Source organism: Chlorocebus sabaeus, chromosome X (assembly GCF_047675955.1).
Source record: "Chlorocebus sabaeus isolate Y175 chromosome X, mChlSab1.0.hap1, whole genome shotgun sequence".
Classification (NCBI taxonomy): domain Eukaryota; kingdom Metazoa; phylum Chordata; class Mammalia; order Primates; family Cercopithecidae; genus Chlorocebus; species Chlorocebus sabaeus.
This window is the reverse complement of record NC_132933.1, coordinates 91,695,639-91,767,727: the sequence shown is the minus strand read 5'-3', so window position 1 is coordinate 91,767,727 and position 72,089 is coordinate 91,695,639.

Here is a 72,089-nt window from a genome sequence, read left to right as displayed (position 1 = left end):
CCCTCTATGGGCTTCCAAATATCCCTTTGCCAATTCCACAAGAACAGCCTAATCGAAGGTCTTCTATAAGGGAAAGATGTAACTCTGTGAGATGAATTAACAGAACACAGAGCAGTTTCTCAGAAAGCTTCTTTCCGGTTTTGAACGGAAGATATTTCCTTTTTCACCATAGCCCTCTATGGGCTTCCAAATATCACTTTGCCAATTCCACAAGAACAGCCTTAGCGAAATGCTTCTTGAAGGGAAACATGTAACTCTGTGAGATGAATTAACAAAACACAGAGCAGTTTCTCAGAAAGCTTCTTTCCAGTATTGAACGCAAGATATTTCCTTTTTCACCGTAGCCCTCCATGGGCTTCCAAATATCACTTTGCCAATTCTACAAGAACATCCTTAGCGAAAGGCTTCTTGAAGGGAAAGATGTAACTCGGTGAGATGAATTAACAGAACACAGAGCAGTTTCTCAGAAAGATTCTTTCCAGTTTTGAACGGAAAATATTTCCTTTTTCACAATAGCCCTCTAGGGGCTTCCAAATATCACTTTGCCAATTCCACAAGAACAGCCTTAGCGAAAGGCTTCTTGAAGGGAAAGATGTAACTCTGTGAGATGAATTAACAGAACACAGAGCAGTTTCTCAGAAAGCTTCTTTCCAGTTATGAAAGAAGATATTTCCTTTTTCACCATAACCCTCTAGGGGCTTCCAAATATCACTTTGCCAATTCCACAAGAACAGCCTTAGCGAAAGGCTTCTTGAAGGGAAAGATGTAACTCTGTGAGATGAATTAACAGAACACAGAGCAGTTTCTCAGAAAGCTTCTTTCCAGTTTTGAACGGAAGTTATTTCGTTTTTCACCATAGCCCTTAATGGGCTTCCAAGTATCCCTTTGCCAGTTCCACAAGAACACCCTTAGCGAAAGGCTTCTTGAATGGAAAGATGTAATTCTGTGAGATGAATAAACAGAACACAGAGCAGTTTCTCAGAAAGCTTCTTTCCAGTTTTGAACGGAAGATATTTCCTTTCCCACCATAGCCCTCAATGGGCTTCCAAATATCCCTTTGCCAATTCCACAAGAACAGCCTTAGCGAAAGGCTTCTTGAAGGGAAAGATGTAACTCTGTGAGATGAATTAACAGAACACAGAGCAGTTTCTCAGAAAGCTTCTTTCCAGTTTTGAACCGAAGATACTTCCTTTTTCACCATTGCCCTCTATGGGCTTCCAAATATCCCTCTGCGAATTCCACTAGAACAGCTTTAGCGAAAGGCTTCTTGAAGGGAAAGATGTAACTCTGTGAGATGAATTAACAGAACACAGAGCAGTTTCTCAGAAGGATTCTTTCCAGTTTTGAACGGAAGATACTTCCTTTTTCACCATAGCCCTCTATGGGCTTCCAAATATCCCTTTGCCAATTCCACAAGAACAGCCTTAGTGAAAGGCTTCTTGAAGGGAAAGATGTAACTCTGTGAGATGAATTAACAGAACACAGAGCAGTTTCTCAGAAAGCTTCTTTCCAGTTTTGAATGGAAGATATTTCCTTTTTCACCATAGCCCTCTATGGGCTTCCGAAGATCACTTTTCCAATTCCACAAGAAGAGCCTAAGCGAAAGGCTTCTCTAAGGGAAAGATATAACTCTGTGAGATGAATTAACAGAACACAGAGCAGTTTCTCAGAAAGCTTCTTTCCAGTATTGAACGCAAGACATTTCCTTTTTCACAGTAGCCCTCCATGGACTTCCAAATATACCTTTGCCAATTCCACAAGAACAGCCTTAGCCAAAGGCTTCTTGAAGGGAAAGGTATAACTCTGTAGATGAATTAACAGAACACAGAGCAGTTTCTGGGGAAGCTTCTTTCCAGTTTTGAACGGAAGATATTTCATGTTTCACCATAGCCCTCTATGGGCTTCCAAATATCACTTTGCGAATTCCACAAGAACAGCCTTAGCGAAAGGCTTCCTGAAGGGAAAGATGTAACTCTGTGAGATGAATTAACAGAACACAGAGCAGTTTCTCAGAAAGCTTCTTTACAGTTTTCAATGGAAGATATTTCCTTTTTCACCATAGCCCTCGATGGGCTTCCAAGTATCCCTTTGCCAATTCCACAAGAACAGCCTTAGCGAAAGGCTTCTTGAAGGGAAAGATGTAACTCTGTGAAATGAATTAACAGAACACAGAGCAGTTTCTCAGAAAGCTTCTTTCCAGTATTGAACGCAAGATATTTCCTTTTTCACAGTATCCCTCCATGGACTTCCAAATATCCCTTTGCCAATTCCACAAGAACAGCCTTAGCCAAAGGATTCTTGAAGGGAAAGATGTAACTCTGTGAGATGAATTAACAGAACACAGAGCAGTTTCTCAGAAAGCTTCTTTCCAGTTTTGAACGGAAGATATTTCGTGTTTCACCATAGCCCTCTATGGGCTTCCAAATATCCCTTTGCCAACTCCACAAGAACAGCCTTAGCGAAAGGCTTCTTGAAGGGAAAGATGTAACTCTGTGAGATGAATTAACAGAACACAGAGCAGTTTCTCAGAAAGCTTCTTTCCAGTTTTGAACGGAAGATATTTCCTTTCCCACCATAGCGCTCAATGGGCTTCCAAATATCCCTTTGCCAATTCCACAAGAACAGCCTTAGCGAAAGGCTTCTTGAAGGGAAAGATGTAACTCTGTGAGATGAATTAACAGAACACAGAGTATTTTCTCAGAAAGCTTCTTTCCAGTTTTGAACGGAAGATATTTCTTTTTTCACCATAGCCATCTATGGGCTTCCAAATATCACTTTGCCAATTCCACAAGAACAGCCTTAGCGAAAGGCTTCATGAAGGGAAAGATGTAACTCTGGGAGATGAACTAACAGAACACAGAGCAGTTTCTCGAAAAGCTTCTTTCCAGTTTTGAACGGAACATATTTCCTTTTTCACCATAGCCCTCTATGGGCTTCCAAATATCCCTTTGCCAATTCCACAAGAACAGCCTTAGCGAAAGGCTTCTTGAAGGGAAAGATGTAACTCTGTGAGATGAATTAACAGAACACAGAGCAGTTTCTCAGAAAGCTTCTTTCCAGTATTGAACGCAAGATATTTCCTTCTTCACCGTAGCCCTCCATGGGTTTCCAAATACCACTTTGCCAATTCCACAAGAACAGCCTTAGCGAAAGGCTTCTTGAAGGGAAAGATGTAATTCTGTGAGATGAATTAACAGAACACAGAGCAGTTTCTCAGAAAGCTTCGTTCCAGTTTTGAACGGAAGATATTTCCTTTTTCACCATAGCCCTCTAAGGGCTTCCAGATATCACTTTGCCAATTCCACAAGAACAGCCTTAGCGAAAGGCTTCTTGAAGGGAAAGATGTAACTCTGCGAGATGAATTAACAGAACACACAGCAGATTCTCAGAAAGCTTCTTTCCAGTTTTGAACGGAAGATATTTCCTATTTCACCGTAGCCCTCTATGGGCTTCCAAATATCACTTTCCGAATTCCACAAGAACATCCTTAGCGAATGGCTTCTTGAATGGAAAGATGCAACTCTGTGAGATGAATTAACAGAACACAGAGCAGTTTCTCAGAAAGGTTCTTTCCAGTTTTGAACGGAAGATATTTCCTTTTTCACCATAGCCCTCTATGGGCTTCCAAGTATCCCTTTGCCAATTCCACAAGAACACCCTTAGCGAAAGGCTTCTTGAAGGGAAAGATGTAACTCTGTGAGATGAATTAACAGAACACAGAGCAGTTTCTCAGAAAGATTCTTTCCAGTATTGAACCGGAGATATTTCCTTTTTCACCGTAGCCCTCTATGGGCTTCCAAATATCACTCTGCCAATTCCACAAGAAGAACCTTAGCGAAAGTCTTCTTGAAGGGAAAGATATAACTCTGTGATATGAATTAACAGAACACAGAGCAGTTTCTCAGAAAGCTTCTTTCCAGTTTTGAACGGAAGATATTTCGTGTTTCACCATAGCCCTCTATGGGCTTCCAAATATCACTTTGCGAATTCCACAAGAACAGCCTTAGCGAAAGGCTTCTTGAAGGGAAAGATGTAACCCTGTGAGATGAATTAACGGAACACAGAGCAGTTTCTCAGAAAGCTTCTTTCCATTTTTGAATGGAAGATATTTCCTTTTTCACCATAGCCCTCTTTGGGCTTCCAAATACCACTTTGCCAATTCCACAAGAACAACCTTAGCGAAAGGCTTCTTGAAGGGAAAGATGTAACTCTGTGAGATGAATTAACAGAACACAGAGCAGTTTCTCAGAAAGCTTCTTTCCAGTTTTGAACGGAAGATATTTCCTTTTTCACCATAGCCCTCTATGGACTTCCAAATATCCCTTTGCCAATTCCACAAGAACAGCCTTAGCGAAAGGCTTCCTGAAGGGAAAGATGTAACTCTGTGAGATGAATTAACAGAACACAGAGCAGTTTCTCAGAAAGCTTCTTTACAGTTTTGAACGGAAGATACTTCCTTTTTCACCATAGCCCTCTATGGGCTTCCAAATATCCCTTTGCCAATTCCACAAGAACAGCCTTAGCGAAAGGCTTCTTGAAGGGAAAGATGTAACTCTGTGAGATGAATTAACAGAACACAGAGCAGTTTCTCAGAAAGCTTCTTTCCAGTTTTGAACGGATGATATTACCTTTTTCACCATAGCCCTCTATGGGCTTCCAAAGATCACTTTGCCAATTCCACAAGAACAGCTTTAGCGAAAGGCTTCTTGAAGGGAAAGATGTATCTCTGTGAAATGAATTAACAGAACACAGAGCAGTTTCTCAGAAAGCTTCTTTCCAGTATTGAACGCAAGATATTTCCTTTTTCACAGTATCCCTCCATGGACTTCCAAATATCCCTTTGCCAATTCCACAAGAACAGCCTTAGCCAAAGGATTCTTGAAGGGAAAGATGTAACTCTGTGAGATGAATTAACAGAACACAGAGCAGTTTCTCAGAAAGCTTCTTTCCAGTTTTGAACGGAAGATATTTCGTGTTTCACCATAGCCCTCTATGGGCTTCCAAATATCCCTTTGCCAACTCCACAAGAACAGCCTTAGCGAAAGGCTTCTTGAAGGGAAAGATGTAACTCTGTGAGATGAATTAACAGAACACAGAGCAGTTTCTCAGAAAGCTTCTTTCCAGTTTTGAACGGAAGATATTTCCTTTCCCACCATAGCGCTCAATGGGCTTCCAAATATCCCTTTGCCAATTCCACAAGAACAGCCTTAGCGAAAGGCTTCTTGAAGGGAAAGATGTAACTCTGTGAGATGAATTAACGGAGCACAGAGCAGTTTCTCAGAAAGCTTCTTTCCAGTTTTGAACGGAAGATATTTCCTTTTTCACCTTAGCCCTCTATGGGCTTCCAAATATCACTTTGCCAATTCCACAAGAACAGCCTAATCGAAAGGCTTCTTGAAGCGAAAGATGTAACTCTGTGAGATGAATTAACAGAACACAGAGCAGTTTCTCAGAAAGCTTTTTTCCAGTTTTGAACCGAAGATACTTCCTTTTTCACCATTGCCCTCTATGGGCTTCCAAATATCCCTTTGCGAATTCCACTAGAACAGCTTTAGCGAAAGGCTTCTTGAAGGGAAAGATGTAACTCTGTGAGATGAATTAACAGAACACAGAGCAGTTTCTCAGAAAGATTCTTTCCAGTTTTGAACGGAAGATACTTCCTTTTTCACCATAGCCCTCTATGGGCTTCCAAATATCCCTTTGCCAATTCCACAAGAACAGCCTTAGTGAAAGGCTTCTTGAAGGGAAAGATGTAACTCTGTGAGATGAATTAACAGAACACAGAGCAGTTTCTCAGAAAGTTTCTTTCCAGTTTTGAATGGAAGATATTTCCTTTTTCACCATAGCCCTCTATGGGCTTCCGAAGATCACTTTGCCAATTCCACAAGAACAGCCTAAGCGAAAGGCTTCTCTAAGGGAAAGATATAACTCTGTGAGATGAATTAACAGAACACAGAGCAGTTTCTCAGAAAGCTTCTTTCCAGTATTGAACGCAAGATATTTCCTTTTTCACAGTAGCCCTCCATGGACTTCCAAATATCCCTTTGCCAATTCCACAAGAACAGCCTTAGCCAAAGGCTTCTTGAAGGGAAAGATGTAACTCTGTGAGATGAATTAACAGAACACAGAGCAGTTTCTGGGAAAGCTTCTTTCCAGTTTTGAACGGAAGATATTTCGTGTTTCACCATAGCCCTCTATGGGCTTCCAAATATCACTTTGAGAATTCCACAAGAATAGCCTTAGCGAAAGGCTTCTTGAAGGGAAAGATGTAACTCTGTGAGATGAATTAACAGAACACAGAGCAGTTTCTCAGAAAGCTTCTTTCCAGTTTTCAATGGAAGATATTTCCTTTTTCACCATAGCCCTCGATGGGCTTCCAAGTATCCCTTTGCCAATTCCACAAGAACAGCCTTAGCGAAAGGCTTCTTGAAGGGAAAGATGTAACTCTGTGAGATGAATTAACAGAACACAGAGCAGTTTCTCAGAAAGCTTCTTTCCAGTTTTGAACGGAAGATATTTCCTTTTTCACCATAGCCCTCAATGAACTTCCAAATATCACTTTGCCAATTCCACAAGAACAGCCTTAGCGAAAGGCTTCTTGAAGGGAAAGATGTAACTCTGTGAGATGAATTAACAGAACACAGAGCAGTTTCTGAGAAAGCTTCTTTCCAGTTTTGAACGGAAGATATTTCCTTTTTCACGATAGCCCTCTATGGGCTTCCAAATATCACTTTGCCAATTCCACAAGAACAGCCTTAGCGAAAGGATTCTTGAAGGGAAAGATGTAACTCTTGGAGATGAATTAACAGAACACAGAGCAGTTTCTCAGATAGCTTCTTTCCAGTATTGAACGGAAGATATTTCCTTTTTCACCGTAGCCCTCCATGGGTTCCAAATATCACTTTGCCAATTCCACAAGAACAGCCTTAGCGAAAGGCTTCTTGAAGGGAAAGATGTAACTCGGTGAGATGAATTAACAGAACACAGAGCAGTTTCTCAGAAAGCTTCTTTACAGTTTTGAACGGAAGATATTTCCTTTTTCACAATAGCCCTCTAGGGGCTTCCAAATATCACTTTGCCAATTCCACAAGAACAGCCTTAGCGAAAGGCTTCTTGAAGGGAAAGATGTAACCCTGCGAGATGAATTAACAGAACACAGAGCAGTTTCTCAGAAAGCTTGTTTCCAGTTTTGAACGGAAGATATTTCCTTTTTCACCATAGCCCTCTATGGGCTTCCAAATATCACTTTGCCAATTCCACAAGAACAGCCTTAGCGAAAGGCTTCATGAAGGGAAAGATGTAACTCTGTGAGAGGAATTAACAGAACACAGAGCAGTTTCTCAGAAAGCTTCTTTCCAGTTTTGAATGGAAGATATTTCCTTTTTCACCTTAGCCCTCTATGGGCTTCCAAATATCACTTTGCCAATTCCACAAGAAACGCCTTAATGAAAGATTTCTTGAAGGGAAAGATGTAACTCTGTTAGATGAGTTAACGGAACACAGAGCAGTTTCTCAGAAATCTTCTTTCCAGTTTTGAACGGAAGATATTTCCTTTTTCACCATAGCCCTCTATGGGCTTCCAAATATCACTTTGCCAATTCCACAAGAACAGACTTAGCGAAAGGCTTCTTGAAGGGAAAGATGTAACTCTGTGAGATGAATTAACAGAACACAGAGCAGTTTCGCAGAAAGCTTCTTTCCAGTATTGAACGCAAGATATTTCCTTTTTCACTGTAGCCCACCATGGGCTTCCAAATATCACTTTGCCAATTCCACAAGAAGAGCCTTTGCGAAAGGCTTCTTGAAGGGAAAGATGTAACTCTGTGAGATGAATTAACGGAACACAGAGCAGTTTCTCAGAATGCTTCTTTCCAGTTTTGAACGGAAGATATTTCCTTTTTCACCATAGCCCTCTTTGGGCTTCCGAATACCACTTTGCCAACACCACAAGAACAGCCTTAGAGAAATGCTTCTTGAAGTGAAAGATGTAACTCTGTGAGATGAATTAACAGAACACAGAGCAGTTTCTCAGAAAGCTTCTCTCCAGTTTTGAAAGGAAGATACTTCCTTTTTCACCATAGCCCTCTTTGGGCTTCCGAATACCACTTTGCCAATTCCACAAGAACAGGCTTAGCCAAATGCTTCTTGAAGTGAAAGATGTAACTCTGTGAGATGAATTAACAGAACACAGAGCAGTTTCTCAGAAAGCTTCTTTCCAGTTTTGAAAGGAAGATACTTCCTTTTTCACCATAGACCTCTATGGGCTTCCAAATATCCCTTTTCCAATTCCACAAGAACAGCCTTAGCGAAAGGCTTCTTGAAGGGAAAGATGTATCTCTGTGAAATGAATTAACAGAACACAGAGCAGTTTCTCAGAAAGCTTCTTTCCAGTTTTGAATGGAAGATATTTCCTTTTTCACCATAGCCCTCTATGGGCTTCCAAATATCACTTTGCCAATTCCACAAGAACAGCCTTAATGAAAGGCTTCTTGAAGGGAAAGATGTAACTCTATGAGATGAGTTAACAGAACACAGAGCAGTTTCTCAGAAAGCTTCTTTCCAGTTTTGAAAGGAAGATATTTCCTTTTTCACCATAGCCCTCTATGGGCTTCCAAATATCACTTTGCCAATTCCACAAGAACAACCTTAGCGAAAGGCGTCTTGAAGGGAAAGATGTATCTCTGTGAGGTGAATTAACAGAACACAGAGCAGTTTCTCAGAAAGCTTCTTTCCAGTTTTGTACGGAAGATATTTCCTCTTTCACCATAGCCCTCGATGGGCTTCCAAATATCACTTTGCCAATTCCACAAGAACAGCCTTAGCGAAAGGCTTCTTGAAGGGAAAGATGTAACTCTGTGAGATGAATTAACAGAACACAGAACAGTTTCTCAGAAAGCTTCTTTCCAGTTTTCAATGGAAGATATTTCCTTTTTCACCATAGCCCTCTATGGGCTTCCAACTATCCCTTTGCCAATTCCACAAGGACAGCCTTAGCGAAAGGCTTCTTGAAGGGAAAGATGTAACTCTGTGAGATGAATTAACAGAACACAGAGCAGTTTCTGGGAAAGCTTCTTTCCAGTTTTGAACGGAAGATATTTCGTGTTTCACCATAGCCCTCTATGGGCTTCCAAATATCACTTTGCCAATTCCACAAGAACAGCCTTAGCGAAAGGCTTCTTGAAGGGAAAGATGTAAATCGGTGAGATGAATTAACAGAACACAGAGCAGTTTCTCAGAAAGCTTCTTTCCAGTTTTGAACGGAAGATATTTCCTTTTTCACCATACCCCTCGATGGGCTTCCAAGTATCCCTTTGCCAATTCCACAAGAACAGCCTTAGCGAAAGGCTTCTTGAAGGGAAAGATGTAACTGGGTGAGATGAATTAACAGAACACAGAGCAGTTTCTCAGAAAGCTTCTTTCCAGTTTTGAACGGAAGATATTTCCTTTTTCACCATAGCCCTCTATGGGTTTCCAAATATCACTTTGCCAATTCCACAAGAACAGCCTTAGCGAAAGGCTTCATGAAGGGAAAGATGTAACTCTGTGAGAGGAATTAACAGAACACAGAGCAGTTTCTCAGAAAGCTTCTTTCCAGTTTTGAATGGAAGATATTTCCTTTTTCACCTTAGCCCTCTATGGGCTTCCAAATATCACTTTGCCAATTCCACAAGAAACGCCTTAATGAAAGATTTCTTGAAGGTAAAGATGTAACTCTGTTAGATGAGTTAACAGAACACAGAGCAGTTTCGCAGAAAGCTTCTTTCCAGTATTGAACGCAAGATATTTCCTTTTTCACTGTAGCCCACCATGGGCTTCCAAATATCACTTTGCCAATTCCACAAGAACAGCCTTTGCGAAAGGCTTCTTGAAGGGAAAGATGTAACTCTGTGAGATGAATTAACGGAACACAGAGCAGTTTCTCAGAAAGCTTCTTTCCAGTTTTGAACGGAAGATATTTCCTTTTTCACCATAGCCCTCTTTGGGCTTCCGAATACCACTTTGCCAACACCACAAGAACAGCCTAAGCGAAATGCTTCTTGAAGTGAAAGATGTAACTCTGTGAGATGAATTAGCAGAACACAGAGCAGTTTCTCAGAAAGCTTCTTTCCAGTTTTGAAAGGAAGATACTTCCTTTTTCACCATAGCCCTCTATGGGCTTCCAAATATCCCTTTTCCAATTCCACAAGAACAGCTTTAGCGAAAGGCTTCTTGAAGGGAAAGATGTAACTCTGTGAAATGAATTAACAGAACACAGAGCAGTTTCTCAGAATGCTTCTTTCCAGTTTTGAACGTAAGATATTTCCTTTTTTACAATAGCGCTCTAGGGGCTTCCAAATATCACTTTGCCAATTCCACAAGAACAGCCTTAGCGAAAGGCTTCTTGAAGGGAAAGATGTAACTCTGTGAGATGAATTAACAGAACACAGAGCAGTTTCTCAGAAAGCTTCTTTCCAGTTTTGAACGGAAGATATTTCCTTTTTCACCATAACCCTCTAGGGGCTTCCAAATATCACTTTGCCAATTCCACAAGAACAGCCTTAGCGAAAGGCTTCATGAAGGGAAAGATGTAACTCTGTGAGATGAATTAACAGGACACAGAGCAGTTTCTCAGAAAGCTTCTTTCCAATTTTGAACGGAAGATATTTCCTTTTTCACCATAGCCCTCTATGGGCTTCCAAATATCACTTTGCCAATTCCACAAGAACAGCCTTAATGAAAGGCTTCTTGAAGGGAAAGATGTAACTCTGTTAGATGAGTTAACAGAACACAGAGCAGTTTCTCAGAAGTCTTCATTCCAGTTTTGAACGGAAGATATTTCCTTTTTCACCTTAGCCCTCTATGGGCTTCCAAATATCACTTTGCCAATTGCACAAGAACAGACTTACCGAAAGGCTTCTTGAAGGGAAAGATGTAACTCTGTGAGATGAATTAACAGAACACAGAGCAGTTTCTCAGAAAGCTTCTTTCCAGTATTGAACGCAAGATATTTCCTTTTTCACTGTAGCAATCCATGGGCTTCCAAATATCCCTTTGCCAATTCCACAAGAACAGCCTTTGCCAAAGGCTTCATGAAGGGAAAGATGTAACTCTGTGAGATGAATTAACGGAACACAGAGGAGTTTCTCAGAAAGCTTTTTTCCAGTTTTGAACGGAAGATATTTCCTTTTTCACCATAGCCCTCTATGGGCTTCCAGATATCACTTTGCCAATTCCACAAGAACAGCCTTAGTGAAAGGCTTCTTGAAGGGAAAGATGTAACTCTGTGAGATGAATTAACAGAACACACAGCAGATTCTCAGAAAGCTTCTTTCCAGTTTTGAACGGAAGATATTTCCTATTTCACCGTAGCCCTCTATGGGCTTCCAAATATCACTTTCCGTATTACACAAGAACATCCTTAGCGAATGGCTTCTTGAATGGAAAGATGCAACTCTGTGAGATGAATTAACAGAACACAGAGCAGTTTCTCAGAAAGGTTCTTTCCAGTTTTGAACGGAAGATATTTCCTTTTTCACCATAGCCCTCTATGGGCTTCCAAATATCCCTTTGCCAATTCCACAAGAACAGTCTTAGCGAAAGGCTTCTTGAAGGGAAAGATGTAACTCTGTGAGATGAATTAACAGAACACAGAGCAGTTTCTCAGAAAGCTTCTTTCCAGTTTTGAACGGAAGTTATTTCGTTTTTCACCATAGCCCTTAATGGGCTTCCAAGTATCCCTTTGCCAATTCCACAAGAACACCCTTAGCGAAAGGCTTCTTGAATGGAAAGATGTAACTCTGTGAGATGAATAAACAGAACACAGAGCAGTTTCTCAGAAAGCTTCTTTCCAGTATTGAACGCAAGATATTTCCTTTTTCACAGTATCCCTACATGGACTTCCAAATATCCCTTTGCCAATTCCACAAGAACAGCCTTAGCCAAAGGATTCTTGAAGGGAAAGATGTAACTCTGTGAGATGAATTAACAGAACACAGAGCAGTTTCTCAGAAAGCTTCTTTCCAGTTTTGAACGGAAGATATTTCCTTTTTCACCATAGCCCTCTATGGGCTTCCAAATATCACTTTGCCAACTCCACAAGAACAGCCTTAGCGAAAGGCTTCTTGAAGGGAAAGATGTAACTCTGTGAAATGAAATAACAGCACACAGAGCAGTTTCTCAGAAAGCTTCTTTCCAGTTTTGAACGGAAGATACTTCCTTTTTCACCATAGTCCTCTATGGGCTTCCAAGTATCCCTTTGCCAATTCCACAAGAACAGCCTAATCGAAGGTCTTCTATAAGGGAAAGATGTAACTCTGTGAGATGAATTAACAGAACACAGAGCAGTTTCTCAGAAAGCTTCTTTCCAGTTATGAAAGAAGATATTTCCTTTTTCACCATAACCCTCTAGGGGCTTCCAAATATCACTTTGCCAATTCCACAAGAACAGCCTTAGCGAAAGGCTTCTTGAAGGGAAAGATGTAACTCTGTGAGATGAATTAACAGAACACAGAGCAGTTTCTCAGAAAGCTTCTTTCCAGTTTTGAACGGAAGTTATTTCGTTTTTCACCATAGCCCTTAATGGGCTTCCAAGTATCCCTTTGCCAGTTCCACAAGAACACCCTTAGCGAAAGGCTTCTTGAATGGAAAGATGTAATTCTGTGAGATGAATAAACAGAACACAGAGCAGTTTCTCAGAAAGCTTCTTTCCAGTATTGAACGCAAGATATTTCCTTTTTCACAGTATCCCTCCATGGACTTCCAAATATCCCTTCGCCAATTCCACAAGAACAGCCTTAGCCAAAGGATTCTTGAAGGGAAAGATGTAACTCTGTGAGATGAATTAACAGAACACAGAGCAGTTTCTCAGAAAGCTTCTTTCCAGTATTGAACGGAAGATATTTCGTGTTTCACCATAGCCCTCTATGGGCTTCCAAATATCACTTTGCCAACTCCACAAGAACAGCCTTAGTGAAAGGCTTCTTGAAGGAAAAGATGTAACTCTGTGAGATGAATTAACAGAACACAGAGCAGTTTCTCAGAAAGCTTCTTTCCAGTTTTGAACGGAAGATATTTCCTTTTTCACCATAGCCCTCTATGGGCTTCCAAATATCCCTTTGCCAATTCCACAAGAACAGCCTTAGCGAAAGGCTTCTTGAAGGGAAAGATGTAACTCTGTTAGATGAGTTAACAGAACACAGAGCAGTTTCTCAGAAGTCTTCATTCCAGTTTTGAACGGAAGATATTTCCTTTTTCACCTTAGCCCTCTATGGGCTTCCAAATATCACTTTGCCAATTGCACAAGAACAGACTTACCGAAAGGCTTCTTGAAGGGAAAGATGTAACTCTGTGAGATGAATTAACAGAACACAGAGCAGTTTCTCAGAAAGCTTCTTTCCAGTATTGAACGCAAGATATTTCCTTTTTCACTGTAGCAATCCATGGGCTTCCAAATATCCCTTTGCCAATTCCACAAGAACAGCCTTTGCCAAAGGCTTCATGAAGGGAAAGATGTAACTCTGTGAGATGAATTAACGGAACACAGAGGAGTTTCTCAGAAAGCTTTTTTCCAGTTTTGAACGGAAGATATTTCCTTTTTCACCATAGCCCTCTATGGGCTTCCAGATATCACTTTGCCAATTCCACAAGAACAGCCTTAGTGAAAGGCTTCTTGAAGGGAAAGATGTAACTCTGTGAGATGAATTAACAGAACACACAGCAGATTCTCAGAAAGCTTCTTTCCAGTTTTGAACGGAAGATATTTCCTATTTCACCGTAGCCCTCTATGGGCTTCCAAATATCACTTTCCGTATTACACAAGAACATCCTTAGCGAATGGCTTCTTGAATGGAAAGATGCAACTCTGTGAGATGAATTAACAGAACACAGAGCAGTTTCTCAGAAAGGTTCTTTCCAGTTTTGAACGGAAGATATTTCCTTTTTCACCATAGCCCTCTATGGGCTTCCAAATATCCCTTTGCCAATTCCACAAGAACAGTCTTAGCGAAAGGCTTCTTGAAGGGAAAGATGTAACTCTGTGAGATGAATTAACAGAACACAGAGCAGTTTCTCAGAAAGCTTCTTTCCAGTTTTGAACGGAAGTTATTTCGTTTTTCACCATAGCCCTTAATGGGCTTCCAAGTATCCCTTTGCCAATTCCACAAGAACACCCTTAGCGAAAGGCTTCTTGAATGGAAAGATGTAACTCTGTGAGATGAATAAACAGAACACAGAGCAGTTTCTCAGAAAGCTTCTTTCCAGTATTGAACGCAAGATATTTCCTTTTTCACAGTATCCCTACATGGACTTCCAAATATCCCTTTGCCAATTCCACAAGAACAGCCTTAGCCAAAGGATTCTTGAAGGGAAAGATGTAACTCTGTGAGATGAATTAACAGAACACAGAGCAGTTTCTCAGAAAGCTTCTTTCCAGTTTTGAACGGAAGATATTTCCTTTTTCACCATAGCCCTCTATGGGCTTCCAAATATCACTTTGCCAACTCCACAAGAACAGCCTTAGCGAAAGGCTTCTTGAAGGGAAAGATGTAACTCTGTGAAATGAAATAACAGCACACAGAGCAGTTTCTCAGAAAGCTTCTTTCCAGTTTTGAACGGAAGATACTTCCTTTTTCACCATAGCCCTCTATGGGCTTCCAAGTATCCCTTTGCCAATTCCACAAGAACAGCCTAATCGAAGGTCTTCTATAAGGGAAAGATGTAACTCTGTGAGATGAATTAACAGAACACAGAGCAGTTTCTCAGAAAGCTTCTTTCCAGTTATGAAAGAAGATATTTCCTTTTTCACCATAACCCTCTAGGGGCTTCCAAATATCACTTTGCCAATTCCACAAGAACAGCCTTAGCGAAAGGCTTCTTGAAGGGAAAGATGTAACTCTGTGAGATGAATTAACAGAACACAGAGCAGTTTCTCAGAAAGCTTCTTTCCAGTTTTGAACGGAAGTTATTTCGTTTTTCACCATAGCCCTTAATGGGCTTCCAAGTATCCCTTTGCCAGTTCCACAAGAACACCCTTAGCGAAAGGCTTCTTGAATGGAAAGATGTAATTCTGTGAGATGAATAAACAGAACACAGAGCAGTTTCTCAGAAAGCTTCTTTCCAGTATTGAACGCAAGATATTTCCTTTTTCACAGTATCCCTCCATGGACTTCCAAATATCCCTTCGCCAATTCCACAAGAACAGCCTTAGCCAAAGGATTCTTGAAGGGAAAGATGTAACTCTGTGAGATGAATTAACAGAACACAGAGCAGTTTCTCAGAAAGCTTCTTTCCAGTATTGAACGGAAGATATTTCGTGTTTCACCATAGCCCTCTATGGGCTTCCAAATATCACTTTGCCAACTCCACAAGAACAGCCTTAGTGAAAGGCTTCTTGAAGGAAAAGATGTAACTCTGTGAGATGAATTAACAGAACACAGAGCAGTTTCTCAGAAAGCTTCTTTCCAGTTTTGAACGGAAGATATTTCCTTTTTCACCATAGCCCTCTATGGGCTTCCAAATATCCCTTTGCCAATTCCACAAAACAGCCTTAGCGAAAGGCTTCTTGAAGGGAAAGCTGTAACTCTGTGAGATGAATTAACAGAACACAGAGCAGTTTCTCAGAAAGCTTCTTTCCAGTTTTGAACGGAAGATATTTCCTTTCCCACCATAGCCCTCAATGGGCTTCCAAATATCCCTTTGCCAATTCCACAAGAACAGCCTTAGCGAAAGGCTTCTTGAAGGGAAAGATGTAACTCTGTGAGATGAATTAACAGAACACAGAGCAGTTTCTCAGAAAGCTTCTTTCCAGTTTTGAACCGAAGATACTTCCTTTTTCACCATTGCCCTCTATGGGCTTCCAAATATCCCTCTGCGAATTCCACTAGAACAGCTTTAGCGAAAGGCTTCTTGAAGGGAAAGATGTAACTCTGTGAGATGAATTAACAGAACACAGAGCAGTTTCTCAGAAGGATTCTTTCCAGTTTTGAACGGAAGATACTTCCTTTTTCACCATAGCCCTCTATGGGCTTCCAAATATCCCTTTGCCAATTCCACAAGAACAGCCTTAGTGAAAGGCTTCTTGAAGGGAAAGATGTAACTCTGTGAGATGAATTAACAGAACACAGAGCAGTTTCTCAGAAAGCTTCTTTCCAGTTTTGAATGGAAGATATTTCCTTTTTCACCATAGCCCTCTATGGGCTTCCGAAGATCACTTTTCCAATTCCACAAGAAGAGCCTAAGCGAAAGGCTTCTCTAAGGGAAAGATATAACTCTGTGAGATGAATTAACAGAACACAGAGCAGTTTCTCAGAAAGCTTCTTTCCAGTATTGAACGCAAGACATTTCCTTTTTCACAGTAGCCCTCCATGGACTTCCAAATATCCCTTTGCCAATTCCACAAGAACAGCCTTAGCCAAAGGCTTCTTGAAGGGAAAGATATAACTCTGTAGATGAATTAACAGAAGACAGAGCAGTTTCTGGGGAAGCTTCTTTCCAGTTTTGAACGGAAGATATTTCATGTTTCACCATAGCCCTCTATGGGCTTCCAAATATCACTTTGCGAATTCCACAAGAACAGCCTTAGCGAAAGGCTTCCTGAAGGGAAAGATGTAACTCTGTGAGATGAATTAACAGAACACAGAGCAGTTTCTCAGAAAGCTTCTTTACAGTTTTCAATGGAAGATATTTCCTTTTTCACCATAGCCCTCGATGGGCTTCCAAGTATCCCTTTGCCAATTCCACAAGAACAGCCTTAGCGAAAGGCTTCTTGAAGGGAAAGATGTAGCTCTGTGAGATTAATTAACAGAACACAGAGCAGTTTCTCAGAAAGCTTCTTTCCAGTTTTGAACGGAAGATATTTCCTTTTTCACCATAGCCCTCTATGGGCTTCCAAATATCCCTTTTCCAATTCCACAAGAACAGCCTTAGCGAAAGGCTTCTTGAAGGGAAAGATGTAACTCTGTGAGATGAATTAACAGAACACAGAGCAGTTTCTCAGAAAGCTTCTTTCCAGTTTTGAACGGAAGATATTTCCTTTTTCACCATAGCCCTCTATGGGCTTCCAAATATCACTTTGCCAATTCCACAAGAACAGCCTTAGCGAAAGGCTTCTTGAAGGGAAAGATGTAACTCTGTGAAATGAATTAACAGAACACAGAGCAGTTTCTCAGAAAGCTTCTTTCTAGTTTTGAACGGAAGATATTTCCTTTTTCACCATAGCCCTCTATGGGCTTCCAAATATCCTTTTGCCAATTCCACAAGAACAGCCTTAGCGAAAGGCTTGTGGAAGGGAAAGATGTAACACTGTGAGATGAATTAACAGAACACAGAGCAGTTTCTCAGAAAGCTTCTTTCCTGTTTTGAACGGAAGTTACATTCTTTTTCACCATAGCCCTCGATGGGCTTCCAAATATCCCTTTGCCAATTCCACAAGAACAGCCTAAGCGAAAGGCGTCTTGAGGGGAAAGATGTAACTCTGTGAGATGAATTAACAGAACACAGAGCAGTTTCTCAGATAGCTTCTTTCCAGTATTGAACGGAAGATATTTCCTTTTTCACCGTAGCCATCCATGGGCTTCCAAGTATCACTTTGCCAATTCTACAAGAACATCCTTGGCGAAAGGCTTCTTGAAGGGAAAGATGTAACTCGGTGAGATGAATTAACAGAACACAGAGCAGTTTCTCAGAGAGATTCTTTCCCGTTTTGAACGGAAGATATTTCCTTTTTCATAATAGCCCTCTAGGGGCTTCCAAATATCACTTTGCCAATTCCACAAGAACAGCCTTAGCGAAAGGCTTCATGAAGGGAAAGATGTAACTCTGTGAGATGAATTAACAGGACACAGAGCAGTTTCTCAGAAAGCTTCTTTCCAATTTTGAACGGAAGATATTTCCTTTTTCACCATAGCCCTCTATGGGCTTCCAAATATCACTTTGCCAATTCCAGAAGAGCAGCCTTAATGAAAGGCTTCTTGAAGGGAAAGATGTAACTCTGTTAGATGAGTTAACAGAACACAGAGCAGTTTCTCAGAAGTCTTCATTCCATTTTTGAACGGAAGATATTTCCTTTTTCACCATAGCCCTCTATGGGCTTCCAAATATCACTTTGCCAATTCCACAAGAACAGACTTAGCGAAAGGCTTCTTGAAGGGAAAGATGTAACTCTGTGAGATGAATTAACAGAACACAGAGCAGTTTCTCAGAAAGCTTCTTTCCAGTATTGAACACAAGATATTTCCTTTTTCACTGTAGCCCTCCATGGGCTTCCAAATATCACTTTGCCAATTCCACAAGAACAGCCTTTGCGAAAGGCTTCTTGAAGGGAAAGATGTATCTCTGTGAGATGAATTAACGGAACACAGAGCAGTTTCTCAGAAAGCTTTTTTCCAGTTTTGAACGGAAGATATTTCCTTTTTCACCATAGCCCTCTATGGGCTTCCAGATATCACTTTGCCAATTCCACAAGAACAGCCTTAGTGAAAGGCTTCTTGAAGGGAAAGATATAACTCTGTGAGATGAATTAAAACAACACACAGCAGATTCTCAGAAAGCTTCTTTCCGGTTTGAACGGAAGATATTTCCTATTTCACCGTAGCCCTCTATGGGCTTCCAAATATCACTTTCCGAATTCCACAAGAACATCCTTAGCGAATGGCTTCTTGAATGGAAAGATGCAACTCTGTGAGATGAATTAACAGAACACAGAGCAGTTTCTCAGAAAGCTTCTTTCCAGTTTTGAACGCAAGATATTTCCTTTTTCACCATAGCCCTCTATGGGCTTCCAAATATCCCTTTGCCAATTCCACAAGAACAGTCTTAGCGAAAGGCTTCTTGAAGGGAAAGATGTAACTCTGTGAGATGAATTAACAGAACACAGAGCAGTTTCTCAGAAAGCTTCTTTCCAGTTTTGAACGGAAGTTATTTCGTTTTTCACCATAGCCCTTAATGGGCTTCCAAGTATCCCTTTGCCAATTCCACAAGAACACCCTTAGCGAAAGGCTTCTTGAATGGAAAGATGTAACTCTGTGAGATGAATAAACAGAACACAGAGAAGTTTCTCAGAAAGCTTCTTTCCAGTATTGAACGCAAGATATTTCCTTTTTCACAGTATCCCTCCATGGACTTCCAAATATCACTTTGCCAATTCCACAAGAACAGCCTTAGCCAAAGGATTCTTGAAGGGAAAGATGTATCTCTGTGAGATGAATTAACAGAACACAGAGCAGTTTCTCAGAAAGCTTCTTTCCAGTTTTGAACGGAAGATATTTCGTGTTTCACCATAGCCCTCTATGGGCTTCCAAATATCACTTTGCCAACTCCACAAGAACAGCCTTAGCGAAAGGCTTCTTGAAGGAAAAGATGTAACTCTGTGAGATGAATTAACAGAACACAGAGCAGTTTCTCAGAAAGCTTCTTTCCAGTTTTGGACGGAAGATATTTCCTTTTTCACCATAGCCCTCTATGGGCTTCCAAATATCCCTTTGCCAATTCCACAAAACAGCCTTAGCGAAAGGCTTCTTGAAGGGAAAGATGTAACTCTGTGAGATGAATTAACAGAACACAGAGCAGTTTCTCAGAAAGCTTCTTTCCAGTTTTGAACGGAAGATATTTCCTTTCCCACCATAGCCCTCAATGGGCTTCCAAATATCCCTTTGCCAATTCCACAAGAACAGCCTTAGCGAAAGGCTTCTTGAAGGGAAAGATGTAACTCTGTGAGATGAATTAACGGAGCACAGAGCAGTTTCTCAGAAAGCTTCTTTCCAGTTTTGAACGGAAGATATTTCCTTTTTCACCTTAGCCCTCTCTGGGCTTCCAAATATCACTTTGCCAATTCCACAATAACAGCCTAATCGAAAGGCTTCTTGAAGGGAAAGATGTAACTCTGTGAGATGAATTAACAGAACACAGAGCAGTTTCTCAGAAAGCTTCTTTCCAGTTTTGAACCGAAGATACTTCCTTTTTCACCATTGCCCTCTATGGGCTTCCAAATATCCCTTTGCGAATTCCACTAGAACAGCTTTAGCGAAAGGCTTCTTGAAGGGAAAGATGTAACTCTGTGAGATGAATTAACAGAACACAGAGCAGTTTCTCAGAAAGATTCTTTCCAGTTTTGAACGGAAGATACTTCCTTTTTCACCATAGCCCTCTATGGGCTTCCAAATATCCCTTTGCCAATTCCACAAGAACAGCCTTAGTGAAAGGCTTCTTGAAGGGAAAGATGTAACTCTGTGAGATGAATTAACAGAACACAGAGCAGTTTCTCAGAAAGCTTCTTTCCAGTTTTGAATGGAAGATATTTCCTTTTTCACCATAGCCCTCTATGGGCTTCCGAAGATCACTTTGCCAATTCCACAAGAACACCCTTAGCGAAAGGCTTCTTGAATGGAAAGATGTAATTCTGTGAGATGAATAAACAGAACACAGAGCAGTTTCTCAGAAAGCTTCTTTCCAGTATTGAACGCAAGATATTTCCTTTTTCACAGTATCCCTCCATGGACTTCCAAATATCCCTTCGCCAATTCCACAAGAACAGCCTTAGCCAAAGGATTCTTGAAGGGAAAGATGTAACTCTGTGAGATGAATTAACAGAACACAGAGCAGTTTCTCAGAAAGCTTCTTTCCAGTATTGAACGGAAGATATTTCGTGTTTCACCATAGCCCTCTGTGGGCTTCCAAATATCACTTTGCCAACTCCACAAGAACAGCCTTAGTGAAAGGCTTCTTGAAGGAAAAGATGTAACTCTGTGAGATGAATTAACAGAACACAGAGCAGTTTCTCAGAAAGCTTCTTTCCAGTTTTGAACGGAAGATATTTCCTTTCCCACCATAGCCCTCAATGGGCTTCCAAACATCCCTTTGCCAATTCCACAAGAACAGCCTTAGCGAAAGGCTTCTTGAAGGGAAAGATGTAACTCTGTGAGATGAATTAACGGAGCACAGAGCAGTTTCTCAGAAAGCTTCTTTCCAGTTTTGAACGGAAGATATTTCCTTTTTCACCTTAGCCCTCTATGGGCTTCCAAATATCACTTAGCCAATTCCACAAGAACAGCCTAATCGAAAGGCTTCTTGAAGGGAAAGATGTAACTCTGTGAGATGAATTAACAGAACACAGAGCAGTTTCTCAGAAAGCTTCTTTACAGTTTTGAACCGAAGATACTTCCTTTTTCACCATAGCCCTCTATGGGCTTCCAAATATCCCTCTGCGAATTCCACTAGAACAGCTTTAGCGAAAGGCTTCTTGAAGGGAAAGATGTAAACCTGTGAGATGAATTAACAGAACACAGAGCAGTTTCTCAGAAGGATTCTTTCCAGTTTTGAACGGAAGATACTTCCTTTTTCACCATAGCCCTCTATGGGCTTCCAAATATCCCTTTGCCAATTCCACAAGAACAGCCTTAGTGAAAGGCTTCTTGAAGGGAAAGATGTAACTCTGTGAGATGAATTAACAGAACACAGAGCAGTTTCTCAGAAAGCTTCTTTCCAGTTTTGAATGGAAGATATTTCCTTTTTCACCATAGCCCTCTATGGGCTTCCGAAGATCACTTTTCCAATTCCACAAGAAGAGCCTAAGCGAAAGGCTTCTCTAAGGGAAAGATATAACTCTGTGAGATGAATTAACAGAACACAGAGCAGTTTCTCAGAAAGCTTCTTTCCAGTATTGAACGCAAGATATTTCCTTTTTCACAGTAGCCCTCCATGGACTTCCAAATATCCCTTTGCCAATTCCACAAGAACAGCCTTAGCCAAAGGCTTCTTGAAGGGAAAGATATAACTCTGTAGATGAATTAACAGAACACAGAGCAGTTTCTGGGGAAGCTTCTTTCCAGTTTTGAACGGAAGATATTTCCTTTTTCACCATAGCCCTCTTTGGGCTTCCAAATATCACTTTGCGAATTCCACAAGAACAGCCTTAGCGAAAGGCTTCCTGAAGGGAAAGATGTAACTCTGTGAGATGAATTAACAGAACACAGAGCAGTTTCTCAGAAAGCTTCTTTACAGTTTTCAATGGAAGATATTTCCTTTTTCACCATAGCCCTCGATGGGATTCCAAGTATCCCTTTGCCAATTCCACAAGAACAGCCTTAGCGAAAGGCTTCTTGAAGGGAAAGATGTAGCTCTGTGAGATGAATTAACAGAACACAGAGCAGTTTCTCAGAAAGCTTCTTTCCAGTTTTGAACGGAAGATATTTCCTTTTTCACCATAGCCTTCTATGGGCTTCTAAATATCCCTTTTCCAATTCCACAAGAACAGCCTTAGCGAAAGGCTTCTTGAAGGGAAAGATGTAACTCTGTGAAATGAATTAACAGAACACAGAGCAGTTTCTCAGAAAGCTTCTTTCCAGTTTTGAACGGAATATATTTCCTTTTTCACCATAGCCCTCTATGGGCTTCCAAATATCACTTTGCCAATTCCACAAGAACAGCCTTAGCGAAAGGCTTCTTGAAGGGAAAGATGTAACTCTGTGAGATGAATTAACAGAACACAGAGCAGTTTCTCAGAAAGCTTCTTTCCAGTTTTGAACAGAAGATACTTCCTTTTTCACCATTGCCCTCTATGGGCTTCCAAATATCCCTTTGCCAATTCCACAAGAACACCCTTAGCGAAAGGCTTCTTGAAGGGGAAGATGTAACTCTGTGAGATGAATTAACAGAACACAGAGCAGTTTCTCAGAAAGCTTCTTTCCAGTTTTGTACGGAAGATACTTCCTTTTTCACCATAGCCCTCTACGGGCTTCCTAATATCCCTTTGCCAATTCCACAAGAACAGCCTTAGCAAAAGGCTTCTTGAAGGGAAAGATGTAACTCTGTGAGATGAATTAACAGGACACAGAGCAGTTTCTCAGAAAGCTTCTTTCCAGTTTTGAAGGGAAGATACTTCCTTTTTCACCATAGCCCTCTATGGGCTTCCAAATATCCCTTTTCCAATTCCACATGAACAGCCTTAGCGAAAGGCTTCTTGAAGGGAAAGATGTAACTCTGTGAAATGAATTAACAGAACACAGAGCAGTTTCTGAGAAAGCTTCTTTCCAGTTTTGAACGGAAGATATTTCCTTTTTCACCATAGCCCTCTATGGGAATCCAAATATCCCTTTGCCAATTCCACAAGAACAGCCTTAGTGAAAGGCTTGTGGAAGGGAAAGATGTAACACTGTGAGATGAATTAACAGAACACAGAGCAGTTTCTCAGAAAGCTTCTTTCCTGTTTTGAACGGAAGTTACATTCTTTTTCACCATAGACCTCGATGGGCTTCCAAATATCCCTTTGCCAATTCCACAAGAACAGCCTAAGCGAAAGGCGTCTTGAGGGGAAAGATGTAACTCTGTGAGATGAATTAACAGAACACAGAGCAGTTTCTCAGAAAGCTTCTTTCCAGTTTTGAACGGAAGATAATTCCTTTTTCACCATTGCCCTCTTTGGGCTTCCAAATATCCCTTTGCCAATTCCACAAGTACAGCCTTAGCGAAAGGCCTCTTGTAGCGAAAGATGTAACTCTGTGAGATGAATTAACAGAACACAGAGCAGTTTCTCAGAAAGCTTCTTTCCAGTTTTGAACGGAAGATAATTCCTTTTTCACCATTGCCCTCTTTGGGCTTCCAAATATCCCTTTGCCAATTCCACAAGTACAGCCTTAGCGAAAGGCCTCTTGTAGCGAAACATGTGACTCTGTGAGATGAATTAACAGAACACAGAGCAGTTTCTCAGAAAGCTTCTTTCCAGTTTTGAACGGAAGATACTTCCTTTTTCACCATAGCACTCTATGGGCTTCCAAATATCCCTTTGCCAATTCCACAAGAACAGCCTTAGCGAAAGACTTCTTGAAGGGAAAGATGTAACTCTGTGAAATGAATTAACAGAACACAGAGCAGTTTCTCAGAAAGCTTCTTTCCAATTTTGAACGCAAGATATTTCCTTTTTCACCATAGTCCTCTATGGGCTTCCTAATATCCCTTTGCCAATTCCACAAGAACAGCCTTAGCGAAAGGCTTCTTGAAGGGAAAGATGTAACTCTGTGAGATGAATTAACAGAACACAGAGCAGTTTCTCAGAAAGCTTCTTACCGGTTTTGAACGGAAGATATTTCCTTTTTCACCATAGCCCTCTATGGGCTTCCAAATATCACTTTGCCAATTCCACAAGAACAGCCTTAGCGAAAGGCTTCTTGAAGGGAAACATGTAACTCTGTGAGATGAATTCACAGAACACAAAGCAGTTTCTCAGAAAGCTTCTTTCCAGTTTTGAACGGAAGTCATTTCCTTTTTCACCATAGCCCCCTAAGGGCTTCCTGATGTCACTTTGCCAATTCCACAAGAACAGCCTTAGCGAAAGGCTTCTTGAAGGGAATGATGTAACTCTGTGAGATGAAATAACAGAACACAGAGCAGTTTCTCAGAAAGCTTCTTTCTAGTTTTGAACGGAAGATATTTCCTTTTTCACCATAGCCCACTATGGGCTTCCAAATATCACTTTGCCAATTCCACAAGAACAGCCTTAGCGAAAGGCTTCTTGAAGGGAAAGATGTAACTCTGTGAGATGAATTAACGGAACACAGAGCAGTTTCTCAGAAAGCTTCTTTCCAGTTTTGAACGGAATATATTTCCTTTTTCACCATAGCCCTCTTTGGGCTTCCGAATTCCACTTTGCCAATTCCACAAGAACAGCCTTAGCGAAAGGCTTCTTGAAGGGAAAGATGTAACTCTGTGAGATGAATTAACAGAACACAGAGCAGTTTCTCAGAAAGATTCTTTCCAGTTTTGAACAGAAGATATTTCCTTTTTCACCATAGCCCTTTATGGGGGTCCAAATATCACTTTGCCAATTCCACAAGAACAGCCTTAGCGAAAGGCTTCATGAAGGGAAAGATGTAACTCTGTGAGATGAATTAACAGAACACAGAGCAGTTTCTCAGAATCCTTTTTTCCAGTTTTGAACGGAAGATATTTCCTTTTTCACCATAGCCCTCTATGGGCTTCCAAATATCACTTTGCCAATTCCACAAGAAAAGCCTTAATGAAAGGCTTCTTGAAGGGAAAGATGTAACTCTGTGAGATGAGTTAACAGAACACAGAGCAGTTTCTCAGAAAGCTTCTTTCCAGTTTTGAACGGAAGACATTTCCTTTTTCACCATATCCCTCTATGGGCTTCCAAATATCCCTTTGCCAATTCCACAAGAACAGCCTAAGCGAAAGGCTTCTTGAAGGGAATGATGTAACTCTGTGAGATGAAATAACAGAACACAGAACAGTTTCTCAGAAAGCTTCTTTCTAGTTTTGAACGGAAGATATTTCCTTTTTCACCATAGCCCACAAAGGGCTTCCAAATATCACTTTGCCAATTCCACAAGAACAGCCTTAGCGAAAGGCTTCTTGAAGGGAAAGATGTAACTCTGTGAGATGAATTAACGGAACACAGAGCAGTTTCTCAGAAAGCTTCTTTCCAGTTTTGGACGGAAGATATTTCCTTTTTCACCATAGCCCTCTTTGGGCTTCCGAATTCCACTTTGCCAATTCCACAAGAACAGCCTTAGCGAAAGGCTTCTTGAAGGGAAAGATGTAACTCTGTGAGATGAATTAACAGAACACAGAGCAGTTTCTCAGAAAGCTTCTTTCCACTTTTGAACAGAAGATATTTCCTTTTTCACCATAGCCCTCTATGGGGTTCCAAATATCACTTTGCCAATTCCACAAGAACAGCCTTAGCGAAAGGCTTCTTGAAGGGAAAGATGTAACTCTGTGAGATGAATTAACAGAACACAGAGCAGTTTTTCAGAAAGCTTCTTTCCAGTTTTGAACAGAAGATATTTCCTTTTTCACGATAGCCCTCTATGGGCTTCCAAATATCACTTTGCCAATTCCACAAGAACAGCCTTAGCGAAAGGCTTCTTGAAGGGAAAGATGTAACTCTGAGAGATGAATTAACAAAACACAGAGCAGTTTCTCAGAAAGCTTCTTTAAAGTATTGAACGCAAGATATTTCCTTTTTCACCATAGCCCTCCATGGGCTTCCAAATACCACTTTGCCAATTCCACAAGAACAGCCTTAGCGAAAGGCTTCTTGAAGGGAAAGATGTAACTCTGTGAGATGAATTAACAGAACACTGAGCAGTTTCTCAGAAAGCTTTTTTCCGGTTTTGAACGGAAGATATTTCCTTTTTCACCATAGCCCTCTATAGGCTTCCAAATATCACTTTGCCAATTCCACAAGAACAGACTTAGCGAAAGGCTTCTTGAAGGGAAAGATGTAACTCTGTGGGATGAATTAACAGAACACAGAGCAGTTTCTCAGAAAGCTTCTTTCCAGTATTGAACGCAAGATATTACCTTTTTCACTGTAGCCCTCCATGGGCTTCCAAATACCACTTTGCCAATTCCACAAGAACAGCCTTAGCGAAAGGCTTCTTGAAGGGAAAGATGTAACTCTGTGAGATGAATTAACAGAACACAGAGCAGTTTCTCAGAAAGCTTCTTTCCAGTTTTCAATGGAAGATATTTCCTTTTTCACCATAGCCCTCTATGGGCTTCGAAGTATCCCTTTGCCAATTCCACAAGAACAGCCTTGGCGAAAGGCTTCTTGAAGGGAAAGATGTAACTCTGTGAGATGAATTAACAGAACACAGAGCAGTTTCTCAAAAAGCTTCTTTCCAGTTTTGAACGGAAGATATTTCCTTTTTCACCATAGCCCTCAATGAGCTTCCAAATATCACTTTGCCAATTCCACAAGAACAGCCTTAGCGAAAGGCTTCTTGAAGGGAAAGATGTAACTCTGTGAGATGAATTAACAGAACACAGAGCAGTTTCTCAGAAAGCTTCTTTCCAGTTTTGAAAGGAAGATACTTCCTTTTTCACCATAGCCCTCTATGGGCTTCCAAATATCCCTTTTCCAATTCCACAAGAACAGCCTTAGCGAAAGGCTTCTTGAAGGGAAAGATGTAACTCTGTGAAATGAATTAACAGAACACAGAGCAGTTTCTCAGAAAGCTTCTTTCCAGTTTTGAACGGAAGATACTTCCTTTTTCACCATAGCCCTCTATGGGCTTCCAAATATCCCTTTGCCAATTCCAGAAGAAAAGCCTTAGTGAAAGGCTTCTTGAAGGGAAAGATGTAACTCTGTGAGATGAATTAACTGAACACAGAGCAGTTTCTGGGAAAGCTTCTTTCCAGTTTTGAACGGAAGATATTTCGTGTTTCACCATAGCCCTCTATGGGCTTCCAAATATCACTTTGCGAATTCCACAAGAACAGCCTTAGCGAAAGGCTTCTTGAAGGGAAAGATGTAACTCTGTGAGATGAATTAACAGAACACAGAGCAGTTTCTCAGAAAGCTTCTTTCCAGTTTTCAATGGAAGATATTTCCTTTTTCACCATAGCCCTCGATGGGCTTCCAAGTATCCCTTTGCCAATTCCACAAGAACAGCCTTAGCGAAAGGCTTCTTGAAGGGAAAGATGTAACTCTGTGAGATGAATTAACAGAACACAGAGCAGTTTCTCAGAAAGCTTCTTTCCAGTTTTGAACGGAAGATATTTCCTTTTTCACCATAGCCCTCTATGGGCTTCCAAATATCACTTTGCCAATTCCACAAGAACAGCCTTAGCGAAAGGCTTCTTGAAGGGAAAGATGTAACTCGGTGAGATGAATTAACAGAACACAGAGCAGTTTCTCAGAAAGATTCTTTCCAGTTTTGAACGGAAGATATTTCCTTTTTCACAATAGCCCTCTAGGGGCTTCCAAATATCACTTTGCCAATTCCACAAGAACAGCCTTAGCGAAAGGCTTCTTGAAGGGAAAGATGTAACTCTGTGAGATGAATTAACAGAACACAGAGCAGTTTCTCAGAAAGCTTCTTTCCAGTTTTGAACGGAAGATATTTCCTTTTTCACCATAGCCCTCTATGGGCTTCCAAATATCACTTTGCCAATTCCACAAGAACAGCCTTAGCGAAAGGCTTCATGAAGGGAAAGATGTAACTCTGTGAGAGGAATTAACAGAACACAGAGCAGTTTCTCAGAAAGCTTCTTTCCAGTTTTGAATGGAAGATATTTCCTTTTTCACCTTAGCCCTCTATGGGCTTCCAAATATCACTTTGCCAATTCCACAAGAAACGCCTTAATGAAAGGTTTCTTGAAGGGAAAGATGTAACTCTGTTAGATGAGTTAACAGAACACAGAGCAGTTTCTCAGAAATCTTCTTTCCAGTTTTGAACGGAAGATATTTCCTTTTTCACCATAGCCCTCTATGGGCTTCCAAATATCACTTTGCCAATTCCACAAGAACAGACTTAGCGAAAGGCTTCTTGAAGGGAAAGATGTAACTCTGTGAGATGAATTAACAGAACACAGAGCAGTTTCGCAGAAAGCTTCTTTCCAGTATTGAACGCAAGATATTTCCTTTTTCACTGTAGCCCACCATGGGCTTCCAAATATCACTTTGCCAATTCCACAAGAACAGCCTTTGCGAAAGGCTTCTTGAAGGGAAAGATGTAACTCTGTGAGATGAATTAACGGAACACAGAGCAGTTTCTCAGAAAGCTTCTTTCCAGTTTTGAACGGAAGATATTTCCTTTTTCACCATAGCCCTCTTTGGGCTTCCGAATACCACTTTGCCAATTCCACAAGAACAGCCTTAGCGAAATGCTTCTTGAAGGGAAAGATGTATCTCTGTGAAATGAATTAACAGAACACAGAGCAGTTTCTCAGAAAGCTTCTTTCCAGTTTTGAACGGAAGATATTTCCTTTTTCACCATAGCCCTCTATGGGCTTCCAAATATCACTTTGCCAATTCCACAAGAACAACCTTAGCGAAAGGCGTCTTGAAGGGAAAGATGTATCTCTGTGAGGTGAATTAACAGAACACAGAGCAGTTTCTCAGAAAGCTTCTTTCCAGTTTTGTACGGAAGATATTTCCTCTTTCACCATAGCCCTCGAAGGGCTTCCAAATATCACTTTGCCAATTCCACAAGAACAGCCTTAGCGAAAGGCTTCTTGAAGGGAAAGATGTAACTCTGTGAGATGAATTAACAGAACACAGAGCAGTTTCTGAGAAAGCTTCTTTCCAGTTTTGAACGGAAGATATTTCCTTTTTCACCATAGCCCTCTATGGGCTTCCAAATATCACTTTGCCAATTCCACAAGAACAGCCTTAGCGAAAGGATTCTTGAAGGGAAAGATGTAACTCTGTGAGATGAATTAACAGAACACAGAGCAGTTTCTCAGATAGCTTCTTTCCAGTATTGAACGGAAGATATTTCCTTTTTCACCGTAGCCCTCCATGGGCTTCCAAATATCACTTTGCCAATTCCACAAGAACAGCCTTAGCGAAAGGCTTCTTGAAGGGAAAGATGTAACTCGGTGAGATGAATTAACAGAACACAGAGCAGTTTCTCAGAAAGATTCTTTCCAGTTTTGAACGGAAGATATTTCCTTTTTCACAATAGCCCTCTAGGGGCTTCCAAATATCACTTTGCCAATTCCACAAGAACAGCCTTAGCGAAAGGCTTCTTGAAGGGAAAGATGTAACTCTGTGAGATGAATTAACAGAACACAGAGCAGTTTCTCAGAAAGCTTCTTTCCAGTTTTGAACGGAAGATATTTCCTTTTTCACCATAGCCCTCTATGGGCTTCCAAATATCACTTTGCCAATTCCACAAGAACAGCCTTAGCGAAAGGCTTCATGAAGGGAAAGATGTAACTCTGTGAGAGGAATTAACAGAACACAGAGCAGTTTCTCAGAAAGCTTCTTTCCAGTTTTGAATGGAAGATATTTCGTTTTTCACCTTAGTCCTCTATGGGCTTCCAAATATCACTTTGCCAATTCCACAAGAAACGCCTTAATGAAAGATTTCTTGAAGGGAATGATGTAACTCTGTTAGATGAGTTAACAGAACACAGAGCAGTTTCTCAGAAATCTTCTTTCCAGTTTTGAACCTAAGATATTTCCTTTTTCACCATAGCCCTCTATGGGCTTCCAAATATCACTTTGCCAATTCCACAAGAACAGCCTTAGCGAAAGGCTTCTTGAAGGGAAAGATGTAACTCGGTGAGATGAATTAACAGAACACAGAGCAGTTTCTCAGAAAGATTCTTTCCAGTTTTGAACGGAAGATATTTCCTTTTTCACAATAGCCCTCTAGGGGCTTCCAAATATCACTTTGCCAATTCCACAAGAACAGCCTTAGCGAAAGGCTTCTTGAAGGGAAAGATGTAACTCTGAGAGATGAATTAACAAAACACAGAGCAGTTTCTCAGAAAGCTTCTTTAAACTATTGAACGCAAGATATTTCCTTTTTCACCATAGCCCTCCATGGGCTTCCAAATACCACTTTGCCAATTCCACAAGAACAGCCTTAGCGAAATGCTTCTTGAAGGGAAAGAAGTAACTCTGTGAGATGAATTAACAGAACACAGACCAGTTTCTCTTGAAGCTTCTTTCCAGTTTTGAAAGAAGATATTTCCAATTTCACGGTAGCCCTCTAAGGACTTCCAAATATCACTTTGCGAAATCCACAAGAACAGCCTTAGCGAAAGGCTTCTTGAATGGAAAGATGCAACTCTGTGAGATGAAATAACAGAACACAGAGCAGTTTCTCAGAAAGCTTCTTTCCAGTTTTGTACGGAAGATATTTCCTCTTTCACCATAGCCCTCTATGGGCTTCCAAATATCCCTTTGCCAATTCCACAAGAACAGCCTTAGCGAAAGGCTTCTTGAAGGGAAAGATGTAACTCTGTGAGATGAATTAACAGAACACAGAGCAGTTTCTCAGAAAGCTTCTTTCCAGTTTTGAACGGAAGATATTTCCTTTTTCACCATAGCCCTCAATGAGCTTCCAAATATCACTTTGCCAATTCCACAAGAACAGCCTTAGCGAAAGGATTCTTGAAGGGAAAGATGTAACTCTGTGAGATGAATTAACAGAACACAGAGCAGTTTCCAGATAGCTTCTTTCCAGTATTGAACGGAAGATACTTCCTTTTTCACCGTAGCCCTCCATGGACTTCCAAACATCACTTTGCCAATTCCACAAGAACAGCCTTAGCGAAAGGCTTCTTGAAGGGAAAGATGTAACACGGTGAGATGAGTTAACAGAACACAGAGCAGGTTCTCAGAAAGATTCTTTCCAGTTTTGAACGGAAGATATTTCCTTTTTCACAAAAGCCCTCTAGGGGCTTCCAAATATCCCTTTGCCAATTCCACAAGAACAGCCTTAGCGAAAGGCTTCTTGAAGGGAAAGATGTAACTCTGTGAGATGAATTAACAGAACACTGAGCAGTTTCTCAGAAAGCTTTTTTCCGGTTTTGAACGGAAGATATTTCCTTTTTCACCATAGCCCTCTATAGGCTTCCAAATATCACTTTGCCAATTCCACAAGAACAGCCTTAGCGAAAGGCTTCATGAAGGGAAAGATGTAACTCTGTGAGATGAATTAACAGAACACAGAGCAGTTTCTGAGAAAGCTTCTTTCCAGTTTTGAACGGAAGATATTTCCTTTTTCACCGTAGCCCTCTATGGGCTTCCAAATATCACTTTGCCAATTCCACAAGAACAGCCTTAATGAAAGGCTTCTTGAAGGGAAAGATGTAACTCTGTTAGATGAGTTAACAGAACACAGAGCAGTTTCTCAGAAATCTTCTTTCCAGTTTTGAACGGAAGATATTTCCTTTTTCACCATAGCCCTCTATGGGCTTCCAAATATCACTTTGCCAATTCCACAAGAACAGACTTAGCGAAAGGCTTCTTGAAGGGAAAGATGTAACTCTGTGGGATGAATTAACAGAACACAGAGCAGTTTCTCAGAAAGCTTCTTTCCAGTATTGAACGCAAGATATTACCATTTTCACTGTAGCCCTCCATGGGCTTCCAAATACCACTTTGCCAATTCCACAAGAACAGCCTTAGCGAAAGGCTTCTTGAAGGGAAAGATGTAACTCTGTGAGATGAATTAACAGAACACAGAGCAGTTTCTCAGAAAGCTTCTTTCCAGTTTTCAATGGAAGATATTTCCTTTTTCACCATAGCCCTCTATGGGCTTCGAAGTATCCCTTTGCCAATTCCACAAGAACAGCCTTAGCGAAAGGCTTCTTGAAGGGAAAGATGTAACTCTGTGAGATGAATTAACAGAACACAGAGCAGTTTCTCAAAAAGCTTCTTTCCAATTTTGAACGGAAGATATTTCCTTTTTCACCATAGCCCTCAATGAGCTTCCAAATATCACTTTGCCAATTCCACAAGAACAGCCTTAGCGAAAGGCTTCTTGAAGGGAAAGATGTAACTCTGTGAGATGAATTAACAGAACACAGAGCAGTTTCTCAGAAAGCTTCTTTCCAGTTTTGAAAGGAAGATACTTCCTTTTTCACCATAGCCCTCTATGGGCTTCCAAATATCCCTTTTCCAATTCCACAAGAACAGCCTTAGCGAAAGGCTTCTTGAAGGGAAAGATGTAACTCTGTGAAATGAATTAACAGAACACAGAGCAGTTTCTCAGAAAGCTTCTTTCCAGTTTTGAACGGAAGATACTTCCTTTTTCACCATAGCCCTCTATGGGCTTCCAAATATCCCTTTGCCAATTCCAGAAGAACAGCCTTAGTGAAAGGCTTCTTGAAGGGAAAGATGTAACTCTGTGAGATGAATTAACTGAACACAGAGCAGTTTCTGGGAAAGCTTCTTTCCAGTTTTGAACGGAAGATATTTCGTGTTTCACCATAGCCCTCTATGGGCTTCCAAATATCACTTTGCGAATTCCACAAGAACAGCCTTAGCGAAAGGCTTCTTGAAGGGAAAGATGTAACTCTGTGAGATGAATTAACAGAACACAGAGCAGTTTCTCAGAAAGCTTCTTTCCAGTTTTCAATGGAAGATATTTCCTTTTTCACCATAGCCCTCGATGGGCTTCCAAGTATCCCTTTGCCAATTCCACAAGAACAGCCTTAGCGAAAGGCTTCTTGAAGGGAAAGATGTAACTCTGTGAGATGAATTAACAGAACACAGAGCAGTTTCTCAGAAAGCTTCTTTCCAGTTTTGAACGGAAGATATTTCCTTTTTCACCATAGCCCTCTATGGGCTTCCAAATATCACTTTGCCAATTCCACAAGAACAGCCTTAGCGAAAGGCTTCTTGAAGGGAAAGATGTAACTCGGTGAGATGAATTAACAGAACACAGAGCAGTTTCTCAGAAAGATTCTTTCCAGTTTTGAACGGAAGATATTTCCTTTTTCACAATAGCCCTCTAGGGGCTTCCAAATATCACTTTGCCAATTCCACAAGAACAGCCTTAGCGAAAGGCTTCTTGAAGGGAAAGATGTAACTCTGTGAGATGAATTAACAGAACACAGAGCAGTTTCTCAGAAAGCTTCTTTCCAGTTTTGAACGGAAGATATTTCCTTTTTCACCATAGCCCTCTATGGGCTTCCAAATATCACTTTGCCAATTCCACAAGAACAGCCTTAGCGAAAGGCTTCATGAAGGGAAAGATGTAACTCTGTGAGAGGAATTAACAGAACACAGAGCAGTTTCTCAGAAAGCTTCTTTCCAGTTTTGAATGGAAGATATTTCCTTTTTCACCTTAGCCCTCTATGGGCTTCCAAATATCACTTTGCCAATTCCACAAGAACCGCCTTAATGAAAGGTTTCTTGAAGGGAAAGATGTAACTCTGTTAGATGAGTTAACAGAACACAGAGCAGTTTCTCAGAAATCTTCTTTCCAGTTTTGAACGGAAGATATTCCCTTTTTCACCATAGCCCTCTATGGGCTTCCAAATATCACTTTGCCAATTCCACAAGAACAGACTTAGCGAAAGGCTTCTTGAAGGGAAAGATGTAACTCTGTGAGATGAATTAACAGAACACAGAGCAGTTTCGCAGAAAGCTTCTTTCCAGTATTGAACGCAAGATATTTCCTTTTTCACTGTAGCCCACCATGGGCTTCCAAATATCACTTTGCCAATTCCACAAGAACAGCCTTTGCGAAAGGCTTCTTGAAGGGAAAGATGTAACTCTGTGAGATGAATTAACGGAACACAGAGCAGTTTCTCAGAAAGCTTCTTTCCAGTTTTGAACGGAAGATATTTCCTTTTTCACCATAGCCCTCTTTGGGCTTCCGAATACCACTTTGCCAATTCCACAAGAACAGCCTTAGCGAAATGCTTCTTGAAGGGAAAGATGTATCTCTGTGAAATGAATTAACAGAACACAGAGCAGTTTCTCAGAAAGCTTCTTTCCAGTTTTGAACGGAAGATATTTCCTTTTTCACCATAGCCCTTTATGGGCTTCCAAATATCCCTTTTCCAATTCCACAAGAACAGCCTTAGCGAAAGGCTTCTTGAAGGGAAAGATGTATCTCTGTGAAATGAATTAATAGAACACAGAGCAGTTTCTCAGAAAGCTTCTTTCCAGTTTTGAACGGAAGATATTTCCTTTTTCACCATAGCCCTCTATGGGCTTCCAAATATCACTTTGCCAATTCCACAAGAACAGCCTTAATGAAAGGCTTCTTGAAGGGAAAGATGGAACTCTATGAGATGAGTTAACAGAACTCAGAGCAGTTTCTCAGAAAGCTTCTTTCCAGTTTTGAACGGAAGATATTTCCTTTTTCACCATAGCCCTCTATGGGCTTCCAAATATCACTTTGCCAATTCCACAAGAACAACCTTAGCGAAAGGCGTCTTGAAGGGAAAGATGTATCTCTGTGAGGTGAATTAACAGAACACAGAGCAGTTTCTCAGAAAGCTTCTTTCCAGTTTTGTACGGAAGATATTTCCTCTTTCACCATAGCCCTCGATGGGCTTCCAAATATCACTTTGCCAATTCCACAAGAACAGCCTTAGCGAAAGGCTTCTTGAAGGGAAAGATGTAACTCTGTGAGATGAATTAACAGAACACAGAACAGTTTCTCAGAAAGCTTCTTTCCAGTTTTCAATGGAAGATATTTCCTTTTTCACCATAGCCCTCTATGGGCTTCCAACTATCCCTTTGCCAATTCCACAAGGACAGCCTTAGCGAAAGGCTTCTTGAAGGGAAAGATGTAACTCTGTGAGATGAATTAACAGAACACAGAGCAGTTTCTCAGAAAGCTTCTTTCCAGTTTTGAACGGAAGATATTTCCTTTTTTACCATAGCCCTCAATGAGCTTCCAAATATCACTTTGCCAATTCCACAAGAACAGCCTTAGCGAAAGGCTTCTTGAAGGAAAAGATGTAACTCTGTGAGATGAATTAACAGAACACAGAGCAGTTTCTCAGATAGCTTCTTTCCAGTATTGAACGGAAGATATTTCCTTTTTCACCGTAGCCCTCCATGGGCTTCCAAATATCACTTTGCCAATTCCACAAGAACAGCCTTAGCGAAAGGCTTCTTGAAGGGAAAGATGTAACTCGGTGAGATGAATTAACAGAACACAGAGCAGTTTCTGAGAAAGCTTCTTTCCAATATTGAACCGAAGATATTTCCTTTTTCACCGCAGCCCTCTATGGGCTTCCAAATATCACTTTTCCAATTCCACAAGAACAGCCTTAGCGGAAGTCTTCTTGAAGGGAAAGATAAAACTCTGTGAGATGAATTAACAGAACACAGAACAGTTTCTCAGAAAGCTTCTTTCCAGTTTTGAACGGAAGATATTTCCTTTTTCACCATAGCCCTCTATGGGCTTCCAAATATCACTTTGCCAATTCCACAAGAGCAGCCTTAGCGAAAGTCTTCTTGAAGGGAAAGATGTAACTCTGTGAGATGAATTAACAGAACACAGAGCATTTTCTCAGAAAGCTTCTTTCCAGTTTTGAACGGAAGATATTTCCTTTTTCACCATAGCCCTCTATGGGCTTCCAAATATCACTTTGCCAATTCCACAAGAACAGCCTTAGCGAAAGGCTTCATGAAGAGAAAGATGTAACTCTGGGAGATGAACTAACAGAACACAGAGCAGTTTCTCGAAAAGCTTCTTTCCAGTTTTGAACGGAACATATTTCCTTTTTCACCATAGCCCTCTATGGGCTTCGAAATACCCCTTTGCCAATTCCACAAGAACAGCCTTAGCGAAAGGCTTCTTGAAGGGAAAGATGTAACTCTGTGAGATGAATTAACAGAACACAGAGCAGTTTCTCAGAAAGCTTCTTTCCAGTATTGAACGCAAGATATTTCCTTTTTCACCGTAGCCCTCCATGGGTTTCCATATACCACTTTGCCAATTCCACAAGAACAGCCTTAGCGAAAGGCTTCTTGAAGGGAAAGATGTAACTCTGTGAGATGAATTAACAGAACACAGAGCAGTTTCTCAGAAAGATTCGTTCCAGTTTTGAACGGAAGATATTTCCTTTTTCACCATAGCCCTCTATGGGCTTCCAGATATCACTTTGCAAATTCCACAAGAACAGCCTTAGCGAAAGGCTTCTTGAAGGGAAAGATGTAACTCTGTGAGATGAATTAACAGAACACACAGCAGATTCTCAGAAAGCTTCTTTCCAGTTTTGAACGGAAGATATTTCCTATTTCACCGTAGCCCTCTATGGGCTTCCAAATATCACTTTCCGAATTCCACAAGAACATCCTTAGCGAATGGCTTCTTGAATGGAAAGATGCAACTCTGTGAGATGAATTAACAGAACACAGAGCAGTTTCTCAGAAAGGTTCTTTCCAGTTTTGAACGGAAGATATTTCCTTTTTCACCATAGCCCTCTATGGGCTTCCAAATATCCCTTTGCCAATTCCACAAGAACAGTCTTAGCGAAAGGCTTCTTAAAGGGAAAGATGTAACTCTGTGAGATGAATTAACAGAACACAGAGCAGTTTCTCAGAAAGCTTCTTTCCAGTTTTGAACGGAAGTTATTTCGTTTCTCACCATAGCCCTTAATGGGCTTCCAAGTATCCCTTTGCCAATTCCACTAGAACACCCTTAGCGAAAGGCTTCTTGAATGGAAAGATGTAACTCTGTGAGATGAATTAACAGAACACAGAGAAGTTTCTCAGAAAGATTCTTTCCAGTATTGAACCGGAGATATTTCCTTTTTCACCGTAGCCCTCTATGGGCTTCCAAATATCCCTTTGCCAATTCCACAAGAACAGCCTTAGCGAAAGGCTTCTTGAAGGGAAAGATGTAACTCTGTGAGATGAATTAACGGAGCACAGAGCAGTTTCTCAGAAAGCTTCTTTCCAGTTTTGAACGGAAGATATTTCCTTTTTCACCTTAGCCCTCTATGGGCTTCCAAATATCACTTTGCCAATTCCACAAGAACAGCCTAATCGAAAGGCTTCTTGAAGGGAAAGATGTAACTCTGTTAGATGAATTAACAGAACACAGAGCAGTTTCTCAGAAAGATTCTTTCCAGTTTTGAACGGAAGATATTTCCTTTTTCACCATAACCCTCTAGGGGCTTCCAAATATCACTTTGCCAATTCCACAAAAACAGCCTTAGCGAAAGGCTTCATGAAGGGAAAGATGTAACTCTGTGAGATGAATTAACAGGACACAGAGCAGTTTCTCAGAAAGCTTCTTTCCAATTTTGAACGGAAGATATTTCCTTTTTCAACATAGCCCTCTATGGGCTTCCAAATATCACTTTGCCAATTCCACAAGAACAGCCTTAATGAAAGGCTTCTTGAAGGGAAAGATGTAACTCTGTGAGATGAATTAACAGAACACAGAGCAGTTTCTCAGAAAGCTTCTTTCCAGTATTGAACGCAAGATATTTCCTTTTTCACTGTAGCCCTCCATGGGCTTCCAAATATCACTTTGCCAATTCCACAAGAACAGCCTTAGCGAAAGGCTTCTTGAAGGGAAAGATGTAACTCTGTGAGATGAATTAACGGAACACAGAGCAGTTTCTCAGAAAGCTTTTTTCCAGTTTTGAACGGAAGATATTTCCTTTTTCACCATAGCCCTCTATGGGTTTCCAGATATCACTTTGCCAATTCCACAAGAACAGCCTTAGTGAAAGGCTTCTTGAAGGGAAAGATGTAACTCTGTGAGATGAATTAACAGAACACACAGCAGATTCTCAGAAAGCTTCTTTCCAGTTTTGAACGGAAGATATTTCCTATTTCACCGTAGCCCTCTATGGGCTTCCAAATATCACTTTCCGAATTCCACAAGAACATCCTTAGCGAATGGCTTCTTGAATGGAAAGATGCAACTCTGTGAGATGAATTAACAGAACACAGAGCAGTTTCTCAGAAAGGTTCTTTCCAGTTTTGAACGGAAGATATTTCCTTTTTCACCATAGCCCTCTATGGGCTTCCAAATATCCCTTTGCCAATTCCACAAGAACAGTCTTAGCGAAAGGCTTCTTGAAGAGAAAGATGTAACTCTGTGAGATGAATTAACAGAACACAGAGCAGTTTCTCAGAAAGCTTCTTTCCAGTTTTGAACGGAAGTTATTTCGTTTTTCACCATAGCCCTTAATGGGCTTCCAAGTATCCCTTTGCCAATTCCACAAGAACACCCTTAGCGAAAGGCTTCTTGAATGGAAAGATGTAACTCTGTGAGATGAATAAACAGAACACAGAGCAGTTTCTCAGAAAGCTTCTTTCCAGTATTGAACGCAAGATATTTCCTTTTTCACAGTATCCCTCCATGGACTTCCAAATATCCCTTTGCCAATTCCACAAGAACAGCCTTAGCCAAAGGATTCTTGAAGGGAAAGATGTAACTCTGTGAGATGAATTAACAGAACACAGAGCAGTTTCTCAGAAAGCTTCTTTCCAGTTTTGAACGGAAGATATTTCGTGTTTCACCATAGCCCTCTAGGGGCTTCCAAATATCACTTTGCCAACTCCACAAGAACAGCCTTAGCGAAAGGATTCTTGAAGGAAAAGATGTAACTCTGTGAGATGAATTAACAGAACACAGAGCAGTTTCTCAGAAAGCTTCTTTCCAGTTTTGAACGGAAGATATTTCCTTTTTCACCATAGCCCTATATGGGCTTCCAAATATCCCTTTGCCAATTCCACAAAACAGCCTTAGCGAAAGGCTTCTTGAAGGGAAAGATGTAACTCTGTGAGATGAATTAACAGAACACAGAGCAGTTTCTCAGAAAGATTCTTTCCAGTTTTGAACGGAAGATATTTCCTTTCCCACCATAGCCCTCAATGGGCTTCCAAATATCCCTTTGCCAATTCCACAAGAACAGCCTTAGCGAAAGGCTTCTTGAAGGGAAAGATGTAACTCTGTGAGATGAATTAACGGAGCACAGAGCAGTTTCTCAGCAAGCTTCTTTCCAGTTTTGAACGGAAGATATTTCCTTTTTCACCTTAGCCCTCTATGGGCTTCCAAATATCACTTTGCCAATTCCACAAGAACAGCCTAATCGAAAGGCTTCTTGAAGGGAAAGATGTAACTCTGTGAGATGAATTAACAGAACACAGAGCAGTTTCTCAGAAAGCTTCTTTCCAGTTTTGAACCGAAGATACTTCCTTTTTCACCATTGCCCTCTATGGGCTTCCAAATATCCCTTTGCGAATTCCACTAGAACAGATTTACCGAAAGGCTTCTTGAAGGGAAAGATGTAACTCTGTGAGATGAATTAACAGAACACAGAGCAGTTTCTCAGAAAGATTCTTTCCAGTTTTGAACGGAAGATACTTCCTTTTTCACCATAGCCATCTATGGTCTTCCAAATATCCCTTTGCCAATTCCTCAAGAACAGCCTTAGTGAAAGGCTTCCTGAAGGGAAAGATGTAACTCTGTGAGATGAATTAACAGAACACAGAGCAGTTTCTCAGAAAGCTTCTTTCCAGTTTTGAATGGAAGATATTTCCTTTTTCACCATAGCCCTCTATGGGCTTCCGAAGATCACTTTGCCAATTCCACAAGAAGAGCCTAAGCGAAAGGCTTCTCTAACGGAAAGATATAACTCTGTGAGATGAATTAACAGAACACAGAGCAGTTTCTCAGAAAGCTTCTTTCCAGTATTGAACGCAAGATATTTCCTTTTTCACTGTAGCCCTCCATAGGCTTCCAAATATCACTTTGCAAATTCCACAAGAACAGCCTTTGCGAAAGGCTTCTTGAAGGAAAGATGTAACTCTGTGAGATGAATTAACGGAGCACAGAGCAGTTTCTCAGAAAGCTTCTTTCCAGTTTTGAACGGAAGATATTTCCTTTTTCACCATAGCCCTCTTTGGGCTTCCGAATACCACTTTGCCAATTCCACAAGAACAGCCTTAGCGAAATGCTTCTTGAAGGGAAAGATGTAACTCTGTGAGATGAATTAACAGAACACAGAGCAGTTTCTCAGAAAGCTTCTATCCAGTTTTGAAAGGAAGATATTTCCTTTTTCACCATAGCCCTCTATGGGCTTCCAAATATCCCTTTTCCAATTCCACAAGAACAGCCTTAGCGAAAGGCTTCTTGAAAGGAAAGATGTAACTATGTGAAATGAATTAAGAGAACACAGAGCAGTTTCTCAGAAAGCTTCTTTCCAGTTTTGAACGGAAGATATTTCCTTTTTCACCATAGCCCTCTATGGGCTTCCAAATATCACTTTGCCAATTCCACAAGAACAGCCTTAGCGAAAGGCTTCTTGAAGGGAAAGATGGAACTCTGTGAGATGAATTAACAGAACACAGAGCAGTTTCTCAGAAAGTTTCTTTCCAGTTTTGCACGGAAGATACTTCCTTTTTCACCATTGCCCTCTATGGGCTTCCAAATATCCCTTTGCCAATTCCACAAGAACAGCCTTAGCGAAAGGCTACTTGAAGGGGAAGATGTAACTCAGTGAGATGAATTAACAGAACACAGAGCAGTTTCTCAGAAAGCTTCTTTCCAGTTTTGAACGGAAGATACTACCTTTTTCACCATAGCCCTCTATGGGCTTCCAAATATCCCTTTGCCAATTCCACAAGAACAGCCTTAGCAAAAGGCTTCTTGAAGGGAAAGATGTAACTCTGTGAGATGAATTAACAGGACACAGAGCAGTTTCTCAGAAAGCTTCTTTCCAGTTTTGAACGGAAGATATTTCGTGTTTCACCATAGCCCTCTATGGGCTTCCTAATATCACTTTGCGAATTCCACAAGAACAGCCTTAGCGAAAGGCTTCTTGAAGGGAAAGATGTAACTCTGTGAGATGAATTAACAGAACACAGAGCAGTTTCTCAGAAAGCTTCTTTCCAGTTTTCAATGGAAGATATTTCCTTTTTCACCATAGCCCTCGATGGGCTTCCAAGTATCCCTTTACCAATTCCACAAGAACAGCCTTAGCGAAAGGCTTCTTGAAGGGAAAGATGTAACTCTGTGAGATGAATTAACAGAACACAGAGCGGTTTCTCAGAAAGCTTCTTTCCAGTTTTGAACGGAAGATATTTCCTTTTTCACCATAGCCCTCTATGGGCTTCCAAATATCACTTTGCCAATCCCACAAGAACAGCCTTAGCGAAAGGCTTCTTGAAGGGAAAGATGTAACTCGGTGAGATGAATTAACAGAACACAGAGCAGTTTCTCAGAAAGATTCTTTCCAGTTTTGAACGGAAGATATTTCCTTTTTCATAATAGCCCTCTAGGGGCTTCCAAATACCACTTTGCCAATTCCACAAGAACAGCCTTAGCGAAATGCTTCTTGAAGGGAAAGATGTAACTCTGTGAGATGAATTAACAGAACACAGAGCAGTTTCTCAGAAAGCTTCTATCCAGTTTTGAAAGGAAGATATTTCCTTTTTCACCATAGCCCTCTATGGGCTTCCAAATATCCCTTTTCCAATTCCACAAGAACAGCCTTAGCGAAAGGCTTCTTGAAAGGAAAGATGTAACTATGTGAAATGAATTAAGAGAACACAGAGCAGTTTCTCAGAAAGCTTCTTTCCAGTTTTGAACGGAAGATATTTCCTTTTTCACCATAGCCCTCTATGGGCTTCCAAATATCACTTTGCCAATTCCACAAGAACAGCCTTAGCGAAAGGCTTCTTGAAGGGAAAGATGGAACTCTGTGAGATGAATTAACAGAACACAGAGCAGTTTCTCAGAAAGTTTCTTTCCAGTTTTGCACGGAAGATACTTCCTTTTTCACCATTGCCCTCTATGGGCTTCCAAATATCCCTTTGCCAATTCCACAAGAACAGCCTTAGCGAAAGGCTACTTGAAGGGGAAGATGTAACTCAGTGAGATGAATTAACAGAACACAGAGCAGTTTCTCAGAAAGCTTCTTTCCAGTTTTGAACGGAAGATACTACCTTTTTCACCATAGCCCTCTATGGGCTTCCAAATATCCCTTTGCCAATTCCACAAGAACAGCCTTAGCAAAAGGCTTCTTGAAGGGAAAGATGTAACTCTGTGAGATGAATTAACAGGACACAGAGCAGTTTCTCAGAAAGCTTCTTTCCAGTTTTGAACGGAAGATATTTCGTGTTTCACCATAGCCCTCTATGGGCTTCCTAATATCACTTTGCGAATTCCACAAGAACAGCCTTAGCGAAAGGCTTCTTGAAGGGAAAGATGTAACTCTGTGAGATGAATTAACAGAACACAGAGCAGTTTCTCAGAAAGCTTCTTTCCAGTTTTCAATGGAAGATATTTCCTTTTTCACCATAGCCCTCGATGGGCTTCCAAGTATCCCTTTACCAATTCCACAAGAACAGCCTTAGCGAAAGGCTTCTTGAAGGGAAAGATGTAACTCTGTGAGATGAATTAACAGAACACAGAGCGGTTTCTCAGAAAGCTTCTTTCCAGTTTTGAACGGAAGATATTTCCTTTTTCACCATAGCCCTCTATGGGCTTCCAAATATCACTTTGCCAATCCCACAAGAACAGCCTTAGCGAAAGGCTTCTTGAAGGGAAAGATGTAACTCGGTGAGATGAATTAACAGAACACAGAGCAGTTTCTCAGAAAGATTCTTTCCAGTTTTGAACGGAAGATATTTCCTTTTTCATAATAGCCCTCTAGGGGCTTCCAAATATCACTTTGCCAATTCCACAAGAACAGCCTTAGCGAAAGGCTTCTTGAAGGGAAAGATGTAACTCTGTGAGATGAATTAACAGAACACAGAGCAGTTTCTCAGAAAGCTTCTTTCCAGTTTTGAACGGAAGATATTTCCTTTTTCACCATAGCCCTCTATGGGCTTCCAAATATCACTTTGCCAATTCCACAAGAACAGCCTTAGCGAAAGGCTTCATGAAGGGAAAGATGTAACTCTGTAAGAGGAATTAACAGAACACAGAGCAGTTTCTCAGAAAGCTTCTTTCCAGTTTTGAATGGAAGATATTTCCTTTTTCACCTTAGCCCTCTATGGGCTTCCAAATATCACTTTGCCAATTCCACAAGAACCGCCTTAATGAAAGGTTTCTTGAAGGGAAAGATGTAACTCTGTTAGATGAGTTAACAGAACACAGAGCAGTTTCTCAGAAATCTTCTTTCCAGTTTTGAACGGAAGATATTTCCTTTTTCACCATAGCCCTCTATGGGCTTCCAAATATCACTTTGCCAATTACACAAGAACAGACTTAGCGAAAGGCTTCTTGAAGGGAAAGATGTAACTCTGTGAGATGAATTAACAGAACACAGAGCAGTTTCGCAGAAAGCTTCTTTCCAGTATTGAACGCAAGATATTTCCTTTTTCACTGTAGCCCACCATGGGCTTCCAAATATCACTTTGCCAATTCCACAAGAACAGCCTTTGCGAAAGGCTTCTTGAAGGGAAAGATGTAACTCTGTGAGATGAATTAACGGAACACAGAGCAGTTTCTCAGAAAGCTTCTTTCCAGTTTTGAACGGAAGATATTTCCTTTTTCACCATAGCCCTCTTTGGGCTTCCGAATACCACTTTGCCAATTCCACAAGAACAGCCTTAGCGAAATGCTTCTTGAAGTGAAAGATGTAACTCTGTGAGATGAATTAACAGAACACAGAGCAGTTTCTCAGAAAGCTTCTTTCCAGTTTTGAAAGGAAGATACTTCCTTTTTCACCATAGCCCTCTATGGGCTTCCAAATATCCCTTTTCCAATTCCACAAGAACAGCCTTAGCGAAAGGCTTCTTGAAGAGAAAGATGTATCTCTGTGAAATGAATTAACAGAACACAGAGCAGTTTCTCAGAAAGCTTCTTTCCAGTTTTGAACGGAAGATATTTCCTTTTTCACCATAGCCCTCTATGGGCTTCCAAATATCCCTTTGCCAATTCCACAAGAACAGCCTTAATGAAAGGCTTCTTGAAGGGAAAGATGTAACTCTATGAGATGAGTTAACAGAACACAGAGCAGTTTCTCAGAAAGCTTCTTTCCAGTTTTGAACGGAAGATATTTCCTTTTTCACCATAGCCCTCTATGGGCTTCCAAATATCACTTTGCCAATTCCACAAGAACAACCTTAGCGAAAGGCGTCTTGAAGGGAAAGATGTATCTCTGTGAGGTGAATTAACAGAACACAGAGCAGTTTCTCAGAAAGCTTCTTTCCAGTTTTGTACGGAAGATATTTCCTCTTTCACCATAGCCCTCGATGGGCTTCCAAATATCACTTTGCCAATTCCACAAGAACAGCCTTAGCGAAAGGCTTCTTGAAGGGAAAGATGTAACTCTGTGAGATGAATTAACAGAACACAGAACAGTTTCTCAGAAAGCTTCTTTCCAGTTTTCAATGGAAGATATTTCCTTTTTCACCATAGCCCTCTATGGGCTTCCAACTATCCCTTTGCCAATTCCACAAGGACAGCCTTAGCGAAAGGCTTCTTGAAGGGAAAGATGTAACTCTGTGAGATGAATTAACAGAACACAGAGCAGTTTCTCAGAAAGCTTCGTTCCAGTTTTGAACGGAAGATATTTCCTTTTTCACCATAGCCCTCTATGGGCTTCCAGATATCACTTTGCCAATTCCACAAGAACAGCCTTAGCGAAAGGCTTCTTGAAGGGAAAGATGTAACTCTGTGAGATGAATTAACAGAACACACAGCAGATTCTCAGAAAGCTTCTTTCCAGTTTTGAACGGAAGCTATTTCCTATTTCACCGTAGCCCTCTATGGGCTTCCAAATATCACTTTCCGAATTCCACAAGAACATCCTTAGCGAATGGCTTCTTGAATGGAAAGATGCAACTCTGTGAGATGAATTAACAGAACACAGAGCAGTTTCTCAGAAAGGTTCTTTCCAGTTTTGAACGGAAGATATTTCCTTTTTCACCATAGCCCTCTATGGGCTTCCAAATATCCCTTTGCCAATTCCACAAGAACAGTCTTAGCGAAAGTCTTCTTGAAGGGAAAGATATAACTCTGTGATATGAATTAACAGAACACAGAGCAGTTTCTCAGAAAGCTTCTTTCCAGTTTTGAACGGAACATATTTCGTGTTTCACCATAGCCCTCTATGGGCTTCCAAATATCACTTTGCGAATTCCACAAGAACAGCCTTAGCGAAAGGCTTGTTGAAGGGAAAGATGTAACCCTGTGAGATGAATTAACGGAACACAGAGCAGTTTCTCAGAAAGCTTCTTTCCAGTTTTGAACGGAAGATATTTCGTGTTTGACCATAGCCCTCTATGGGCTTCCAAATATCAGTTTGCCAACTCCACAAGAACAGCCTTAGCGAAAGGCTTCTTGAAGGAAAAGATGTAACTCTGTGAGATGAATTAACAGAACACAGAGCAGTTTCTCAGAAAGCTTCTTTCCAGTTTTGAACGGAAGATATTTCCTTTTTCACCATAGCCCTCTATGGGCTTCCAAATATCCCTTTGCCAATTCCACAAAACAGCCTTAGCGAAAGGCTTCTTGAAGGGAAAGATGTAACTCTGTGAGATGAATTAACAGAACACAGAGCAGTTTCTCAGAAAGCTTCTTTCCAGTTTTGAACGGAAGATATTTCCTTTCCCATCATAGCCTTCAATGGGCTTCCAAATATCCCTTTGCCAATTCCACAAGAACAGCCTTAGCGAAAGGCTTCTTGAAGGGAAAGATGTAACTCTGTGAGATGAATTAACGGAGCACAGAGCAGTTTCTCAGAAAGCTTCTTTCCAGTTTTGAACGGAAGATATTTCCTTTTTCACCTTAGCCCTCTATGGGCTTCCAAATATCACTTTGCCAATTCCACAAGAACAGCCTAATCGAAAGGCTTCTTGAAGGGAAAGATGTAACTCTGTTAGATGAATTAACAGAACACAGAGCAGTTTCTCAGAAAGCTTCTTTCCAGTTTTGAACCGAAGATACTTCCTTTTTCACCATTGCCCTCTATGGGCTTCCAAATATCCCTTTGCGAATTCCACTAGAACAGATTTACCGAAAGGCTTCTTGAAGGGAAAGATGTAACTCTGTGAGATGAATTAACAGAACACAGAGCAGTTTCTCAGAAAGATTCTTTCCAGTTTTGAACGGAAGATACTTCCTTTTTCACCATAGCCGTCTATGGGCTTCCAAATATCCCTTTGCCAATTCCACAAGAACAGCCTTAGTGAAAGGCTTCTTGAAGGGAAAGATGTAACTCTGTGAGATGAATTAACAGAACACAGAGCAGTTTCTCAGAAAGCTTCTTTCCAGTTTTGAATGGAAGATATTTCCTTTTTCACCATAGCCCTCTATGGGCTTCCGAAGATCACTTTGCCAATTCCGCAAGAACAGCCTAAGCGAAAGGCTTCTCTAAGGGAAAGATATAACTCTGTGAGATGAATTAACAGAACACAGAGCAGTTTCTCAGAAAGCTTCTTTCCAGTATTGAACGCAAGATATTTCCTTTTTCACAGTAGCCCTCCATGGACTTCCAAATATCCCTTTGCCAATTCCACAAAAACAGCCTTAGCCAAAGGCTTCTTGAAGGGAAAGATGTAACTCTGTGAGATGAATTAACAGAACACAGAGCAGTTTCTGGGAAAGCTTCTTTCCAGTTTTGAACGGAAGATATTTCCTTTTTCACCATAGCCCTCTATGGGCTTCCAAATATCACTTTGCCAATTACACAAGAACAGCCTTAGCGAAAGGCTTCATGAAGGGAAAGATGTAACACTGTGAGATGAATTAACAGAACACAGAGCAGTTTCTCAGAAAGCTTCTTTCCAGTTTTGAACGGAAGATATTTCCTTTTTCACCATAGCCCTCTATGGGCTTCCAAATATCACTTTGCCAATTCCACAAGAACAACCTTAGCGAAAGGCGTCTTGAAGGGAAAGATGTAACTCTGTGAGATGAATTAACAGAACACAGAGCAGTTTCTCAGAAAGCTTCTTTCCAGTTTTGTACGGAAGATATTTCCTCTTTCACCATAGCCCTCTATGGGCTTCCAAATATCCCTTTGCCAATTCCACAAGAACAGCCTTAGCGAAAGGCTTCTTGAAGGGAAAGATGTAACTCTGTGAGATGAATTAACAGAACACAGAGCAGTTTCTCAGAAAGCTTCTTTCCAGTTTTCAATGGAAGATATTTCCTTTTTCACCATAGCCCTCTATGGGCTTCCAAGTATCCCTTTGCCAATTCCACAAGAACAGCCTTAGCGAAAGGCTTCTTGAAGGGAAAGATGTAACTCTGTGAGATGAATTAACAGAACACAGAGCAGTTTCTCAGAAAGCTTCTTTCCAGTTTTGAACGGAAGATATTTCCGTTTTTACCATAGCCTTCTATGGGCTTCCAAATATCACTTTGCCAATTCCACAAGAACAGTCTTAATGAAAGGCTTCTTGAAGGGAAAGATGTAACTCTGTTAGATGAGTTAACAGAACACAGAGCAGTTTCTCAGAAGTCTTCTTTCCAGTTTTGAACGGAAGACATTTCCTTTTTCACCATAGCCCCTAAGGGCTTCCTGATAGCACTTTGCCAATTCCACAAGAACAGCCTTAGCGAAAGGCTTCTTGAAGGGAAAGATGTAACTCTGTGAGATGAATTAATAGAACACTGAGCAGTTTCTCAGAAAGCTTCTTTCCAGTTTTGAACGGAAGATATTTCCTTTTTCACCATAGCCCTCTATGGGCTTCCAAATATCACTTTGCAAATTCCACAAGAACAGCCTTAGCGAAAGGATTCTTGAAGGGAAAGATGTAACTCGGTGAGATGAATTAACAGAACACAGAGCAGTTTCTCAGAAAGATTCTTTCCAGTTTTGACCGGAAGATATTTCCTTTTTCACAATAGCCCTCCAGGTGCTTCCAAATATCACTTTGCCAATTCCACAAGAACAGCCTTAGCGAAAGGCTTCTTGAAGGGAAAGATGTAACTCTGTGAGATGAATTAACAGAACACAGAGCAGTTTCTCAGAAAGCTTCTTTCCAGTTTTGAACGGAAGATATTTCCTTTTTCACCATAACCCTCTAGGGGCTTCCAAATATCACTTTGCCAATTCCACAAAAACAGCCTTAGCGAAAGGCTTCATGAAGGGAAAGATGTAACTCTGTGAGATGAATTAACAGGACACAGAGCAGTTTCTCAGAAAGCTTCTTTCCAATTTTGAACGGAAGATATTTCCTTTTTCAGCATTGCCCTCTATGGGCTTCCAAATATCACTTTGCCAATTCCACAAGAACAGCCTTAATGAAAGGCTTCTTGAAGGGAAAGATGTAACTCTGTTAGATGAGTTAACAGAACACAGAGCAGTTTCTCAGAAGTCTTCATTCCAGTTTTGAACGGAAGATATTTCCTTTTTCACCATAGCCCTCTAGGGGTTCCAAATATCACTTTGCCAATTCCACAAGAACAGACTTAGCGAAAGGCTTCTTGAAGGGAAAGATGTAACTCTGTGAGATGAATTAACAGAACACAGAGCAGTTTCTCAGAAAGCTTCTTTCCAGTATTCAACGCAAGATATTTCCTTTTTCACTGTAGCCCTCCATGGGCTTCCAAATATCACTTTGCCAATTCCACAAGAACAGCCTTTGCGAAAGGCTTCTTGAAGGGAAAGATGTAACTCTGTGAGATGAATTAACGGAACACAGAGCAGTTTCTCAGAAAGATTTTTTCCAGTTTTGAACGGAAGATATTTCCTTTTTCACCATAGCCCTCTATGGGCTTCCAGATATCACTTTGCCAATTCCACAAGAACAGCCTTAGTGAAAGGCTTCTTGAAGGGAAAGATGTAACTCTGTGAGATGAATTAACAGAACACACAGCAGATTCTCAGAAAGCTTCTTTCCAGTTTTGAACGGAAGATATTTCCTATTTCACCGTAGCCCTCTATGGGCTTCCAAATATCACTTTCCGAATTCCACAAGAACATAATTAGCGAATGGCTTCTTGAATGGAAAGATGCAACTCTGTGAGATGAATTAACAGAACACAGAGCAGTTTCTCAGAAAGGTTCTTTCCAGTTTTGAACGGAAGATATTTCCTTTTTCACCATAGCCCTCTATGGGCTTCCAAATATCCCTTTGCCAATTCCACAAGAACAGTCTTAGCGAAAGGCTTCTTGAAGGGAAAGATGTAACTCTGTGAGATGAATTAACAGAACACAGAGCAGTTTCTCAGAAAGCTTCTTTCCTTTTTTGAACGGAAGTTATTTCGTTTTTCACCATAGCCCTTAATGGGCTTCCAAGTATCCCTTTGCCAATTCCACAAGAACACCCTTAGCGAAAGGCTTCTTGAATGGAAAGATGTAACTCTGTGAGATGAATAAACAGAACACAGAGCAGTTTCTCAGAAAGCTTCTTTCCAGTATTGAACGCAAGATATTTCCTTTTTCACAGTATCCCTCCATGGACTTCCAAATATCCCTTTGCCAATTCCACAAGAACAGCCTTAGCCAAAGGATTCTTGAAGGGAAAGATGTAACTCTGTGAGATGAATTAACAGAACACAGAGCAGTTTCTCAGAAAGCTTCTTTCCAGTTTTGAACGGAAGATATTTCGTGTTTCACCATAGCCCTCTATGGGCTTCCAAATATCACTTTGCCAACTCCACAAGAACAGCGTTAGCGAAAGGCTTCTTGAAGGAAAAGATGTAACTCTGTGAGATGAATTAACAGAACACAGAGCAGTTTCTCAGAAAGCTTCTTTCCAGTTTTGAACGGAAGATATTTCCTTTTTCACCATAACCCTCTATGGGCTTCCAAATATCCCCTTGCCAATTCCACAAAACTGCCTTAGCGAAAGGCTTCTTGAAGGGAAAGATGTAACTCTGTGAGATGAATTAACAGAACACAGAGCAGTTTCTCAGAAAGCTTCTTTCCAGTTTTGAACGGAAGATATTTCCTTTCCCACCATAGCCCTCAATGGGCTTCCAAATATCCCTTTGCCAATTCCACAAGAACAGCCTTAGCGAAAGGCTTCTTGAAGGGAAAGATGTAACTCTGTGAGATGAATTAACGGAGCACAGAGCAGTTTCTCAGAAAGCTTCTTTCCAGTTTTGAACGGAAGATATTTCCTTTTTCACCTTAGCCCTCTATGGGCTTCCAAATATCACTTTGCCAATTCCACAAGAACAGCCTAATCGAAAGGCTTCTTGAAGGGAAAGATGTAACTCTGTGAGATGAATTAACAGAACACAGAGCAGTTTCTCAGAAAGCTTCTTTCCAGTTTTGAACCGAAGATACTTCCTTTTTCACCATTGCCCTCTATGGGCTTCCAAATATCCCTTTGCGAATTCCACTAGAACAGATTTACCGAAAGGCTTCCTGAAGGGAAAGATGTAACTCTGTGAGATGAATTAACAGAACACAGAGCAGTTTCTCAAAAAGCTTCTTTCCAGTTTTGAATGGAAGATATTTCCTTTTTCACCATAGCCCTCTATGGGCTTCCGAAGATCACTTTGCCAATTCCATAAGAAGAGCCAAAGCGAAAGGCTTCTCTAACGGAAAGATATAACTCTGTGAGATGAATTAACAGAACACAGAGCAGTTTCTCAGAAAGCTTCTTTCCAGTATTGAACGCAAGATATTTCCTTTTTCACAGTAGCCCTCCATGGACTTCCAAATATCCCTTTGCCAATTCCACAAGAACAGCCTTACCCAAAGGCTTCTTGAAGGGGAAGATGTAACTCAGTGAGATGAATTAACAGAACACAGAGCAGTTTCTCAGAAAGCTTCTTTCCGGTTTTGAACGGAAGATATTTCCTTTTTCACCATAGCCCTCTATGGGCTTCCAAATATCACTTTGCCAATTCCACAAGAACAGCCTTAGCGAAAGGCTTCTTGAAGGGAAACATGTAACTCTGTGAGATGAATTAACAAAACACAGAGCAGTTTCTCAGAAAGCTTCTTTCCAGTATTGAACGCAAGATATTTACTTTTTCACCGTAGCCCTCCATGGGCTTCCAAATACCACTCAGCCAATTCCACAAGAACAACCTTAGCGAAAGGCTTCTTGAAGGGAAAGATGTAACTCTGTGAGATGAATTAACAGAACACAGAGCAGATTCTCAGAAAGCTTCTTTCCAGTTTTGAACGGAAGTTATTTCGTTTTTCACCATAGCCCTTAATGGGCTTCCAAGTATCCCTTTGCCAATTCCACAAGAACACCCTTAGCGAAAGGCTTCTTGAATGGAAAGATGTAACTCTGTGAGATGAATAAACAGAACACAGAGCAGTTTCTCAGAAAGCTTCTTTCCAGTATTGAACGCAAGATATTTCCTTTTTCACAGTATCCCTCCATGGACTTCCAAATATCCCTTTGCCAATTCCACAAGAACAGCCTTAGCCAAAGGATTCTTGAAGGGAAAGATGTAACTCTGTGAGATGAATTAACAGAACACAAAGCAGTTTCTCAGAAAGCTTCTTTCCAGTTTTGAACGGAAGACATTTCCTTTTTCACCATAGCCCCTAAGGGCTTCCTGATATCACTTTGCCAATTCCACGAGAACAGCCTTAGCGAAAGGCTTCTTGAAGGGAAAGATGTAACTCTGTGAGATGAATTAACAGAACACTGAGCAGTTTCTCAGAAAGCTTCTTTCCAGTTTTGAACGGAAGATATTTCCTTTTTCACCATAGCCCTCTATGGGCTTCCAAATATCACTTTGCCAATTCCACAAGAACAGCCTTAGCGAAAGGATTCTTGAAGGGAAAGATGTAACTCTGTGAGATGAATTAACAGAACCCTGAGCAGTTTCTCAGAAAGCTTCTTTCCAGTTTTGAACGGAAGATATTTCCTTTTTCACCATAGCCCTCTATGGGCTTCCAAATATCACTTTGCGAATTCCACAAGAACAGCCTTAGCGAAAGGCTTGTTGAAGGGAAAGATGTAACCCTGTGAGATGAATTAACGGAACACAGAGCAGTTTCTCAGAAAGCTTCTTTCCAGTTTTGAACGGAAGATATTTCGTGTTTCACCATAGCCCTCTATGGGCTTCCAAATATCACTTTGCCAACTCCACAAGAACAGCCTTAGCGAAAGGCTTCTTGAAGGAAAAGATGTAACTCTGTGAGATGAATTAACAGAACACAGAGCAGTTTCTCAGAAAGCTTCTTTCCAGTTTTGAACGGAAGATATTTCCTTTTTCACCATAGCCCTCTATGGGCTTCCAAATATCCCTTTGCCAATTCCACAAAACAGCCTTAGCGAAAGGCTTCTTGAAGGGAAAGATGTAACTCTGTGAGATGAATTAACAGAACACAGAGCAGTTTCTCAGAAAGCTTCTTTCCAGTTTTGAACGGAAGATATTTCCTTTCCCATCATAGCCTTCAATGGGCTTCCAAATATCCCTTTGCCAATTCCACAAGAACAGCCTTAGCGAAAGGCTTCTTGAAGGGAAAGATGTAACTCTGTGAGATGAATTAACGGAGCACAGAGCAGTTTCTCAGAATGCTTCTTTCCAGTTTTGAACGGAAGATATTTCCTTTTTCACCTTAGCCCTCTATGGGCTTCCAAATATCACTTTGCCAATTCCACAAGAACAGCCTAATCGAAAGGCTTCTTGAAGGGAAAGATGTAACTCTGTTAGATGAATTAACAGAACACAGAGCAGTTTCTCAGAAAGCTTCTTTCCAGTTTTGAACCGAAGATACTTCCTTTTTCACCATTGCCCTCTATGGGCTTCCAAATATCCCTTTGCGAATTCCACTAGAACAGATTTACCGAAAGGCTTCTTGAAGGGAAAGATGTAACTCTGTGAGATGAATTAACAGAACACAGAGCAGTTTCTCAGAAAGATTCTTTCCAGTTTTGAACGGAAGATACTTCCTTTTTCACCATAGCCGTCTATGGGCTTCCAAATATCCCTTTGCCAATTCCACAAGAACAGCCTTAGTGAAAGGCTTCTTGAAGGGAAAGATGTAACTCTGTGAGATGAATTAACAGAACACAGAGCAGTTTCTCAGAAAGCTTCTTTCCAGTTTTGAATGGAAGATATTTCCTTTTTCACCATAGCCCTCTATGGGCTTCCGAAGATCACTTTGCCAATTCCGCAAGAACAGCCTAAGCGAAAGGCTTCTCTAAGGGAAAGATATAACTCTGTGAGATGAATTAACAGAACACAGAGCAGTTTCTCAGAAAGCTTCTTTCCAGTATTGAACGCAAGATATTTCCTTTTTCACAGTAGCCCTCCATGGACTTCCAAATATCCCTTTGCCAATTCCACAAGAACAGCCTTAGCCAAAGGCTTCTTGAAGGGAAAGATGTAACTCTGTGAGATGAATTAACAGAACACAGAGCAGTTTCTGGGAAAGCTTCTTTCCAGTTTTGAACGGAAGATATTTCCTTTTTCACCATAGCCCTCTATGGGCTTCCAAATATCACTTTGCCAATTACACAAGAACAGCCTTAGCGAAAGGCTTCATGAAGGGAAAGATGTAACTCTGTGAGATGAATTAACAGAACACAGAGCAGTTTCTCAGAAAGCTTCTTTCCAGTTTTGAACGGAAGATATTTCCTTTTTCACCATAGCCCTCTATGGGCTTCCAAATATCACTTTGCCAATTCCACAAGAACAACCTTAGCGAAAGGCGTCTTGAAGGGAAAGATGTAACTCTGTGAGATGAATTAACAGAACACAGAGCAGTTTCTCAGAAAGCTTCTTTCCAGTTTTGTACGGAAGATATTTCCTCTTTCACCATAGCCCTCTATGGGCTTCCAAATATCCCTTTGCCAATTCCACAAGAACAGCCTTAGCGAAAGGCTTCTTGAAGGGAAAGATGTAACTCTGTGAGATGAATTAACAGAACACAGAGCAGTTTCTCAGAAAGCTTCTTTCCAGTTTTCAATGGAAGATATTTCCTTTTTCACCATAGCCCTCTATGGGCTTCCAAGTATCCCTTTGCCAATTCCACAAGAACAGCCTTAGCGAAAGGCTTCTTGAAGGGAAAGATGTAACTCTGTGAGATGAATTAACAGAACACAGAGCAGTTTCTCAGAAAGCTTCTTTCCAGTTTTGAACGGAAGATATTTCCGTTTTTACCATAGCCTTCTATGGGCTTCCAAATATCACTTTGCCAATTCCACAAGAACAGTCTTAATGAAAGGCTTCTTGAAGGGAAAGATGTAACTCTGTTAGATGAGTTAACAGAACACAGAGCAGTTTCTCAGAAGTCTTCTTTCCAGTTTTGAACGGAAGACATTTCCTTTTTCACCATAGCCCCTAAGGGCTTCCTGATATCACTTTGCCAATTCCACAAGAACAGCCTTAGCGAAAGGCTTCTTGAAGGGAAAGATGTAACTCTGTGAGATGAATTAATAGAACACTGAGCAATTTCTCAGAAATCTTCTTTCCAGTTTTGAACGGAAGATATTTCCTTTTTCACCATAGCCCTCTATGGGCTTCCAACTATCACTTTGCAAATTCCACAAGAACAGCCTTAGCGAAAGGATTCTTGAAGGGAAAGATGTAACTCGGTGAGATGAATTAACAGAACACAGAGCAGTTTCTCAGAAAGATTCTTTCCAGTTTTGACCGGAAGATATTTCCTTTTTCACAATAGCCCTCCAGGGGCTTCCAAATATCACTTTGCCAATTCCACAAGAACAGCCTTAGCGAAAGGCTTCTTGACGGGAAAGATGTAACTCTGTGAGATGAATTAACAGAACACAGAGCAGTTTCTCAGAAAGCTTCTTTCCAGTTTTGAATGGAAGATATTTCCTTTTTCACCATAACCCTCTAGGGGCTTCCAAATATCACTTTGCCAATTCCACAAAAACAGCCTTAGCGAAAGGCTTCATGAAGGGAAAGATGTAACTCTGTGAGATGAATTAACAGGACACAGAGCAGTTTCTCAGAAAGCTTCTTTCCAATTTTGAACGGAAGATATTTCCTTTTTCAGCATAGCCCTCTATGGGCTTCCAAATATCACTTTGCCAATTCCACAAGAAGAGCCTTAATGAAAGGCTTCTTGAACGGAAAGATATAACTCTGTTAGATGAGTTAACAGAACACAGAGCAGTTTCTCAGAAGTCTTCATTCCAGTTTTGAACGGAAGATATTTCCTTTTTCACCATAGCCCTCTATGGGCTTCCAAATATCACTTTGCCAATTCCACAAGAACAGACTTAGCGAAAGGCTTCTTGAAGGGAAAGATGTAACTCTGTGAGATGAATTAACAGAACACAGAGCAGTTTCTCAGAAAGCTTCTTTCCAGTATTCAACGCAAGATATTTCCTTTTTCACTGTAGCCCTCCATGGGCTTCCAAATATCACTTTGCCAATTCCACAAGAACAGCCTTTGCGAAAGGCTTCTTGAAGGGAAAGATGTAACTCTGTGAGATGAATTAACGGAACACAGAGCAGTTTCTCAGAAAGATTTTTTCCAGTTTTGAACGGAAGATATTTCCTTTTTCACCATAGCCCTCTATGGGCTTCCAGATATCACTTTGCCAATTCCACAAGAACAGCCTTAGTGAAAGGCTTCTTGAAGGGAAAGATGTAACTCTGTGAGATGAATTAACAGAACACACAGCAGATTCTCAGAAAGCTTCTTTCCAGTTTTGAACGGAAGATATTTCCTATTTCACCGTAGCCCTCTATGGGCTTCCAAATATCACTTTCCGAATTCCACAAGAACATCCTTAGCGAATGGCTTCTTGAATGGAAAGATGCAACTCTGTGAGATGAATTAACAGAACACAGAGCAGTTTCTCAGAAAGGTTCTTTCCAGTTTTGAACGGAAAATATTTCCTTTTTCACCATAGCCCTCTAAGGGCTTCCAAATATCCCTTTGCCAATTCCACAAGAACAGTCTTAGCGAAAGGCTTCTTGAAGGGAAAGATGTAACTCTGTGAGATGAATTAACAGAACACAGAGCAGTTTCTCAGAAAGCTTCTTTCCAGTTTTGAACGGAAGTTATTTCGTTTTTCACCATAGCCCTTAATGGGCTTCCAAGTATCCCTTTGCCAATTCCACAAGAACACCCTTAGCGAAAGGCTTCTTGAATGGAAAGATGTAACTCTGTGAGATGAATAAACAGAACACAGAGCAGTTTCTCAGAAAGCTTCTTTCCAGTATTGAACGCAAGATATTTCCTTTTTCACAGTATCCCTCCATGGACTTCCAAATATCCCTTTGCCAATTCCACAAGAACAGCCTTAGCCAAAGGATTCTTGAAGGGAAAGATGTAACTCTGTGAGATGAATTAACAGAACACAGAGCAGTTTCTCAGAAAGCTTCTTTCCAGTTTTGAACGGAAGATATTTCCTTTTTCACCATAGCCCTCTATGGGCTTCCAAATATCCCCTTGCCAATTCCACAAAACAGCCTTAACGAAAGGCTTCTTGAAGGGAAAGATGTAACTCTGTGAGATGAATTAACAGAACACAGAGCAGTTTCTCAGAAAGCTTCTTTCCAGTTTTGAACGGAAGATATTTCCTTTCCCACCATAGCCCTCAATGGGCTTGCAAATATCCCTTTGCCAATTCCACAAGAACAGCCTTAGCGAAAGGCTTCTTGAAGGGAAAGATGTAACTCTGTGAGATGAATTAACGGAGCACAGAGCAGTTTCTCAGAAAGCTTCTTTCCAGTTTTGAACGGAAGATATTTCCTTTTTCACCTTAGCCCTCTATGGGCTTCCAAATATCACTTTGCCAATTCCACAAGAACAGCCTAATCGAAAGGCTTCTTGAAGGGAAAGATGTAACTCTGTGAGATGAATTAACAGAACACAGAGCAGTTTCTCAGAAAGCTTCTTTCCAGTTTTGAACCGAAGATACTTCCTTTTTCACCATTGCCCTCTATGGGCTTCCAAATATCCCTTTGCGAATTCCACTAGAACAGATTTACCGAAAGGCTTCTTGAAGGGAAAGATGTAACTCTGTGAGATGAATTAACAGAACACAGAGCAGTTTCTCAGAAAGCTTCTTTCCAGTTTTGAATGGAAGATATTTCCTTTTTCACCATAGCCCTCTATGGGCTTCCGAAGATCACTTTGCCAATTCCATAAGAAGAGCCTAAGCGAAAGGCTTCTCTAACGGAAAGATATAACTCTGTGAGATGAATTAACAGAACACAGAGCAGTTTCTCAGAAAGCTTCTTTCCAGTATTGAACGCAAGATATTTCCTTTTTCACAGTAGCCCTCCATGGACTTCCAAATATCCCTTTGCCAATTCCACAAGAACAGCCTTAGCCAAAGGCTTCTTGAAGGGGAAGATGTAACTCAGTGAGATGAATTAACAGAACACAGAGCAGTTTCTCAGAAAGCTTCTTTCCGGTTTTGAACGGAAGATATTTCCTTTTTCACCATAGCCCTCTATGGGCTTCCAAATATCACTTTGCCAATTCCACAAGAACAGCCTTAGCGAAAGGCTTCTTGAAGGGAAACATGTAACTCTGTGAGATGAATTAACAAAACACAGAGCAGTTTCTCAGAAAGCTTCTTTCCAGTATTGAACGCAAGATATTTACTTTTTCACCGTAGCCCTCCATGGGCTTCCAAATACCACTCAGCCAATACCACAAGAACAACCTTAGCGAAAGGCTTCTTGAAGGGAAAGATGTAACTCTGTGAGATGAATTAACAGAACACAGAGCAGTTTCTCAGAAAGCTTCTTTCCAGTTTTGAACGGAAGTTATTTCGTTTTTCACCATAGCCCTTAATGGGCTTCCAAGTATCCCTTTGCCAATTCCACAAGAACACCCTTAGCGAAAGGCTTCTTGAATGGAAAGATGTAACTCTGTGAGATGAATAAACAGAACACAGAGCAGTTTCTCAGAAAGCTTCTTTCCAGTATTGAACGCAAGATATTTCCTTTTTCACAGTATCCCTCCATGGACTTCCAAATATCCCTTTGCCAATTCCACAAGAACAGCCTTAGCCAAAGGATTCTTGAAGGGAAAGATGTAACTCTGTGAGATGAATTAACAGAACACAAAGCAGTTTCTCAGAAAGCTTCTTTCCAGTTTTGAACGGAAGACATTTCCTTTTTCACCATAGCCCCTAAGGGCTTCCTGATATCACTTTGCCAATTCCACAAGAACAGCCTTAGCGAAAGGCTTCTTGAAGGGAAAGATGTAACTCTGTGAGATGAATTAACAGAACACTGAGCAGTTTCTCAGAAAGCTTCTTTCCAGTTTTGAACGGAAGATATTTCCTTTTTCACCATAGCCCTCTATGGGCTTCCAAATATCACTTTGCCAATTCCACAAGAACAGCCTTAGCGAAAGGATTCTTGAAGGAAATGATGTAACTCTGTGAGATGAATTAACAGAACACTGAGCAATTTCTCAGATAGCTTCTTTCCAGTATTGAACGGAAGATATTTCCTTTTTCACCGTAGCCCTCCATGGGCTTCCAAATATCACTTTGCCAATTCTACAAGAACATCCTTAGCGAAAGGCTTCTTGAAGGGAAAGATGTAAGTCGGTGAGATGAATTAACAGAACACAGAGCAGTTTCTCAGAAAGATTCTTTCCAGTTTTGAACGGAAGATATTTCCTTTTTCACAATAGCCCTCTAGGGGCTTCCAAATATCCCTTTGCCAATTCCACAAGAACAGCCTTAGCGAAAGGCTTCTTGAAGGGAAAGATGTAACTCTGTGAGATGAATTAACGGAGCACAGAGCAGTTTCTCAGAAAGCTTCTTTCCAGTTTTGAACGGAAGATATTTCCTTTTTCACCTTAGCCCTCTATGGGCTTCCAAATATCACTTTGCCAATTCCACAAGAACAGCCTAATCGAAAGGCTTCTTGAAGGGAAAGATGTAACTCTGTGAGATGAATTAACAGAACACAGAGCAGTTTCTCAGAAAGCTTCTTTCCAGTTTTGAACCGAAGATACTTCCTTTTTCACCATTGCCCTCTATGGGCTTCCAAATATCCCTTTGCGAATTCCACTAGAACAGACTTACCGAAAGGCTTCTTGAAGGGAAAGATGTAACTCTGTGAGATGAATTAACAGAACACAGAGCAGTTTCTCAGAAAGCTTCTTTCCAGTTTTGAATGGAAGATATTTCCTTTTTCACCATAGCCCTCTATGGGCTTCCGAAGATCACTTTGCCAATTCCATAAGAAGAGCCTAAGCGAAAGGCTTCTCTAACGGAAAGATATAACTCTGTGAGATGAATTAACCGAACACAGAGCAGTTTCTCAGAAAGCTTCTTTCCAGTATTGAACGCAAGATATTTCCTTTTTCACAGTAGCCCTCCATTGACTTCCAAATATCCCTTTGCCAATTCCACAAGAACAGCCTTAGCGAAAGGCTTCTTGAAGGGAAAGATGTAACTATGTGAGATGAATTAACAGAACACAGAGCAGTTTCTCAGAAAGCTTCTTTCCAGTTTTGAACCGAAGATACTTCCTTTTTCACCGTAGCCCTCCATGGGCTTCCAAATACCACTCAGCCAATTCCACAAGAACAACCTTAGCGAAAGGCTTCTTGAAGGGAAAGATGTAACTCTGTGAGATGAATTAACAGAACACAGAGCAGTTTCTCAGAAAGCTTCTTTCCAGTTTTGAACGGAAGTTATTTCGTTTTTCACCATAGCCCTTAATGGGCTTCCAAGTATCCCTTTGCCAATTCCACAAGAACACCCTTAGCGAAAGGCTTCTTGAATGGAAAGATGTAACTCTGTGAGATGAATAAACAGAACACAGAGCAGTTTCTCAGAAAGCTTCTTTCCAGTATTGAACGCAAGATATTTCCTTTTTCACAGTATCCCTCCATGGACTTCCAAATATCCCTTTGCCAATTCCACAAGAACAGCCTTAGCCAAAGGATTCTTGAAGGGAAAGATGTAACTCTGTGAGATGAATTAACAGAACACAAAGCAGTTTCTCAGAAAGCTTCTTTCCAGTTTTGAACGGAAGACATTTCCTTTTTCACCATAGCCCCTAAGGGCTTCCTGATATCACTTTGCCAATTCCACAAGAACAGCCTTAGCGAAAGGCTTCTTGAAGGGAAAGATGTAACTCTGTGAGATGAATTAACAGAACACTGAGCAGTTTCTCAGAAAGCTTCTTTCCAGTTTTGAACGGAAGATATTTCCTTTTTCACCATAGCCCTCTATGGGCTTCCAAATATCACTTTGCCAATTCCACAAGAACAGCCTTAGCGAAAGGATTCTTGAAGGGAAAGATGTAACTCTGTGAGATGAATTAACAGAACACTGAGCAGTTTCTCAGAAAGCTTCTTTCCAGTTTTGAAAGGAAGATATTTCCTTTTTCACCATAGCCCTCTCTGGGCTTCCAAATATCACTTTGCGAATTCCACAAGAACAGCCTTAGCGAAAGGCTTGTTGAAGGGAAAGATGTAACCCTGTGAGATGAATTAACGGAACACAGAGCAGTTTCTCAGAAAGCTTCTTTCCAGTTTTGAACGGAAGATATTTCGTGTTTCACCATAGCCCTCTATGGGCTTCCAAATATCACTTTGCCAACTCCACAAGAACAGCCTTAGCGAAAGGCTTCTTGAAGGAAAAGATGTAACTCTGTGAGATGAATTGACAGAACACAGAGCAGTTTCTCAGAAAGCTTCTTTCCAGTTTTGAACGGAAGATATTTCCTTTTTCACCATAGCCCTCTATGGGCTTCCAAATATCCCTTTGCCAATTCCACAAAACAGCCTTAGCGAAAGGCTTCTTGAAGGGAAAGATGTAACTCTGTGAGATGAATTAACAGAACACAGAGCAGTTTCTCAGAAAGCTTCTTTCCAGTTTTGAACGGAAGATATTTCCTTTCCCATCATAGCCTTCAATGGGCTTCCAAATATCCCTTTGCCAATTCCACAAGAACAGCCTTAGCGAAAGGCTTCTTGAAGGGAAAGATGTAACTCTGTGAGATGAATTAACGGAGCACAGAGCAGTTTCTCAGAAAGCTTCTTTCCAGTTTTGAACGGAAGATATTTCCTTTTTCACCTTAGCCCTCTATGGGCTTCCAAATATCACTTTGCCAATTCCACAAGAACAGCCTAATCGAAAGGCTTCTTGAAGGGAAAGATGTAACTCTGTTAGATGAATTAACAGAACACAGAGCAGTTTCTCACAAAGCTTCTTTCCAGTTTTGAACCGAAGATACTTCCTTTTTCACCATTGCCCTCTATGGGCTTCCAAATATCCCTTTGCGAATTCCACTAGAACAGATTTACCCAAAGGCTTCTTGAAGGGAAAGATGTAACTCTGTGAGATGAATTAACAGAACACAGAGCAGTTTCTCAGAAAGATTCTTTCCAGTTTTGAACGGAAGATACTTCCTTTTTCACCATAGCCGTCTATGGGCTTCCAAATATCCCTTTGCCAATTCCACAAGAACAGCCTTAGTGAAAGGCTTCTTGAAGGGAAAGATGTAACTCTGTGAGATGAATTAACAGAACACAGAGCAGTTTCTCAGAAAGCTTCTTTCCAGTTTTGAATGGAAGATATTTCCTTTTTCACCATAGCCCTCTATGGGCTTCCGAAGATCACTTTGCCAATTCCGCAAGAACAGCCTAAGCGAAAGGCTTCTCTAAGGGAAAGATATAACTCTGTGAGATGAATTAACAGAACACAGAGCAGTTTCTCAGAAAGCTTCTTTCCAGTATTGAACGCAAGATATTTCCTTTTTCACAGTAGCCCTCCATGGACTTCCAAATATCCCTTTGCCAATTCCACAAGAACAGCCTTAGCCAAAGGCTTCTTGAAGGGAAAGATGTAACTCTGTGAGATGAATTAACAGAACACAGAGCAGTTTCTGGGAAAGCTTCTTTCCAGTTTTGAACGGAAGATATTTCCTTTTTCACCATAGCCCTCTATGGGCTTCCAAATATCACTTTGCCAATTACACAAGAACAGCCTTAGCGAAAGGCTTCATGAAGGGAAAGATGTAACTCTGTGAGATGAATTAACAGAACACAGAGCAGTTTCTCAGAAAGCTTCTTTCCAGTTTTGAACGGAAGATATTTCCTTTTTCACCATAGCCCTCTATGGGCTTCCAAATATCACTTTGCCAATTCCACAAGAACAACCTTAGCGAAAGGCGTCTTGAAGGGAAAGATGTAACTCTGTGAGATGAATTAACAGAACACAGAGCAGTTTCTCAGAAAGCTTCTTTCCAGTTTTGTACGGAAGATATTTCCTCTTTCACCATAGCCCTCTATGGGCTTCCAAATATCCCTTTGCCAATTCCACAAGAACAGCCTTAGCGAAAGGCTTCTTGAAGGGAAAGATGTAACTCTGTGAGATGAATTAACAGAACACAGAGCAGTTTCTCAGAAAGCTTCTTTCCAGTTTTCAATGGAAGATATTTCCTTTTTCACCATAGCCCTCTATGGGCTTCCAAGTATCCCTTTGCCAATTCCACAAGAACAGCCTTAGCGAAAGGCTTCTTGAAGGGAAAGATGTAACTCTGTGAGATGAATTAACAGAACACAGAGCAGTTTCTCAGAAAGCTTCTTTCCAGTTTTGAACGGAAGATATTTCCGTTTTTACCATAGCCTTCTATGGGCTTCCAAATATCACTTTGCCAATTCCACAAGAACAGTCTTAATGAAAGGCTTCTTGAAGGGAAAGATGTAACTCTGTTAGATGAGTTAACAGAACACAGAGCAGTTTCTCAGAAGTCTTCTTTCCAGTTTTGAACGGAAGACATTTCCTTTTTCACCATAGCCCCTAAGGGCTTCCTGATATCACTTTGCCAATTCCACAAGAACAGCCTTAGCGAAAGGCTTCTTGAAGGGAAAGATGTAACTCTGTGAGATGAATTAATAGAAAACTGAGCAGTTTCTCAGAAATCTTCTTTCCAGTTTTGAACGGAAGATATTTCCTTTTTCACCATAGCCCTCTATGGGCTTCCAAATATCACTTTGCAAATTCCACAAGAACAGCCTTAGCGAAAGGATTCTTGAAGGGAAAGATGTAACTCGGTGAGATGAATTAACAGAACACAGAGCAGTTTCTCAGAAAGATTCTTTCCAGTTTTGACCGGAAGATATTTCCTTTTTCACAATAGCCCTCCAGGGGCTTCCAAATATCACTTTGCCAATTCCACAAGAACAGCCTTAGCGAAAGGCTTCTTGAAGGGAAAGATGTAACTCTGTGAGATGAATTAACAGAACACAGAGCAGTTTCTCAGAAAGCTTGTTTCCAGTTTTGAACGGAAGATATTTCCTTTTTCACCATAACCCTCTAGGGGCTTCCAAATATCACTTTGCCAATTCCACAAAAACAGCCTTAGCGAAAGGCTTCATGAAGGGAAAGATGTAACTCTGTGAGATGAATTAACAGGACACAGAGCAGTTTCTCAGAAAGCTTCTTTCCAATTTTGAACGGAAGATATTTCCTTTTTCAGCATAGCCCTCTATGGGCTTCCAAATATCACTTTGCCAATTCCACAAGAAGAGCCTTAATGAAAGGCTTCTTGAACGGAAAGATGTAACTCTGTTAGATGAGTTAACAGAACACAGAGCAGTTTCTCAGAAGTCTTCATTCCAGTTTTGAACGGAAGATATTTCCTTTTTCAACATAGCCCTCTATGGGCTTCCAAATATCACTTTGCCAATTCCACAAGAACAGACTTAGCGAAAGGCTTCTTGAAGGGAAAGATGTAACTCTGTGAGATGAATTAACAGAACACAGAGCAGTTTCTCAGAAAGCTTCTTTCCAGTATTCAACGCAAGATATTTCCTTTTTCACTGTAGCCCTCCATGGGCTTCCAAATATCACTTTGCCAATTCCACAAGAACAGCCTTTGCGAAAGGCTTCTTGAAGGGAAAGATGTAACTCTGTGAGATGAATTAACGGAACACAGAGCAGTTTCTCAGAAAGATTTTTTCCAGTTTTGAACGGAAGATATTTCCTTTTTCACCATAGCCCTCTATGGGCTTCCAGATATCACTTTGCCAATTCCACAAGAACAGCCTTAGTGAAAGGCTTCTTGAAGGGAAAGATGTAACTCTGTGAGATGAATTAACAGAACACACAGCAGATTCTCAGAAAGCTTCTTTCCAGTTTTGAACGGAAGATATTTCCTATTTCACCGTAGCCCTCTATGGGCTTCCAAATATCACTTTCCGAATTCCACAAGAACATCCTTAGCGAATGGCTTCTTGAATGGAAAGATGCAACTCTGTGAGATGAATTAACAGAACACAGAGCAGTTTCTCAGAAAGGTTCTTTCCAGTTTTGAACGGAAAATATTTCCTTTTTCACCATAGCCCTCTATGGGCTTCCAAATATCCCTTTGCCAATTCCACAAGAACAGTCTTAGCGAAAGGCTTCTTGAAGGGAAAGATGTAACTCTGTGAGATGAATTAACAGAACACAGAGCAGTTTCTCAGAAAGCTTCTTTCCAGTTTTGAACGGAAGTTATTTCGTTTTTCACCATAGCCCTTAATGGGCTTCCAAGTATCCCTTTGCCAATTCCACAAGAACACCCTTAGCGAAAGGCTTCTTGAATGGAAAGATGTAACTCTGTGAGATGAATAAACAGAACACAGAGCAGTTTCTCAGAAAGCTTCTTTCCAGTATTGAACGCAAGATATTTCCTTTTTCACAGTATCCCTCCATGGACTTCCAAATATCCCTTTGCCAATTCCACAAGAACAGCCTTAGCCAAAGGATTCTTGAAGGGAAAGATGTAACTCTGTGAGATGAATTAACAGAACACAGAGCAGTTTCTCAGAAAGCTTCTTTCCAGTTTTGAACGGAAGATATTTCCTTTTTCACCATAGCCCTCTATGGGCTTCCAAATATCCCCTTGCCAATTCCACAAAACAGCCTTAGCGAAAGGCTTCTTGAAGGGAAAGATGTAACTCTGTGAGATGAATTAACAGAACACAGAGCAGTTTCTCAGAAAGCTTCTTTCCAGTTTTGAACGGAAGATATTTCCTTTCCCACCATAGCCCTCAATGGGCTTCCAAATATCCCTTTGCCAATTCCACAAGAACAGCCTTAGCGAAAGGCTTCTTGAAGGGAAAGATGTAACTCTGTGAGATGAATTAACGGAGCACAGAGCAGTTTCTCAGAAAGCTTCTTTCCAGTTTTGAACGGAAGATATTTCCTTTTTCACCTTAGCCCTCTATGGGCTTCCAAATATCACTTTGCCAATTCCACAAGAACAGCCTAATCGAAAGGCTTCTTGAAGGGAAAGATGTAACTCTGTGAGATGAATTAACAGAACACAGAGCAGTTTCTCAGAAAGCTTCTTTCCAGTTTTGAACCGAAGATACTTCCTTTTTCACCATTGCCCTCTATGGGCTTCCAAATATCCCTTTGCGAATTCCACTAGAACAGATTTACCGAAAGGCTTCTTGAAGGGAAAGATGTAACTCTGTGAGATGAATTAACAGAACACAGAGCAGTTTCTCAGAAAGCTTCTTTCCAGTTTTGAATGGAAGATATTTCCTTTTTCACCATAGCCCTCTATGGGCTTCCGAAGATCACTTTGCCAATTCCATAAGAAGAGCCTCAGCGAAAGGCTTCTCTAACGGAAAGATATAACTCTGTGAGATGAATTAACAGAACACAGAGCAGTTTCTCAGAAAGCTTCTTTCCAGTATTGAACGCAAGATATTTCCTTTTTCACAGTAGCCCTCCATGGACTTCCAAATATCCCTTTGCCAATTCCACAAGAACAGCCTTAGCCAAAGGCTTCTTGAAGGGGAAGATGTAACTCAGTGAGATGAATTAACAGAACACAGAGCAGTTTCTCAGAAAGCTTCTTTCCGGTTTTGAACGGAAGATATTTCCTTTTTCACCATAGCCCTCTATGGGCTTCCAAATATCACTTTGCCAATTCCACAAGAACAGCCTTAGCGAAAGGCTTCTTGAAGGGAAACATGTAACTCTGTGAGATGAATTAACAAAACACAGAGCAGTTTCTCAGAAAGCTTCTTTCCAGTATTGAACGCAAGATATTTACTTTTTCACCGTAGCCCTCCATGGGCTTCCAAATACCACTCAGCCAATTCCACAAGAACAACCTTAGCGAAAGGCTTCTTGAAGGGAAAGATGTAACTCTGTGAGATGAATTAACAGAACACAGAGCAGTTTCTCAGAAAGCTTCTTTCCAGTTTTGAACGGAAGTTATTTCGTTTTTCACCATAGCCCTTAATGGGCTTCCAAGTATCCCTTTGCCAATTCCACAAGAACACCCTTAGCGAAAGGCTTCTTGAATGGAAAGATGTAACTCTGTGAGATGAATAAACAGAACACAGAGCAGTTTCTCAGAAAGCTTCTTTCCAGTATTGAACGCAAGATATTTCCTTTTTCACAGTATCCCTCCATGGACTTCCAAATATCCCTTTGCCAATTCCACAAGAACAGCCTTAGCCAAAGGATTCTTGAAGGGAAAGATGTAACTCTGTGAGATGAATTAACAGAACACAAAGCAGTTTCTCAGAAAGCTTCTTTCCAGTTTTGAACGGAAGACATTTCCTTTTTCACCATAGCCCCTAAGGGCTTCCTGATATCACTTTGCCAATTCCACAAGAACAGCCTTAGCGAAAGGCTTCTTGAAGGGAAAGATGTAACTCTGTGAGATGAATTAACAGAACACTGAGCAGTTTCTCAGAAAGCTTCTTTCCAGTTTTGAACGGAAGATATTTCCTTTTTCACCATAGCCCTCTATGGGCTTCCAAATATCACTTTGCCAATTCCACAAGAACAGCCTTAGCGAAAGGATTCTTGAAGGGAATGATGTAACTCTGTGAGATGAATTAACAGAACACTGAGCAGTTTCTCAGATAGCTTCTTTCCAGTATTGAACGGAAGATATTTCCTTTTTCACCGTAGCCCTCCATGGGCTTCCAAATATCACTTTGCCAATTCTACAAGAACATCCTTAGCGAAAGGCTTCTTGAAGGGAAAGATGTAAGTCGGTGAGATGAATTAACAGAACACAGAGCAGTTTCTCAGAAAGATTCTTTCCAGTTTTGAACGGAAGATATTTCCTTTTTCACAATAGCCCTCTAGGGGCTTCCAAATATCCCTTTGCCAATTCCACAAGAACAGCCTTAGCGAAAGGCTTCTTGAAGGGAAAGATGTAACTCTGTGAGATGAATTAACGGAGCACAGAGCAGTTTCTCAGAAAGCTTCTTTCCAGTTTTGAACGGAAGATATTTCCTTTTTCACCTTAGCCCTCTATGGGCTTCCAAATATCACTTTGCCAATTCCACAAGAACAGCCTAATCGAAAGGCTTCTTGAAGGGAAAGATGTAACTCTGTGAGATGAATTAACAGAACACAGAGCAGTTTCTCAGAAAGCTTCTTTCCAGTTTTGAACCGAAGATACTTCCTTTTTCACCATTGCCCTCTATGGGCTTCCAAATATCCCTTTGCGAATTCCACTAGAACAGACTTACCGAAAGGCTTCTTGAATGGAAAGATGTAACTCTGTGAGATGAATTAACAGAACACAGAGCAGTTTCTCAGAAAGCTTCTTTCCAGTTTTGAATGGAAGATATTTCCTTTTTCACCATAGCCCTCTATGGGCTTCCGAAGATCACTTTGCCAATTCCATAAGAAGAGCCTAAGCGAAAGGCTTCTCTAACGGAAAGATATAACTCTGTGAGATGAATTAACAGAACAAAGAGCAGTTTCTCAGAAAGCTTCTTTCCAGTATTGAACGCAAGATATTTCCTTTTTCACAGTAGCCCTCCATGGACTTCCAAATATCCCTTTGCCAATTCCACAAGAACAGCCTTAGCCAAAGGCTTCTTGAAGGGGAAGATGTAACTCAGTGAGATGAATTAACAGAACACAGAGCAGTTTCTCAGAAAGCTTCTTTCCGGTTTTGAACGGAAGATATTTCCTTTTTCACCATAGCCCTCTATGGGCTTCCAAATATCACTTTGCCAATTCCACAAGAACAGCCTTAGCGAAAGGCTTCTTGAAGGGAAACATGTAACTCTGTGAGATGAATTAACAAAACACAGAGCAGTTTCTCAGAAAGCTTCTTTCCAGTATTGAACGCAAGATATTTACTTTTTCACCGTAGCCCTCCATGGGCTTCCAAATACCACTCAGCCAATTCCACAAGAACAACCTTAGCGAAAGGCTTCTTGAAGGGAAAGATGTAACTCTGTGAGATGAATTAACAGAACACAGAGCAGTTTCTCAGAAAGCTTCTTTCCAGTTTTGAACGGAAGTTATTTCGTTTTTCACCATAGCCCTTAATGGGCTTCCAAGTATCCCTTTGCCAATTCCACAAGAACACCCTTAGCGAAAGGCTTCTTGAATGGAAAGATGTAACTCTGTGAGATGAATAAACAGAACACAGAGCAGTTTCTCAGAAAGCTTCTTTCCAGTATTGAACGCAAGATATTTCCTTTTTCACAGTATCCCTCCATGGACTTCCAAATATCCCTTTGCCAATTCCACAAGAACAGCCTTAGCCAAAGGATTCTTGAAGGGAAAGATGTAACTCTGTGAGATGAATTAACAGAACACAAAGCAGTTTCTCAGAAAGCTTCTTTCCAGTTTTGAACGGAAGACATTTCCTTTTTCACCATAGCCCCTAAGGGCTTCCTGATATCACTTTGCCAATTCCACAAGAACAGCCTTAGCGAAAGGCTTCTTGAAGGGAAAGATGTAACTCTGTGAGATGAATTAACAGAACACTGAGCAGTTTCTCAGAAAGCTTCTTTCCAGTTTTGAACGGAAGATATTTCCTTTTTCACCATAGCCCTCTATGGGCTTCCAAATATCACTTTGCCAATTCCACAAGAACAGCCTTAGCGAAAGGATTCTTGAAGGGAAAGATGTAACTCTGTGAGATGAATTAACAGAACACTGAGCAGTTTCTCAGATAGCTTCTTTCCAGTATTGAACGGAAGATATTTCCTTTTTCACCGTAGCCCTCCATGGGCTTCCAAATATCACTTTGCCAATTCTACAAGAACATCCTTAGCGAAAGGCTTCTTGAAGGGAAAGATGTAAGTCGGTGAGATGAATTAACAGAACACAGAGCAGTTTCTCAGAAAGATTCTTTCCAGTTTTGAACGGAAGATATTTCCTTTTTCACAATAGCCCTCTAGGGGCTTGAAAATATCACTTTGCCAATTCCACAAGAACAGCCTTAGCGAAAGGCTTCTTGAAGGGAAAGATGTAACTCTGTGAGATGAATTAACAGAACACAGAGCAGTTTCTCAGAAAGCTTCTTTCCAGTTATGAACGGAAGATATTTCCTTTTTCACCATAACCCTCTAGGGGCTTCCAAATATCACTTTGCCAATTCCACAAGAACAGCCTTAGCGAAAGGCTTCATGAAGGGAAAGATGTAACTCTGTGAGATGAAAGAACAGAACACAGAGCAGTTTCTCAGAAAGCTTTTTTCCAGTTTTGAACGGAAGATATTTCCTTTTTCACCATAGCCCTCTATGGGCTTCCAGATATCACTTTGCCAATTCCACAAGAACAGCCTTAGTGAAAGGCTTCTTGAAGGGAAAGATGTAACTCGGTGAGATGAATTAACAGAACACACAGCAGATTCTCAGAAAGCTTCTTTCCAATTTTGAACGGAAGATATTTCCTATTTCACCGTAGCCCTCTATGGGCTTCCAAATATCACTTTCCGAATTCCACAAGAACATCCTTAGCGAATGGCTTCTTGAATGGAAAGATGCAACTCTGTGAGATGAATTAACAGAACACAGAGCAGTTTCTCAGAAAGGTTTTTTCCAGTTTTGAACGGAAGATATTTCCTTTTTCACCATAGCCCTCTATGGGCTTCCAATATCCCTTTGCCAATTCCACAAGAACAGTCTTAGCGAAAGGCTTCTTGAAGGGAAAGATGTAACTCTGTGAGATGAATTAACAGAACACAGAGCAGTTTCTCAGAAAGCTTCTTTCCAGTTTTGAACGGAAGTTATTTCGTTTTTCACCATAGCCCTTAATGGGCTTCCAAGTATCCCTTTGCCAATTCCACAAGAACACCCTTAGCGAAAGGCTTCTTGAATGGAAAGATGTAATTCTGTCAGATGAATAAACAGAACACAGGGCAGTTTCTCAGAAAGCTTCTTTCCAGTATTGAACGCAAGACATTTCCTTTTTCACAGTATCCCTCCATGGACTTCCAAATATCCCTTCGCCAATTCCACAAGAACAGCCTTAGCCAAAGGATTCTTGAAGGGAAAGATGTAACTCTGTGAGATGAATTAACAGAACACAGAGCAGTTTCTCAGAAAGCTTCTTTCCAGTATTGAACGGAAGATATTTCGTGTTTCACCATAGCCCTCTATGGGCTTCCAAATATCACTTTGCCAACTCCACAAGAACAGCCTTAGTGAAAGGCTTCTTGAAGGAAAAGATGTAACTCTGTGAGATGAATTAACAGAACACAGAGCAGTTTCTCAGAAAGCTTCTTTCCAGTTTTGAACGGAAGATATTTCCTTTTTCACCATAGCCCTCTATGGGCTTCCAAATATCCCTTTGCCAATTCCACAAAACAGCCTTAGCGAAAGGCTTCTTGAAGGGAAAGATGTAACTCTGTGAGATGAATTAACAGAACACAGAGCAGTTTCTCAGAAAGCTTCTTTCCAGTTTTGAACGGAAGATATTTCCTTTCCCACCATAGCCCTCAATGGGCTTCCAAATATCCCTTTGCCAATTCCACAAGAACAGCCTTAGCGAAAGGCTTCTTGAAGGGAAAGATGTAACTCTGTGAGATGAATTAACGGAGCACAGAGCAGTTTCTCAGAAAGCTTCTTTCCAGTTTTGAACGGAAGATATTTCCTTTTTCACCTTAGCCCTCTATGGGCTTCCAAATATCACTTTGCCAATTCCACAAGAACAGCCTAATCGAAAGGCTTCTTGAAGGGAAAGATGTAACTCTGTGAGATGAATTCACAGAACACAGAGCAGTTTCTCAGAAAGCTTCTTTCCACTTTTGAACCGAAGATACTTCCTTTTTCACCATTGCCCTCTATGGGCTTCCAAATATCCCTCTGCGAATTCCACTAGAAGAGCTTTAGCGAAAGGCTTCTTGAAGGGAAAGATGTAACTCTGTGAGATGAATTAACAGAACACAGAGCAGTTTCTCAGAAACCTTCTTTCCAGTTTTGAATGGAAGATATTTCCTTTTTCACCATAGCCCTCTATGGGCTTCCGAAGATCACTTTTCCAATTCCACAAGAACAGCCTAAGCGAAAGGCTTCTCTAAGGGAAAGATATAACTCTGTGAGATGAATTAACAGAACACAGAGCAGTTTCTCAGAAAGCTTCTTTCCAGTATTGAACGCAAGATATTTCCTTTTTCACAGTAGCCCTCCATGGATTTCCAAATATCCCTTTGCCAATTCCACAAGAACAGCCTTAGCCAAAGGCTTCTTGAAGGGAAAGATGTAACTCTGTAGATGAATTAACAGAACACAGAGCAGTTTCTGGGGAAGCTTCTTTCCAGTTTTGAACGGAGGATATTTCGTGTTTCACCATAGCCCTCTATGGGCTTCCAAATATCACTTTGCGAATTCCACAAGAACAGCCTTAGCGAAAGGCTTCCTGAAGGGAAAGATGTAACTATGTGAGATGAATTAACAGAACACAGAGCAGTTTCTCAGAAAGCTTCTTTACAGTTTTCAATGGAAGATATTTCCTTTTTCACCATAGCCCTCGATGGGTTTCCAAGTATACCTTTGCCAATTCCACAAGAACAGCCTTAGGGAAAGGCTTCTTGAAGGGAAAGATGTAGCTCTGTGAGATTAATTAACAGAACACAGAGCAGTTTCTCAGAAAGCTTCTTTCCAGTTTTGAACGGAAGATATTTCCTTTTTCACCATAGCCCTCTATGGGCTTCCAAATATCCCTTTTCCAATTCCACAAGAACAGCCTTAGCGAAAGGCTTCTTGAAGGGAAAGATGTAACTATGTGAGATGAATTAACAGAACACAGAGCAGTTTCTCAGAAAGCTTCTTTCCAGTTTTGAACGGAAGATATTTCCTTTTTCACCATAGCCCTCGATGGGCTTCCAAGTATCCCTTTGCCAATTCCACAAGAACAGCCTTAG